This window comes from Phyllobates terribilis, unplaced genomic scaffold (assembly GCF_046119375.1).
Source record: "Phyllobates terribilis strain yellow unplaced genomic scaffold, ASM4611937v1 Scaffold_511__1_contigs__length_1272262, whole genome shotgun sequence".
In the NCBI taxonomy this organism is placed as follows: domain Eukaryota; kingdom Metazoa; phylum Chordata; class Amphibia; order Anura; family Dendrobatidae; genus Phyllobates; species Phyllobates terribilis.
The window spans coordinates 617,685-689,773 of record NW_027363271.1 but is presented as its reverse complement, the minus strand read 5'-3'; positions in this window follow the sequence as shown (position 1 = coordinate 689,773).

The following is a 72,089-nucleotide window of genomic DNA, read 5'->3' as shown; positions in this document are numbered from 1 at the left end:
ACCTCCAGAGCTGAAGTCACTATTCTGCTGTTACATCGTGTCTTATCCTCCAGCCACCTCCAGAGCTGCAGTCACTATTCTGCTGTTACATCGTGTCTTATCCTCCAGCCACCTCCAGAACTGCACTCACTATTCTGCTGTTACATCATGTCTGATCCTCCAGTCACCTCCACAGCTGCACTCACTAATCTGCTGTTACATTATGTCTTATCCTCCAGTTACCTCCAGAGCTGCAGTCACTATTCTGATGTTACATCATGTCTTATCCTCCAGTTACTTCCACAGCTGCACTCACTATTCTGCTGTTACATCGTGTCTTATCCTCCATTCACCTCCAGAGATGCAATCACTGTTCTGCTGTTACATCAGGACTTATCCTCCAGTCACCTCCTGAGCTGCAGTCACTATTCTGCTGTTACATCGTGTCTTATCCTCCAGTCACCTCAAGAGCTGCAGTCACTATTCTGCTGTTACATCAAGTCTTATCGTCAAGTCACCTTCAGAGCTGCACTCACTATTCTGATGTTACATCCTATCTTATCCTCCATTCACCTCCAGAGATGCAATCACTTTTCTGCTGTTACATCAGGTCTTATCCTCCAGTCACCTTCAGAGCTGCAGTCATTATTCTGCTGTTACATCGTGTCTTATCCTCCAGCCACCTCCAGAGCTGCAGTCACTCTTCTGCTGTTACATCAGGTCTTATCCTCCAGTCACCTCCAGAGCTGCAGTCACTCTTCTGCTGTTACATCATGTCTTATCCTCCAGCCACCTCCAGAGCTGTAATCACTATTCTGCTGTTACATCAGGTCTTATCCTCCAGCCACCTCCAGATCTGCACTCACTATTCTGCTGTTACATCGTGTCTTATCCTCCATTCACCTCCAGAGCTGCCGTTACTATTCTGCTGTTACATCATGTCTTATCCTCAAGTCACCTCCAGAGCTGCACTCAGTATTCTGCTGTTACATTATGTCTTATCCTCCAGTCATCTCCAGAGCTGCAGTCACTTTTCTGCTGTTACATCGTGTCTTATCCTCCAGTCAACTCCAGAGCTGTAGTCTCTATTCTGCTGTTACATCAGGTCTTATCCTCCATTCACCTGCAGAGGTGCAGTCACTATTCTGCTGTTACATCTTGTCTTATCCTCCAGTCACCTCCAGAGCTGCACTCACTATTCTGTTGTTACAACATGTCTTATCCTCCTGTCACCTCCAGAGCTGCAGTCACTATTCTGTTGTTACTTCGTGTCTTATCCTCCAGTCAACTCCAGAGCTGTAGTCTCTATTCTGCTGTTACATCAGGTCTTATCCTCCATTCACCTCCAGAGCTGCAGTCACTATTCTGCTGTTACATCACGCCTTATCCTCCAGTCACCTCCAGAGCTGCACTCACTACTCTGCTGTTACATTGTCTTATCCTCCAGTCACCTCCAGAGCTGCACTCACTATTCTGCAGTTACCTCAGGTCTTATCCTCCAGTCACCTCCAGATCTGCACTCACTATTCTGCTGTTACATCGTGTCTTATCCTCCAGTCACCTCCAGAGCTGCACTCACCATTCTGCTGTTACATTGTGTCTTATCCTCCAGTCACCGCCAGAGCTGCACTCACTATTCTGCAGTTAAATCAGGTCTTATCCTCCAGCCACCTCCAGAGCTGCTGTCACTTTTCTGCTGTTACATTATGTCTTATCCTCCAGTTACTTCCAGAGCTGCAGTCACTATTCTGCTGTTACATCATGTCTTATCCTCCAGTTACCTCCAGAGCTGCACTCACTATTCTGCTGTTACATCATGTCTTATCCTCCAGTCACCTCCAGAGCTGCAGTTATGTTCTGCTGTTACATCGTGTCTTATCCTCCAGTCACCTCTAGAGCTGCAGTCACTATTCTGCTGTTACATCGTGTCTTATCCTCCAGTCACCTCCAGAGCTGCCGTTACTATTCTGCTGTTATATCATGTCTTATCCTCCAGTCACCTCCAGAGCTGCACTCACTATTCTGCTGATACATCATCTCTTATCCTCCAGTCACCTCCAGAGCTGCATTCTCTATTCTGCTCTTACATCATGTCTTATCCTCCAGTCACCTCCAGAGCTGCAGTCACTATTCTGCTGTTACATCATGTCTTATCCTCCTGTCACCTCCAGAGCTGCAGTCACTATTCAGCTCTTACATCATGTCTTATCCTCCAGTTACCTCCAGAGCTGCATTTACTATTCTGCTGTTGCATCCTGTCTTATCCTCCACTCACCTCCAGAGCTGTGGTCACTATTCTGCTGTTACATCAGGTCTTATCCTCCATTCATCTCCAGAGCTGCAGTCACTATTCTGCTGTTACATCGTGTCTTATCCTCCAGCCACCTCCAGAGCTGCAGTCACTATTCTGCTGTTACATCAGGTCTTATCCTCCAGTCACCTCCAGAGCTGCAGTCACTATTCTGCTGTTACATCAGGTCTTATCCTCCAGTCACCTCTAGAGCTGCAGTCTCTATTCTGCTGTTACATCAAGTCTTATCCTCCAGTCGCCTCCAGAGCTGCAGTCTGTATTCTGCTGTTACATCCTGTTTTATCCTCCATTCACCTCCAGAGATGCATTCTCTATTCTGCTGTTACATCAGGTCTTATCCTCCAGTCGCCTCCAGAGCTGCAGTCTCTATTCTGCTGTTACATCCTGTCTTATCCTCCATTCACCTCCAGAGATGCAATCACTGTTCTGCTATTTTATCAGGTCTTATCCTCCAGTCACCTCAAAAGCTGCAGTCACTATTCTGCTGTTACATCATGTCTTATCCTCCAGCCACCTCCAGAGCTGTCGTCACTTTTCTGCTGTTACATCATGTCTTATCCTCCAGTCACCTTCAGAGCTGCACTCAGTATTCTGCTGTTACATTATGTCTTATCCTCCAGCCACCTCCAGAACTGCACTCACTATTCTGCTGTTACATCATGTCTGATCCTCCAGTCACCTCCAGAGCTGCACTCACTAATCTGCTGTTACATTATGTCTTATCCTCCAGTTACCTCCAGAGCTGCAGTCACTATTCTGATGTTACATCATGTCTTATCCTCCAGTTACTTCCACAGCTGCACTCACTATTCTGCTGTTACATCGTGTCTTATCCTCCATTCACCTCCAGAGATGCAATCACTGTTCTGCTGTTACCTCAGGACTTATCCTCCAGTCACCTCCAGAGCTGCAGTCACTATTCTGCTGTTACATCACGTCTTATCCTCCAGTCACCTCCAGAGCTGCACTCACTATTCTGCTTTTGCATCCTGTCTTATCCTCCACTCACCTCCAGAGCTGTGGTCACTATTCTGCTGTTACATGAGGTCTTATCCTCCATTCATCTCCAGAGCTGCATTCTCTATTCTGCTGTTACATCAGGTCTTATCCTCCAGTCGCCTCCAGAGCTGCAGTCTCTATTCTGCTGTTACATCCTGTCTTATCCTCCATTCACCTCCAGAGATGCAATCACTGTTCTGCTGTTACATCAGGTCTTATCCTCCAGTCACCTCAAAAGCTGCACTCACTGTTCTTCTGTTACATCGTGTCTTATCCTCCAGTCACCTCCAGAGCTGTCGTCACTATTCTGCTGTTACATCATGTCTTATCCTCCAGTCACCTTCAGAGCTGCACTCACTATTCTGCTGTTACATTATGTCTTATCCTCCATTCACCTCCAGAGCTGCAGTCACTATTCTGCTGTTACATCGTGTCTTATCCTCCAGCCACCTCCAGAGCTGCAGTCACTATTCTGCTGTTACATCGTGTCTTATCCTCCAGCCACCTCCAGAACTGCACTCACTATTCTGCTGTTACATCATGTCTGATCCTCCAGTCACCTCCAGAGCTGCACTCACTAATCTGCTGTTACATTATGTCTTATCCTCCAGTTACCTCCAGAGCTGCAGTCACTATTCTGATGTTACATCATGTCTTATCCTCCAGTTACTTCCACAGCTGCACTCACTATTCTGCTGTTACATCGTGTCTTATCCTCCATTCACCTCCAGAGATGCAATCACTGTTCTGCTGTTACATCAGGACTTATCCTCCAGTCACCTCCAGATCTGCAGTCACTATTTTGCTGTTACATCGTGTCTTATCCTCCAGTCACTTCAAGAGCTACAGTCACTATTCTACTGTTACATCGTGTCTTATCCTCCAGTCACCTTAAGAGCTGCACTCACTATTCTGCTGTTACATCAAGTATTATCGTCAAGTCACCTTCAGAGCTGCACTCACTATTCTGCTGTTACATCCTGTCTTATCCTCCATTCACCTCCAGAGATGCAATCACTGTTCTGCTGTTACATCAGGTCTTATCCTCCAGTCACCTCCAGAGCTGCAGTCATTATTCTGCTGTTACATCGTGTCTTATCCTCCCGCCACCTCCAGAGCTGCAGTCACTAATCTGCTGTTACATCATGTCTTATCCTCCAGTCACCTCCAGATCTGCACTCACTATTCTGCTGTTACATCAGGTCTTATCCTCCAGTCACCTCCAGAGCTGTAATCACTATTCTGCTGTTACATCAGGTCTTATCCTCCAGTCACCTCCAGAGCTGCACTCAGTATTCTGCTGTTACTTCGTGTCTTATCCTCCAGTCACCTCTAGAGCTGCAGTCACTATTCTGCTGTTACATCGAGTCTTATCCTCCAGTCACCTCCAGAGCTGCCGTTACTATTCTGCTGTTACATCATGTCTTATCCTCCAGTCACCTCCAGAGCTGCACTCACTATTCTGCTGTTACATCATCTCTTATCCTCCAGTCACCTCCAGACCTGCTTTCTTTATTCTGCTCTTACAAAATGTCTTATCCTACAGTCACCTCCAGAGCTGCAGTGACTATTCTGCTGTTACATCGTGTGTTATCCTCCAGTTACCTCCAGAGCTGCAGTCTCTATTCTGATGTTACATCAGGTCTTATCCTCCAGTCACCTCCAGAGCTGCAGTCTATATTCTGATGTTACATCCTGTCTTATCCTCCATTCACCTGCAGAGATGCAATCACTGTTCTGCTATTACATCAGGTCTTATCCTCCAGTCACCTCAAAAGCTGCAGTCACTATTCTGCTGTTGCATCATGTCTTATCCTCCAGTCACCTCCAGAGCTGCATTCACTATTCTGCTGTTACTCCATGTCTTAACCTCCAGTCACCTCCAGATCTGCAGTCACTATTCTGCTGTTACATCGTGTCTTATCCTCCAGCCACGTCCAGAGCTGCACTCACTGTTCTGCTGTTACATCGTGTCTTATCTTCCAGTTACCTCCAGAGCTGTCGTCACTATTCTGCTGTTGTTACATCATGTCTTATCCTCTAGTCACCTTCAGAGCTGCACTAACTATTCTGCTGTTACTTTATGTCTTATCCTCCAGTCACCTCCAGAGCTGCAGTCACTATTCTGCTGTTACATCATGTCTTATCCTCCAGCCACCTCCAGAGCTGCACTCACTAATCTGCTGTTACATTATGTCTTATCCTCCAGTTACCTCCAGAGCTGCAGTCACTATTCTGATGTTACATCATGTCTTATCCTCCAGTTACTTCCACAGCTGCAGTCATTATTCTGCTGTTACATCAAGTCTTATCGTCAAGTCACCTTCAGAGCTGCACTCACTATTCTGCTGTTACATCCTGTCTTATCCTCCATTCACCTCCAGAGATGCAATCACTGTTCTGCTGTTACCTCAAGTCTTATCCTCCAGCCACCTCCAGAGCTGCAGTCACTATTCTGCTGTTACATCATGTCTTATCCTCCAGTCACCTCCAGAGCTGCAGTCACTCTTCTGCTGTTACATCGTGTCTTATCCTCCAGCCACCCCCAGATCTGCACTCACTATTCTGCTGCTACATCAGGTCTTATCCTCCAGTCACCTCCAGAGCTGTAATCACTATTCTGCTGTTACATCGTGTCTTATCCTCCATTCACCTCCAGAGCTGCCGTTACTATTCTGCTGTTACATCATGTCTCATCCTCAAGTCACCTCCAGAGCTGCACTCACTATTCTCCTGTTACATCATGTCTTATCCTCAAGTCACCTCCAGAGCTGCAGTCACTATTCTGCTGTTACATCGTGTCTTATCCTCCAGTCACCTCCAGAGCTGCAGTCACTATTCTACTGTTACATCGTGTCTTATCCTCCAGTCACCTCCAGAGCTGCACTCAGTATTCTGCTGTTACTTCGTGTCTTATCCTCCAGAGCTGCACTCACTATTCTGCTATTACATCATGTCCTATCCTCCAGTCACCTCCAGAGCTGCACTCACTATTCTGCTGTTACATCGTGTCTTATCCTCCAGTCACCTCCAGAGCTGCAGTCACTGTTCTGCTGTTACATTGTGTCTTATTTTCCAGTCACCTCCAGAGCTGCACTCACTGTTCTGTTGTTACATCGTGTCTTTTCCTCCAGCCACCTCCAGATCTGAACTCACTATTCTGCTGTTACATCAGGTCTTATCCTCCAGTCACCTCCAGAGCTGTAATCACTATTCTGCTGTTACATCAGGTCTTATCCTCCATTCACCTCCAGAGCTGCCGTTACTATTCTGCTGTTACATCATGTCTTATCCTGCAGTCACCTCCAGAGCTGCAGTCTCTATTCTGCTGTAACATTATGTCTTATCCTCAAGTCACCTCCAGAGCTGCAGTCACTTTTCTGCTGTTACATCGTGTCTTATCCTCCAGTCACCTCCAGAGCTGCACTCAGTATTCTGCTGTTACTTCGTGTCTTATCCTCCAGTCACCTCCAGAGCTGCGCTCACTATTCTGCTGTTACATTGTGTCCTATCCTCCAGTCACCTCCAGAGCTGTCGTCACTTTTCTGCTGTTACATCATGTCTTATCCTCCAGTCGCCTTCAGAGCTGCACTCAGTATTCTGCTGTTACATTATGTCTTATCCTCCAGTCACCTCCAGAGGTGCAGTCACTATTCTGCTGTTACATCGTGTCTTATCCTCGAGCCACCTCCAGAGCTGCAGTCACTATTCTGCTGTTACATCGTGTCTTATCCTCCAGCCACCTCCAGAGCTGCAGTCACTATTCTGCTGTTACAACATGTCTTATCCTCCTGTCACCTCCAGAGCTGCAGTCACTATTCTGTTGTTACTTCGTGTCTTATCCTCCAGTCAACTCCAGAGCTGTAGTCTCTATTCTGCTGTTACATCAGGTCTTATCCTCCATTCACCTGCAGAGGTGCAGTCACTATTCTGCTGTTACATCACGCCTTATCCTCCAGTCACCTCCAGAGCTGCACTCACTACTCTGCTGTTACATTGTCTTATCCTCCAGTCACCTCCAGAGCTGCACTCACTATTCTGCAGTTACCTCAGGTCTTATCCTCCAGTCACCTCCAGATCTGCACTCACTATTCTGCTGTTACATCGTGTCTTATCCTCCAGTCACCTCCAGAGCTGCACTCACCATTCTGCTGTTACATTGTGTCTTATCCTCCAGTCACCGCCAGAGCTGCACTCACTATTCTGCAGTTAAATCAGGTCTTATCCTCCAGCCACCTCCAGAGCTGCTGTCACTTTTCTGCTGTTACATTATGTCTTATCCTCCAGTTACTTCCAGAGCTGCAGTCACTATTCTGCTGTTACATCATGTCTTATCCTCCAGTTACCTCCAGAGCTGCACTCACTATTCTGCTGTTACATCATGTCTTATCCTCCAGTCACCTCCAGAGCTGCAGTTACGTTCTGCTGTTACATCGTGTCTTATCCTCCAGTCACCTCTAGAGCTGCCGTTACTATTCTGCTGTTATATCATGTCTTATCCTCCAGTCACCTCCAGAGCTGCACTCACTATTCTGCTGATACATCATCTCTTATCCTCCAGCCACCTTCAGAGCTGCAGTCACTATTCTGCTGTTTCATCGTGTCTTATCCTCCAGCCACCTCCAGAGCTGCAGTCACTATTCTGCTGTTACATCAGGTCTTATCCTCCAGTCACTTCCAGAGCTGCAGTCACTATTCTGCTGTTACATCAGGTCTTATCCTCCAGTCACCTCCAGAGCTGCAGTCTCTATTCTGCTGTTACATCAGGTCTTATCCTCCAGTCGCCTCCAGAGCTGCAGTCTCTATTCTGCTGTTACATCCTGTCTTATCCTCCATTCACCTCCAGAGATGCAATCACTGTTCTGCTATTACATCAGGTCTTATCCTCCAGTCACCTCAAAAGCTGCAGTCACTATTCTGCTGTTACATCATGTCTTATCCTCCAGTCACCTCCAGAGCTGCAGTCACTATTCTGCTGTTACTCCATGTCTTATCTCCAGTCACCTCAAGATCTGCAGTCACTATTCTGCTGTTACATCATGTCTTATCCTCCAGCCACCTCCAGAGCTGCACTCACTGTTCTGCTGTTAAATCGTGTCTTATCCTCCAGTCACCTCCAGAGCTGTCGTCACTATTCTGCTGTTACATCATGTCTTATCCTCCAGTCACCTTCAGAGCTGCACTCACTATTCTGCTGTTACATTATGTCTTGTCCTCCAGTCACCTCCAGAGCTTCAGTCACTATTCTGCTGTTACATCTTGTCTTATCCTTCAGCCACCTCCAGAGCTGCAGTCACTATTCTGCTGTTACATCGTGTCTTATCCTCCAGCCACCTCCAGAACTGCACTCACTATTCTGCTGTTACATCATGTCTGATCCTCCAGTCACCTCCAGACCTGCACTCACTAATCTGCTGTTACATTATGTCTTATCCTCCAGTTACCTCCAGAGCTGCAGTCATTATTCTGATGTTACATCATGTCTTATCCTCCAGTTACTTCCACAGCTGCACTCACTATTCTGCTGTTACATCATGTCTTATCCTCCTGTCACCTCCAGAGATGCAATCACTGTTCTGCTGTTACATCAGGACTTATCCTCCAGTCACCTCCAGAGCTGCAGTCACTATTCTGCTGTTACATCGTGTCTTATCCTCCAGTCACCTCAAGAGCTGCAGTCACTATTCTGCTGTTACATCAAGTCTTATCGTCAAGTCACCTTCAGAGCTGCACTCACTATTCTGATGTTACATCCTGTCTTATCCTCCATTCACCTCCAGAGATGCAATCACTTTTCTGCTGTTACATCAGGTCTTATCCTCCAGTCACCTTCAGAGCTGCAGTCATTATTCTGCTGTTACATCGTGTCTTATCCTCCAGCCACCTCCAGAGCTGCAGTCACTATTCTGCTGTTACATCATGTCTTATCCTCCAGTCACCTCCAGAGCTGCAGTCACTCTTCTGCTGTTACATCGTGTCTTATCCTCCAGCCACCTCCAGATCTGCACTCACTATTCTGTTGATACATCAGGTCTTATCCTCCAGTCACCTCCAGAGCTGTAATCTCTATTCTGCTGTTACATCAGGTCTTATCCTCCAGCCACCTCCAGATCTGCACTCACTATTCTGCTGTTACATCGTGTCTTATCCTCCATTCACCTCCAGAGCTGCCGTTACTATTCTGCTGTTACATCATGTCTTATCCTCAAGTCACCTCCAGAGCTGCACTCACTATTCTGCTGTTACATTATGTCTTATCCTCAAGTCACCTCCAGAGCTGCAGTCACTATTCTGCTGTTACATCATGTCTTATCCTCCAGTCACCTCCAGAGCTGCAGTCACTATTCTGCTGTTACTCCATGTCTTATCCTCCAGTCACCTCCAGATCTGCAGTCACTATTCTGCTGTTACATCGTGTCTTATCCTCCAGCCACCTCCAGAGCTGCACTCACTGTTCTGCTGTTACATCGTGTCTTATCCTCCAGTCACCTCCAGAGCTGCAGTCACTATTCTGCTGTTACATCGTATCTTATCCTCCAGCCACCTCCAGAACTGCACTCACTATTCTGCTGTTACATCGTGTCTTATCCTCCATTCACCTCCAGAGCTGCAGCCACTATTCTGCTGTTACATCGTGTCTTATCCTCCAGCCACCTCCAGAACTGCACTCACTATTCTGCTGTTACATCATGTCTGATCCTCCAGTCACCTTCAGAGCTGCACTCACTAATCTGCTGTTACATTATGTCTTATCCTCCAGTTACTTCCACAGCTGCACTCACTATTCTGCTGTTACATCGTGTCTTATCCTCCATTCACCTCCAGAGATGCAATCACTGTTCTGCTGTTACATCAGGACTTATCCTCCAGTCACCTCCAGAGCTGCAGTCACGATTCTGCTGTTACATCGTGTCTTATCCTCCAGTCACCTCAAGAGCTGCAGTCACTTTTCTGCTGTTACATCAAGTCTTATCGTCAAGTCACCTTCAGAGCTACACTCACTATTCTGATGTTACATCCTGTCTTATCCTCCATTCACCTCCAGAGATGCAATCACTTTTCTGCTGTTACATCAGGTCTTATCCTCCAGTCACCTTCAGAGCTGCAGTCATTATTCTGCTGTTACATCGTGTCTTATCCTCCAGCCACCTCCAGAGCTGCAGTCACTATTCTGCTGTTACATCATGTCTTATCCTCCAGTCACCTCCAGAGCTGCAGTCTCTCTTCTGCTGTTACATCGTGTCTTATCCTCCAGCCACCTCCAGAGCTGCAGTCACTATTCTGCTGTTACATCAGGTCTTATCCTCCAGTCACTTCCAGAGCTGCAGTCACTATTCTGCTGTTACATCAGGTCTTATCCTCCAGTCACCTCCAGAGCTGCAGTCTCTATTCTGCTGTTACATCAGGTCTTATCCTCCAGTCGCCTCCAGAGCTGCAGTCTCTATTCTGCTGTTACATCCTGTCTTATCCTCCATTCACCTCCAGAGATTCAATCACTGTTCTGCTATTAAATCAGGTCTTATCCTCCAGTCACCTCAAAAGCTGCTGTCACTATTCTGCTGTTACATCATGTCTTATCCTCCAGTCACCTCCAGAGCTGCAGTCACTATTCTGCTGTTACTCCATGTCTTATCTCCAGTCACCTCAAGATCTGCAGTCACTATTCTGCTGTTACATCATGTCTTATCATCCAGCCACCTCCAGAGCTGCACTCACTGTTCTGCTGTTACATCGTGTCTTATCCTCCAGACACCTCCAGAGCTGTCGTCACTATTCTGCTGTTACATCAGGTCTTATCCTCCAGTCGCCTCCAGAGCTGCAGTCTCTATTCTGCTGTTACATCCTGTCTTATCCTCCATTCACCTCCAGAGATGCAATCACTGTTCTGCTATTACATCAGGTCTTATCCTCCAGTCACCTCAAAAGCTGCAGTCACTATTCTGCTGTTACATCATGTCTTATCCTCCAGTCACCTCCAGAGCTGCAGTCACTATTCTGCTGTTACTCCTTGTCTTATCTCCAGTCACCTCCAGATCTGCATTCACTATTCTGCTGTTACATCGTGTCTTATCCTACAGCCACCTCCAGAGCTGCACTCACTGTTCTGCTGTTACATCGTGTCTTATCCTCCAGTCACCTCCAGAGCTGTCGTCACTATTCTGCTGTTACATCATGTCTTATCCTCCAGCCACCTTCAGAGCTGCACTCACTATTCTGCTGTTACATTGTGTCTTGTCCTCCAGTCACCTCCAGAGCTGAAGTCACTATTCTGCTGTTACATCGTGTCTTATCCTCCAGCCACCTCCAGAGCTGCAGTCACTATTCTGCTGTTACATCGTGTCTTATCCTCCAGCCACCTCCAGAACTGCACTCACTATTCTGCTGTTACATCATGTCTGATCCTCCAGTCACCTCCACAGCTGCACTCACTAATCTGCTGTTACATTATGTCTTATCCTCCAGTTACCTCCAGAGCTGCAGTCACTATTCTGATGTTACATCATGTCTTATCCTCCAGTTACTTCCACAGCTGCACTCACTATTCTGCTGTTACATCGTGTCTTATCCTCCATTCACCTCCAGAGATGCAATCACTGTTCTGCTGTTACATCAGGACTTATCCTCCAGTCACCTCCTGAGCTGCAGTCACTATTCTGCTGTTACATCGTGTCTTATCCTCCAGTCACCTCAAGAGCTGCAGTCACTATTCTGCTGTTACATCAAGTCTTATCGTCAAGTCACCTTCAGAGCTGCACTCACTATTCTGATGTTACATCCTATCTTATCCTCCATTCACCTCCAGAGATGCAATCACTTTTCTGCTGTTACATCAGGTCTTATCCTCCAGTCACCTTCAGAGCTGCAGTCATTATTCTGCTGTTACATCGTGTCTTATCCTCCAGCCACCTCCAGAGCTGCAGTCACTCTTCTGCTGTTACATCAGGTCTTATCCTCCAGTCACCTCCAGAGCTGCAGTCACTCTTCTGCTGTTACATCATGTCTTATCCTCCAGCCACCTCCAGAGCTGTAATCACTATTCTGCTGTTACATCAGGTCTTATCCTCCAGCCACCTCCAGATCTGCACTCACTATTCTGCTGTTACATCGTGTCTTATCCTCCATTCACCTCCAGAGCTGCCGTTACTATTCTGCTGTTACATCATGTCTTATCCTCAAGTCACCTCCAGAGCTGCACTCAGTATTCTGCTGTTACATTATGTCTTATCCTCCAGTCATCTCCAGAGCTGCAGTCACTTTTCTGCTGTTACATCGTGTCTTATCCTCCAGTCACCTCCAGAGCAGCAGTCACTATTCTGCTGTTACATCGTGTCTTATCCTCCAGTCACCTCCAGAGCTGCACTCACTAGTCTGCTGTTACAACATGTCTTATCCTCCTGTCACCTCCAGAGCTGCAGTCACTATTCTGTTGTTACTTCGTGTCTTATCCTCCAGTCAACTCCAGAGCTGTAGTCTCTATTCTGCTGTTACATCAGGTCTTATCCTCCATTCACCTGCAGAGGTGCAGTCACTATTCTGCTGTTACATCATGTCTTATCCTCCAGTCACCTCCAGAGCTGCACTCACTATTCTGTTGTTACAACATGTCTTATCCTCCTGTCACCTCCAGAGCTGCAGTCACTATTCTGTTGTTACTTCGTGTCTTATCCTCCAGTCAACTCCAGAGCTGTAGTCTCTATTCTGCTGTTACATCAGGTCTTATCCTCCATTCACCTCCAGAGCTGCAGTCACTATTCTGCTGTTACATCACGCCTTATCCTCCAGTCACCTCCAGAGCTGCACTCACTACTCTGCTGTTACATTGTCTTATCCTCCAGTCACCTCCAGAGCTGCACTCACTATTCTGCAGTTACCTCAGGTCTTATCCTCCAGTCACCTCCAGATCTGCACTCACTATTCTGCTGTTACATCGTGTCTTATCCTCCAGTCACCTCCAGAGCTGCACTCACCATTCTGCTGTTACATTGTGTCTTATCCTCCAGTCACCGCCAGAGCTGCACTCACTATTCTGCAGTTAAATCAGGTCTTATCCTCCAGCCACCTCCAGAGCTGCTGTCACTTTTCTGCTGTTACATTATGTCTTATCCTCCAGTTACTTCCAGAGCTGCAGTCACTATTCTGCTGTTACATCATGTCTTATCCTCCAGTTACCTCCAGAGCTGCACTCACTATTCTGCTGTTACATCATGTCTTATCCTCCAGTCACCTCCAGAGCTGCAGTTATGTTCTGCTGTTACATCGTGTCTTATCCTCCAGTCACCTCTAGAGCTGCAGTCACTATTCTGCTGTTACATCGTGTCTTATCCTCCAGTCACCTCCAGAGCTGCCGTTACTATTCTGCTGTTATATCATGTCTTATCCTCCAGTCACCTCCAGAGCTGCACTCACTATTCTGCTGATACATCATCTCTTATCCTCCAGTCACCTCCAGAGCTGCATTCTCTATTCTGCTCTTACATCATGTCTTATCCTCCAGTCACCTCCAGAGCTGCAGTCACTATTCTGCTGTTACATCATGTCTTATCCTCCTGTCACCTCCAGAGCTGCAGTCACTATTCAGCTCTTACATCATGTCTTATCCTCCAGTTACCTCCAGAGCTGCATTTACTATTCTGCTGTTGCATCCTGTCTTATCCTCCACTCACCTCCAGAGCTGTGGTCACTATTCTGCTGTTACATCAGGTCTTATCCTCCATTCATCTCCAGAGCTGCAGTCACTATTCTGCTGTTACATCGTGTCTTATCCTCCAGCCACCTCCAGAGCTGCAGTCACTATTCTGCTGTTACATCAGGTCTTATCCTCCAGTCACCTCCAGAGCTGCAGTCACTATTCTGCTGTTACATCAGGTCTTATCCTCCAGTCACCTCTAGAGCTGCAGTCTCTATTCTGCTGTTACATCAAGTCTTATCCTCCAGTCGCCTCCAGAGCTGCAGTCTGTATTCTGCTGTTACATCCTGTTTTATCCTCCATTCACCTCCAGAGATGCATTCTCTATTCTGCTGTTACATCAGGTCTTATCCTCCAGTCGCCTCCAGAGCTGCAGTCTCTATTCTGCTGTTACATCCTGTCTTATCCTCCATTCACCTCCAGAGATGCAATCACTGTTCTGCTATTTTATCAGGTCTTATCCTCCAGTCACCTCAAAAGCTGCAGTCACTATTCTGCTGTTACATCATGTCTTATCCTCCAGCCACCTCCAGAGCTGTCGTCACTTTTCTGCTGTTACATCATGTCTTATCCTCCAGTCACCTTCAGAGCTGCACTCAGTATTCTGCTGTTACATTATGTCTTATCCTCCAGCCACCTCCAGAACTGCACTCACTATTCTGCTGTTACATCATGTCTGATCCTCCAGTCACCTCCAGAGCTGCACTCACTAATCTGCTGTTACATTATGTCTTATCCTCCAGTTACCTCCAGAGCTGCAGTCACTATTCTGATGTTACATCATGTCTTATCCTCCAGTTACTTCCACAGCTGCACTCACTATTCTGCTGTTACATCGTGTCTTATCCTCCATTCACCTCCAGAGATGCAATCACTGTTCTGCTGTTACATCAGGACTTATCCTCCAGTCACCTCCAGAGCTGCAGTCACTATTCTGCTGTTACATCACGTCTTATCCTCCAGTCACCTCCAGAGCTGCACTCACTATTCTGCTGTTGCATCCTGTCTTATCCTCCACTCACCTCCAGAGCTGTGGTCACTATTCTGCTGTTACATGAGGTCTTATCCTCCATTCATCTCCAGAGCTGCATTCTCTATTCTGCTGTTACATCAGGTCTTATCCTCCAGTCGCCTCCAGAGCTGCAGTCTCTATTCTGCTGTTACATCCTGTCTTATCCTCCATTCACCTCCAGAGATGCAATCACTGTTCTGCTGTTACATCAGGTCTTATCCTCCAGTCACCTCAAAAGCTGCACTCACTGTTCTTCTGTTACATCGTGTCTTATCCTCCAGTCACCTCCAGAGCTGTCGTCACTATTCTGCTGTTACATCATGTCTTATCCTCCAGTCACCTTCAGAGCTGCACTCACTATTCTGCTGTTACATTATGTCTTATCCTCCATTCACCTCCAGAGCTGCAGTCACTATTCTGCTGTTACATCGTGTCTTATCCTCCAGCCACCTCCAGAGCTGCAGTCACTATTCTGCTGTTACATCGTGTCTTATCCTCCAGCCACCTCCAGAACTGCACTCACTATTCTGCTGTTACATCATGTCTGATCCTCCAGTCACCTCCAGAGCTGCACTCACTAATCTGCTGTTACATTATGTCTTATCCTCCAGTTACCTCCAGAGCTGCAGTCACTATTCTGATGTTACATCATGTCTTATCCTCCAGTTACTTCCACAGCTGCACTCACTATTCTGCTGTTACATCGTGTCTTATCCTCCATTCACCTCCAGAGATGCAATCACTGTTCTGCTGTTACATCAGGACTTATCCTCCAGTCACCTCCAGATCTGCAGTCACTATTTTGCTGTTACATCGTGTCTTATCCTCCAGTCACTTCAAGAGCTACAGTCACTATTCTACTGTTACATCGTGTCTTATCCTCCAGTCACCTTAAGAGCTGCACTCACTATTCTGCTGTTACATCAAGTATTATCGTCAAGTCACCTTCAGAGCTGCACTCACTATTCTGCTGTTACATCCTGTCTTATCCTCCATTCACCTCCAGAGATGCAATCACTGTTCTGCTGTTACATCAGGTCTTATCCTCCAGTCACCTCCAGAGCTGCAGTCATTATTCTGCTGTTACATCGTGTCTTATCCTCCCGCCACCTCCAGAGCTGCAGTCACTAATCTGCTGTTACATCATGTCTTATCCTCCAGTCACCTCCAGATCTGCACTCACTATTCTGCTGTTACATCAGGTCTTATCCTCCAGTCACCTCCAGAGCTGTAATCACTATTCTGCTGTTACATCAGGTCTTATCCTCCAGTCACCTCCAGAGCTGCACTCAGTATTCTGCTGTTACTTCGTGTCTTATCCTCCAGTCACCTCTAGAGCTGCAGTCACTATTCTGCTGTTACATCATGTCTTATCCTCCAGTCACCTCCAGAGCTGCACTCACTATTCTGCTGTTACATCATCTCTTATCCTCCAGTCACCTCCAGACCTGCTTTCTTTATTCTGCTCTTACAAAATGTCTTATCCTACAGTCACCTCCAGAGCTGCAGTGACTATTCTGCTGTTACATCGTGTGTTATCCTCCAGTTACCTCCAGAGCTGCAGTCTCTATTCTGATGTTACATCAGGTCTTATCCTCCAGTCACCTCCAGAGCTGCAGTCTATATTCTGATGTTACATCCTGTCTTATCCTCCATTCACCTGCAGAGATGCAATCACTGTTCTGCTATTACATCAGGTCTTATCCTCCAGTCACCTCAAAAGCTGCAGTCACTATTCTGCTGTTGCATCATGTCTTATCCTCCAGTCACCTCCAGAGCTGCATTCACTATTCTGCTGTTACTCCATGTCTTAACCTCCAGTCACCTCCAGATCTGCAGTCACTATTCTGCTGTTACATCGTGTCTTATCCTCCAGCCACGTCCAGAGCTGCACTCACTGTTCTGCTGTTACATCGTGTCTTATCTTCCAGTTACCTCCAGAGCTGTCGTCACTATTCTGCTGTTGTTACATCATGTCTTATCCTCTAGTCACCTTCAGAGCTGCACTAACTATTCTGCTGTTACTTTATGTCTTATCCTCCAGTCACCTCCAGAGCTGCAGTCACTATTCTGCTGTTACATCATGTCTTATCCTCCAGCCACCTCCAGAGCTGCACTCACTAATCTGCTGTTACATTATGTCTTATCCTCCAGTTACCTCCAGAGCTGCAGTCACTATTCTGATGTTACATCATGTCTTATCCTCCAGTTACTTCCACAGCTGCAGTCATTATTCTGCTGTTACATCAAGTCTTATCGTCAAGTCACCTTCAGAGCTGCACTCACTATTCTGCTGTTACATCCTGTCTTATCCTCCATTCACCTCCAGAGATGCAATCACTGTTCTGCTGTTACCTCAAGTCTTATCCTCCAGCCACCTCCAGAGCTGCAGTCACTATTCTGCTGTTACATCATGTCTTATCCTCCAGTCACCTCCAGAGCTGCAGTCACTCTTCTGCTGTTACATCGTGTCTTATCCTCCAGCCACCCCCAGAGCTGCCGTTACTATTCTGCTGTTACATCATGTCTCATCCTCAAGTCACCTCCAGAGCTGCACTCACTATTCTCCTGTTACATCATGTCTTATCCTCAAGTCACCTCCAGAGCTGCAGTCACTATTCTGCTGTTACATCGTGTCTTATCCTCCAGTCACCTCCAGAGCTGCAGTCACTATTCTACTGTTACATCGTGTCTTATCCTCCAGTCACCTCCAGAGCTGCACTCAGTATTCTGCTGTTACTACGTGTCTTATCCTCCAGAGCTGCACTCACTATTCTGCTATTACATCATGTCCTATCCTCCAGTCACCTCCAGAGCTGCACTCACTATTCTGCTGTTACATCGTGTCTTATCCTCCAGTCACCTCCAGAGCTGCAGTCACTGTTCTGCTGTTACATTGTGTCTTATTTTCCAGTCACCTCCAGAGCTGCACTCACTGTTCTGTTGTTACATCGTGTCTTTTCCTCCAGCCACCTCCAGATCTGAACTCACTATTCTGCTGTTACATCAGGTCTTATCCTCCAGTCACCTCCAGAGCTGTAATCACTATTCTGCTGTTACATCAGGTCTTATCCTCCATTCACCTCCAGAGCTGCCGTTACTATTCTGCTGTTACATCATGTCTTATCCTGCAGTCACCTCCAGAGCTGCAGTCTCTATTCTGCTGTAACATTATGTCTTATCCTCAAGTCACCTCCAGAGCTGCAGTCACTTTTCTGCTGTTACATCGTGTCTTATCCTCCAGTCACCTCCAGAGCTGCACTCAGTATTCTGCTGTTACTTCGTGTCTTATCCTCCAGTCACCTCCAGAGCTGCGCTCACTATTCTGCTGTTACATTGTGTCCTATCCTCCAGTCACCTCCAGAGCTGTCGTCACTTTTCTGCTGTTACATCATGTCTTATCCTCCAGTCGCCTTCAGAGCTGCACTCAGTATTCTGCTGTTACATTATGTCTTATCCTCCAGTCACCTCCAGAGGTGCAGTCACTATTCTGCTGTTACATCGTGTCTTATCCTCGAGCCACCTCCAGAGCTGCAGTCACTATTCTGCTGTTACATCGTGTCTTATCCTCCAGCCACCTCCAGAGCTGCAGTCACTATTCTGCTGTTACAACATGTCTTATCCTCCTGTCACCTCCAGAGCTGCAGTCACTATTCTGTTGTTACTTCGTGTCTTATCCTCCAGTCAACTCCAGAGCTGTAGTCTCTATTCTGCTGTTACATCAGGTCTTATCCTCCATTCACCTGCAGAGGTGCAGTCACTATTCTGCTGTTACATCACGCCTTATCCTCCAGTCACCTCCAGAGCTGCACTCACTACTCTGCTGTTACATTGTCTTATCCTCCAGTCACCTCCAGAGCTGCACTCACTATTCTGCAGTTACCTCAGGTCTTATCCTCCAGTCACCTCCAGATCTGCACTCACTATTCTGCTGTTACATCGTGTCTTATCCTCCAGTCACCTCCAGAGCTGCACTCACCATTCTGCTGTTACATTGTGTCTTATCCTCCAGTCACCGCCAGAGCTGCACTCACTATTCTGCAGTTAAATCAGGTCTTATCCTCCAGCCACCTCCAGAGCTGCTGTCACTTTTCTGCTGTTACATTATGTCTTATCCTCCAGTTACTTCCAGAGCTGCAGTCACTATTCTGCTGTTACATCATGTCTTATCCTCCAGTTACCTCCAGAGCTGCACTCACTATTCTGCTGTTACATCATGTCTTATCCTCCAGTCACCTCCAGAGCTGCAGTTACGTTCTGCTGTTACATCGTGTCTTATCCTCCAGTCACCTCTAGAGCTGCCGTTACTATTCTGCTGTTATATCATGTCTTATCCTCCAGTCACCTCCAGAGCTGCACTCACTATTCTGCTGATACATCATCTCTTATCCTCCAGTCACCTCCAGAGCTGCATTCTCTATTCTGCTCTTACATCATGTCTTATCCTCCAGTCACCTCCAGAGCTGCAGTCACTATTCTGCTGTTACATCATTTCTTATCCTCCTGTCACCTCCAGAGCTGCAGTCACTATTCAGCTCTTACATCATGTCTTATCCTCCAGTTACCTCCAGAGCTGCATTTACTATTCTGCTGTTGCATCCTGTCTTATCCTCCACTCACCTCCAGAGCTGTGGTCACTATTCTGCTGTTACATCAGGTCTTATCCTCCATTCATCTCCAGAGCTGCAGTCACTATTCTGCTGTTACATCGTGTCTTATCCTCCAGCCACCTCCAGAGCTGCAGTCACTATTCTGCTGTTACATCAGGTCTTATCCTCCAGTCACCTCCAGAGCTGCAGTCACTATTCTGCTGTTACATCAGGTCTTATCCTCCAGTCACCTCCAGAGCTGCAGTCTCTATTCTGCTGTTACATCAGGTCTTATCCTCCAGTCGCCTCCAGAGCTGCAGTCTGTATTCTGCTGTTACATCCTGTCTTATCCTCCATTCACCTCCAGAGATGCAATCACTGTTCTGCTATTTTATCAGGTCTTATCCTCCAGTCACCTCAAAAGCTGCAGTCACTATTCTGCTGTTACATCATGTCTTATCCTCCAGCCACCTCCAGAGCTGTCGTCACTTTTCTGCTGTTACATCATGTCTTATCCTCCAGTCACCTTCAGAGCTGCACTCAGTATTCTGCTGTTAGATTATGTCTTATCCTCCAGCCACCTCCAGAACTGCACTCACTATTCTGCTGTTACATCATGTCTGATCCTCCAGTCACCTCCAGAGCTGCACTCACTAATCTGCTGTTATATTATGTCTTATCCTCCAGTTACCTCCAGAGCTGCAGTCACTATTCTGATGTTACATCAAGTCTTATCCTCCAGTTACTTCCACAGCTGCACTCACTATTCTGCTGTTACATCGTGTCTTATCCTCCATTCACCTCCAGAGATGCAATCACTGTTCTGCTGTTACATCAGGACTTATCCTCCAGTCACCTCCAGATCTGCAGTCACTATTTTGCTGTTACATCGTGTCTTATCCTCCAGTCACTTCAAGAGCTACAGTCACTATTCTACTGTTACATCGTGTCTTATCCTCCAGTCACCTTAAGAGCTGCACTCACTATTCTGCTGTTACATCAAGTCTTATCGTCAAGTCACCTTCAGAGCTGCACTTACTATTCTGCTGTTACATCCTGTCTTATCCTCCATTCACCTCCAGAGATGCAATCACTGTTCTGCTGTTACATCAGGTCTTATCCTCCAGTCACCTCCAGAGCTGCAGTCATTATTCTGCTGTTACATCGTGTCTTATCCTCCCGCCACCTCCAGAGCTGCAGTCACTAATCTGCTGTTACATCATGTCTTATCCTCCAGTCACCTCCAGAGCTGCAGTCACTCTTCTGCTGTTACATCGTGTCTTATCCTCCAGCCATCTCCAGATCTGCACTCACTATTCTGCTGTTACATCAGGTCTTATCCTCCAGTCACCTCCAGAGCTGTAATCACTATTCTGCTGTTACATCAGGTCTTATCCTCCAGCCACCTCCAGATCTGCACTCACTATTCTGCTGTTACATCGTGTCTTATCCTCCATTCACCTCCAGAGCTGCCGTTACTATTCTTCTGTTACATCATGTCTTATCCTCAAGTCACCTCCAGAGCTGCAGTCACTATTCTGCTGTTACATCGTGTCTTATCCTCCAGTCACCTCCAGAGCTGCACTCAGTATTCTGCTGTTACTTCGTGTCTTATCCTCCAGTCACCTCTAGAGCTGCAGTCACTATTCTGCTGTTACATCGAGTCTTATCCTCCAGTCACCTCCAGAGCTGCCGTTACTATTCTGCTGTTACATCATGTCTTATCCTCCAGTCACCTCCAGAGCTGCACTCACTATTCTGCCGTTACATCATCTCTTATCCTCCAGACCTGCTTTCTCTATTCTGCTCTTACAAAATGTCTTATCCTACAGTCACCTCCAGAGCTGCAGTGACTATTCTGCTGTTACATCGTGTGTTATCCTCCAGTTACCTCCAGAGCTGCAGTCACTATTCTGCTCTTGCATCATGTCTTATCCTCCAGTTACCTCCAGAGCTGCAGTCACTATTCTGCTGTTACATCAGGTCTTATCCTCCAGTCACCTCCAGAGCTGCAGTCTCTATTCTGCTGTTACATCATGTCTTATCCTGCAGTCGCCTCCAGAGCTGCAGTCTCTATTCTGATGTTACATCGTGTCTTATCCTCCAGCCACGTCCAGATCTGCAGTCACTATTCTGCTGTTACATCATGTCTTATCCTCCAGCCACCTCCAGAGCTGCACTCACTAATCTGCTGTTACATTATGTCTTATCCTCCAGTTACCTCCAGAGCTGCAGTCACTATTCTGATGTTACATCATGTCTTATCCTCCAGTTACTTCCACAGCTGCAGTCATTATTCTGCTGTTACATCAAGTCTTATCGTCAAGTCACCTTCAGAGCTGCACTCACTATTCTGCTGTTACATCCTGTCTTATCCTCCATTCACCTCCAGAGATGCAATCACTGTTCTGCTGTTACCTCAAGTCTTATCCTCCAGCCACCTCCAGAGCTGCAGTCACTATTCTGCTGTTACATCATGTCTTATCCTCCAGTCACCTCCAGAGCTGCAGTCACTCTTCTGCTGTTACATCGTGTCTTATCCTCCAGCCACCCCCAGATCTGCACTCACTATTCTGCTGCTACATCAGGTCTTATCCTCCAGTCACCTCCAGAGCTGTAATCACTATTCTGCTGTTACATCGTGTCTTATCCTCCATTCACCTCCAGAGCTGCCGTTACTATTCTGCTGTTACATCATGTCTCATCCTCAAGTCACCTCCAGAGCTCCACTCACTATTCTGCTGTTACATCATGTCTTATCCTCAAGTCACCTCCAGAGCTGCAGTCACTATTCTGCTGTTACATCGTGTCTTATCCTCCAGTCACCTCCAGAGCTGCAGTCACTATTCTACTGTTACATCGTGTCTTATCCTCCAGTCACCTCCAGAGCTGCACTCAGTATTCTGCTGTTACTACGTGTCTTATCCTCCAGAGCTGCACTCACTATTCTGCTGTTACATCATATCCTATCCTCCAGTCACCTCCAGAGCTGCACTCACTATTCTGCTGTTACATCGTGTCTTATCCTCCAGTCACCTCCAGAGCTGCAGTCACTGTTCTGCTGTTACATTGTGTCTTATTTTCCAGTCACCTCCAGAGCTGCACTCACTGTTCTGTTGTTACATCGTGTCTTTTCCTCCTGCCACCTCCAGATCTGAACTCACTATTCTGCTGTTACATCAGGTCTTATCCTACAGTCACCTCCAGAGCTGTAATCACTATTCTGCTGTTACATCATGTCTTATCCTGCAGTCACCTCCAGAGCTGCAGTCTCTATTCTGCTGTAACATTATGTCTTATCCTCAAGTCACCTCCAGAGCTGCAGTCACTTTTCTGCTGTTACATCGTGTCTTATCCTCCAGTCACCTCCAGAGCTGCACTCAGTATTCTGCTGTTACTTCGTGTCTTATCCTCCAGTCACCTCCAGAGCTGCGCTCACTATTCTGCTGTTACATTGTGTCCTATCCTCCAGTCACCTCCAGAGCTGTCGTCACTTTTCTGCTGTTACATCATGTCTTATCCTCCAGTCACCTTCAGAGCTGCACTCAGTATTCTGCTGTTACATTATGTCTTATCCTCCAGTCACCTCCAGAGGTGCAGTCACTATTCTGCTGTTACATCGTGTCTTATCCTCGAGCCACCTCCAGAGCTGCAGTCACTATTCTGCTGTTACATCGTGTCTTATCCTCCAGCCACCTCCAGAGCTGCAGTCACTATTCTGCTGTTACAACATGTCTTATCCTCCTGTCACCTCCAGAGCTGCAGTCACTATTCTGTTGTTACTTCGTGTCTTATCCTCCAGTCAACTCCAGAGCTGTAGTCTCTATTCTGCTGTTACATCAGGTCTTATCCTCCATTCACCTGCAGAGGTGCAGTCACTATTCTGCTGTTACATCATGTCTTATCCTCCAGTCACCTCCAGAGCTGCACTCACTATTCTGTTGTTACAACATGTCTTATCCTCCTGTCACCTCCAGAGCTGCAGTCACTATTCTGTTGTTACTTCGTGTCTTATCCTCCAGTCAACTCCAGAGCTGTAGTCTCTATTCTGCTGTTACATCAGGTCTTATCCTCCATTCACCTCCAGAGCTGCAGTCACTATTCTGCTGTTACATCACGCCTTATCCTCCAGTCACCTCCAGAGCTGCACTCACTACTCTGCTGTTACATTGTCTTATCCTCCAGTCACCTCCAGAGCTGCACTCACTATTCTGCAGTTACCTCAGGTGTTATCCTCCAGTCACCTCCAGATCTGCACTCACTATTCTGCTGTTACATCGTGTCTTATCCTCCAGTCACCTCCAGAGCTGCACTCACCATTCTGCTGTTACATTGTGTCTTATCCTCCAGTCACCGCCAGAGCTGCACTCACTATTCTGCAGTTAAATCAGGTCTTATCCTCCAGCCACCTCCAGAGCTGCTGTCACTTTTCTGCTGTTACATTATGTCTTATCCTCCAGTTACTTCCAGAGCTGCAGTCACTATTCTGCTGTTACATCATGTCTTATCCTCCAGTTACCTCCAGAGCTGCACTCACTATTCTGCTGTTACATCATGTCTTATCCTCCAGTCACCTCCAGAGCTGCAGTTACGTTCTGCTGTTACATTGTGTCTTATCCTCCAGTCACCTCTAGAGCTGCAGTCACTATTCTGCTGTTACATCGTGTCTTATCCTCCAGTCACCTCCAGAGCTGCCGTTACTATTCTGCTGTTATATCATGTCTTATCCTCCAGTCACCTCCAGAGCTGCACTCACTATTCTGCTGATACATCATCTCTTATCCTCCAGTCACCTCCAGAGCTGCATTCTCTATTCTGCTCTTACATCATGTCTTATCCTCCAGTCACCTCCAGAGCTGCAGTCACTATTCTGCTGTTACATCATGTCTTATCCTCCTGTCACCTCCAGAGCTGCAGTCACTATTCAGCTCTTACATCATGTCTTATCCTCCAGTTACCTCCAGAGCTGCATTTACTATTCTGCTGTTGCATCCTGTCTTATCCTCCACTCACCTCCAGAGCTGTGGTCACTATTCTGCTGTTACATCAGGTCTTATCCTCCATTCATCTCCAGAGCTGCAGTCACTATTCTGCTGTTACATCGTGTCTTATCCTCCAGCCACCTCCAGAGCTGCAGTCACTATTCTGCTGTTACATCAGGTCTTATCCTCCAGTCACCTCCAGAGCTGCAGTCACTATTCTGCTGTTACATCAGGTCTTATCCTCCAGTCACCTCCAGAGCTGCAGTCTCTATTCTGCTGTTACATCAGGTCTTATCCTCCAGTCGCCTCCAGAGCTGCAGTCTGTATTCTGCTGTTACATCCTGTCTTATCCTCCATTCACCTCCAGAGATGCAATCACTGTTCTGCTATTTTATCAGGTCTTATCCTCCAGTCACCTCAAAAGCTGCAGTCACTATTCTGCTGTTACATCATGTCTTATCCTCCAGCCACCTCCAGAGCTGTCGTCACTTTTCTGCTGTTACATTATGTCTTATCCTCCAGCCACCTCCAGAACTGCACTCACTATTCTGCTGTTACATCATGTCTGATCCTCCAGTCACCTCCAGAGCTGCACTCACTAATCTGCTGTTACATTATGTCTTATCCTCCAGTTACCTCCAGAGCTGCAGTCACTATTCTGATGTTACATCATGTCTTATCCTCCAGTTACTTCCACAGCTGCACTCACTATTCTGCTGTTACATCGTGTCTTATCCTCCATTCACCTCCAGAGATGCAATCACTGTTCTGCTGTTACATCAGGACTTATCCTCCAGTCACCTCCAGATCTGCAGTCACTATTTTGCTGTTACATCGTGTCTTATCCTCCAGTCACTTCAAGAGCTACAGTCACTATTCTACTGTTACATCGTGTCTTATCCTCCAGTCACCTCAAGAGCTGCACTCACTATTCTGCTGTTACATCAAGTCTTATCGTCAAGTCACCTTCAGAGCTGCACTCACTATTCTGCTGTTACATCCTGTCTTATCCTCCATTCACCTCCAGAGATGCAATCACTGTTCTGCTGTTACATCAGGTCTTATCCTCCAGTCACCTCCAGAGCTGCAGTCATTATTCTGCTGTTACATCGTGTCTTATCCTCCCGCCACCTCCAGAGCTGCAGTCACTAATCTGCTGTTGCATCATGTCTTATCCTCCAGTCACCTCCAGAGCTGCAGTCACTCTTCTGCTGTTACATCGTGTCTTATCCTCCAGCCATCTCCAGATCTGCACTCACTATTCTGCTGTTACATCAGGTCTTATCCTCCAGTCACCTCCAGAGCTGTAATCACTATTCTGCTGTTACATCAGGTCTTATCCTCCAGCCACCTCCAGATCTGCACTCACTATTCTGCTGTTACATCGTGTCTTATCCTCCATTCACCTCCAGAGCTGCCGTTACTATTCTGCTGTTACATCATGTCTTATCCTCAAGTCACCTCCAGAGCTGCAGTCACTATTCTGCTGTTACATCGTGTCTTATCCTCCAGTCACCTCCAGAGCTGCACTCAGTATTCTGCTGTTACTTCGTGTCTTATCCTCCAGTCACCTCTAGAGCTGCAGTCACTATTCTGCTGTTACATCGAGTCTTATCCTCCAGTCACCTCCAGAGCTGCCGTTACTATTCTGCTGTTACATCATGTCTTATCCTCCAGTCACCTCCAGAGCTGCACTCACTATTCTGCTGTTACATCATCTCTTATCCTCCAGTCACCTCCAGAGCTGCAGTCTCTATTCTGCTGTTACATCATGTCTTATCCTCCAGTCACCTCCAGAGCTGCAGTGACTATTCTGCTGTTACATCGTGTGTTATCCTCCAGTTACCTCCAGAGCTGCAGTCACTATTCTGCTCTTGCATCATGTCTTATCCTCCAGTTACCTCCAGAGCTGCAGTCACTATTCTGCTGTTACATCAGGTCTTATCCTCCAGTCACCTCCAGAGCTGCAGTCTCTATTCTGCTGTTACATCATGTCTTATCCTGCAGTCGCCTCCAGAGCTGCAGTCTGTATTCTGCTGTTACATCCTGTCTTATCCTCCATTCACCTGCAGAGATGCAATCACTGTTCTGCTATTACATCAGGTCTTATCCTCCAGTCACCTCAAAAGCTGCAGTCACTATTCTGCTGTTGCATCATGTCTTATCCTCCAGTCACCTCCAGAGCTGCATTCACTATTCTGCTGTTACTCCATGTCTTAACCTGCAGTCACTATTCTGCTGTTACATCGTGTCTTATCCTCCAGCCACGTCCAGAGCTGCACTCACTGTTCTGCTGTTACATCGTGTCTTATCTTCCAGTTACCTCCAGAGCTGTCGTCACTATTCTGCTGTTGTTACATCATGTCTTATCCTCCAGTCACCTCCAGAGCTGCACTCACTAATCTGCTGTTACATTATGTCTTATCCTCCAGTTACCTCCAGAGCTGCAGTCACTATTCTGATGTTACATCATGTCTTATCCTCCAGTTACTTCCACAGCTGCAGTCATTATTCTGCTGTTACATCAAGTCTTATCGTCAAGTCACCTTCAGAGCTGCACTCACTATTCTGCTGTTACATCCTGTCTTATCCTCCATTCACCTCCAGAGATGCAATCACTGTTCTGCTGTTACCTCAAGCCTTATCCTCCAGCCACCTCCAGAGCTGCAGTCACTATTCTGCTGTTACATCATGTCTTATCCTCCAGTCACCTCCAGAGCTGCAGTCACTCTTCTGCTGTTACATCGTGTCTTATCCTCCAGCCACCCCCAGATCTGCACTCACTATTCTGCTGCTACATCAGGTCTTATCCTCCAGTCACCTCCAGAGCTGTAATCACTATTCTGCTGTTACATCGTGTCTTATCCTCCATTCACCTCCAGTGCTGCCGTTACTATTCTGCTGTTACATCATGTCTCATCCTCAAGTCACCTCCAGAGCTGCACTCACTATTCTGCTGTTACATCATGTCTTATCCTCAAGTCACCTCCAGAGCTGCAGTCACTATTCTGCTGTTACATCGTGTCTTATCCTCCAGTCACCTCCAGAGCTGCAGTCACTATTCTACTGTTACATCGTGTCTTATCCTCCAGTCACCTCCAGAGCTTCACTCAGTATTCTGCTGTTACTACGTGTCTTATCCTCCAGAGCTGCACTCACTATTCTGCTGTTACATTATGTCCTATCCTCCAGTCACCTCCAGAGCTGCACTCACTATTCTGCTGTTACATCGTGTCTTATCCTCCAGTCACCTCCAGAGCTGCAGTCACTGTTCTGCTGTTACATTGTGTCTTATTTTCCAGTCACCTCCAGAGCTGCACTCACTGTTCTGTTGTTACATCGTGTCTTTTCCTCCAGCCACCTCCAGATCTGAACTCACTATTCTGCTGTTACATCAGGTCTTATCCTCCAGTCACCTCCAGAGCTGTAATCACTATTCTGCTGTTACATCAGGTCTTATCCTCCATTCACCTCCAGAGCTGCCGTTACTATTCTGCTGTTACATCATGTCTTATCCTGCAGTCACCTCCAGAGCTGCAGTCTCTATTCTGCTGTAACATTATGTCTTATCCTCAAGTCACCTCCAGAGCTGCACTCACTATTCTGTTGTTACATCGTGTCTTATCCTCCAGTCACCTCCAGAGCTGCAGTCACTATTCTGCTGTTACATCGTGGCTTATCCTCCAGTCACCTCCAGAGCTGCAGTTACTATTCTGCTGTTACATCATATCTTATCCTCCAGTCAACTCCAGAGCTGTAGTCACTATTCTGCTGTTACATCGTGTCTTATCCTCCAGTCACCCCAAGAGCTGCACTCACTATTCTGCTGTTACATCATGTCTTATCCTCCAGTCACCTCCAGAGCTGCAGTCTCTATTCTGCTGTTACATCATGTCTTATCCTGCAGTCACCTCCAGGGCTGCAGTCTCTATTCTCCTGTAACATCATGTCTTATCCTCCAGTCACCTACAGAGCTGCAGTCACTTTTCTGCTGTTACATCGTGTCTTATCCTCCAGCCACCTCCAGAGCTGCACTCACTATTCTGCTGTTACATCGTGTCTTATCCTCCAGACACCTCCAGAGCTGCAGTCACTATTCTGCTGTTACATCGTGTCTTATCCTCCAGTCACCTCAAGAGCTGCACTCACTATTCTGCTGTTACATCGTGTCTTATCCTCCAGTCACCTCAAGAGCTGCACTGTCTATTCTGCTGTTACAATACGTCTTATCCTCCAGTCACCTCCAGAGCTGTAGTCTCTATTCTGCTGTTACATCAGGTTTTATCTGCCAGTCACCTCCAGAGCTGCAGTCACTATTCTGCTGTTACATCGTGTCTCATCCTCCAGTCAACTCCAGAGCTGCAATCTCTATTCTGTTGTTACATCATGTCTTATCCTCCAGTCACCTCCAGAGGTGCAGTCACTATTCTGCTGTTACTTCGTGTCTTATCCTCCAGTCACCTCCAGAGCTGTAGTCCCTATTCTGCTGTTACATCAGGTCTTATCCTCCATTCACCTCCAGAGCTGCAATCACTATTCTGCTGTTACATCACGCCTTATCCTCCAGTCACCTCCAGAGCTGCACTCACTATTCTGCTGTTACATCATGTCTTATCCTCCAGTCACCTCCAGAGCTGCACTCACTATTCTGCAGTTACATCAGGTCTTATCCTCCAGTCACCTCCAGATCTGCACTCACTATTCTGCTGTTACATCGTGTCTTATCCTCCAGTCACCTCCAGAACTGCACTCACCATTCTGCTGTTATATCAGGTCTTATCCTCCAGCCACCTCCAGAGCTGCTGTCACTATTCTGCTGTTACATTATGTCTTATCCTCCTGTCACCTCCAGAGCTGCACTCACTATTCTGCTGTTACATCATGTCTTATCCTCCATTCACCTCCAGAGCTGCAGTCACTATTCTGCTGTTACATCATGTCTTATCCTCCAGTCACCTCCAGAGCTGCACTCACTATTCTGCAGTTACATCAGGTCTTATCCTCCAGTCACCTCCAGATCTGCACTCACTATTCTGCTGTTACATCGTGTCTTATCCTCCAGTCACCTCCAGAGCTGCACTCACCATTCTGCTGTTACATTGTGTCTTGTCCTCCAGTCACCTCCAGAGCTGCACTCACTATTCTGCAGTTACATCAGGTCTTATCCTCCAGCCACCTCCAGAGCTGCTGTCACTATTCTGCTGTTACATTATGTCTTATCCTCCTGTCACCTCCAGAGCTGCACTCACTATTCTGCTGTTACATCATGTCTTATCCTCCAGTCACCTCCAGAGCTGCACTCACTATTCTGCAGTTACATCAGGTCTTATCCTCCAGTCACCTCCAGATCTGCACTCACTATTCTGCTGTTACATCGTGTCTTATCCTCCAGTCACCTCCAGAGCTGCACTCACCATTCTGTTGTTACATTGTGTCTTATCCTCCTGTCACCTCCAGAGCTGCACTCACTATTCTGCAGTTACATCAGGTCTTATCCTCCAGCCACCTCCAGAGCTGCTGTCACTATTCTGCTGTTACATTATGTCTTATCCTCCTGTCACCTCCAGAGCTGCACTCACTATTCTGCTGTTACATCCAGGGCTGTGGAGTCGGAGTCGGAGTTAGTTTTGGTTGGAGTCGGAGTCGGTAGAAATGTACCGACTCCGACTCCAGCTTTAAAAAAAATTTATTAATATTTCATAATTGAACTTTCATATGAATTTTATAAATGTTACTCAAATATATATGTTCTATCAAACTACGAACAACAGTGATAAGCAGTTCTGCTGGAGATAGAGACATTTCTTACTTCTTGTGTGTCACTGTTCTCCACTGCCCTTATCTAATCTTATACTTGGTTACCCTTATGCTGCCACAACCCCCCTACTTACAATGTATGAAACTGAAAGTGAAAATGTGTTGCAAATTCTTAGTAGTAAAGCTCCTCCTCTAGACTAGATGTTTACTAGGTGTGTGTCTTCCAAGCATCTCACAGCTGCTACTCAGAAGAGGAAGACTGTAAGAAGTAATATCCTTTCAACAAACTTTGCATCGGTTAACTGTGAGTACATGAGGAATAACAGTATTACTGACCACTATATCAGTTGTACGACCTGGCAATAATTTTGTACAATTGTTTTTAGGAAAAACAATTGTCATTTGGATTGTGAATGCAGAATTAAAAACCTGAGAATGTCAAAGAAGCGTCACATTAAATCAGGTGTATTTGAACATTTCACCATCACTCAAGATAGAAAACATTATGTCTGTCAGTGTATGACAAATGATCCAGACGAAAACAAATGCTGTGAAGCCAAGATCAGTGCATATTCAGGCAAAGATAAAAATGCTCCTACCAGAGCTTCTAATCTAAAGAGACATTTACAGCGCTTTCATCCAGAAGTACTGAAAGCAGTGGATGAGAAAGACTGCATCCAAACCAATGAACCAGTGCCCAGCTCTTCCAGCCAAACAAAGGAGCAGAGAACTTTGCAGCCATCATTTGCAAGATATTTTGTCAGTGACAAAGTTACTGTGACAATGACAGTAGATACATTTAAAAAACAGATCATAAAGCTAGTTGTAAAGGATAGTGTGCCTATTTCATTATTTTCACGACCAGCTTTTATGTGTCTGAATGGGGAAATTGCCCGCAAGCTTGGTGTTTCTCTGGAGAGAGAGAGTATTAGAAAATTAGTAATCGAAGAAGCTTTTAAACAAAAGGAAGAACTTAAAAAAACTCTCAAGGGACGCTTTCTGCTTCTTAAAATGGATGCCTGCACACGTCACAGAGTGAACTATTTTGCCATCAATGTCCGATTTGTTTGTGACAAAAATGAAATAGTTACCAAGACATTGGCAGTAAAAGACACCAAAGCACATCACACCAGTGAGTTTCTCCAGGTCTTGGTGGAAAAGGTTCTGCAAGACTATGAACTTAAAAAAGAGCAAGTTCAATGCTTCAAATATGATAAGTACTATTAAGCTAATGAATGAGAGTAATGATGGTGACCAGCAGCTAGAAGAACATTCTGGGTCCACAGACACAGAAATGTTTGAAATAGAGGAACACCGTATTGTAACTGAGGAGCAAACTGAAGTTGCTTCAGATGAACAGCAACATGATAGTTTAGATGATCTTGTTGAAACTGTGACAATACGTTCTTTCATTCATCACATGCGCTGTGTTGTGCATACGCTACAGCTGGCTATAAGAGACAGTCTGCAAGAAGGACATGCTGCTGCACTGATTGGCAAGGGGAGAAAATTGGCTACTGTTGCCAGAACCCCTAAAGTTGACTCAATTTTGAAGAGACGTGCTGGAAAAGGGGCAATTATTGATCAAGCCACACGATGGGGCAGTACTTACTTAATGATTCAGCGCTTGGTTGAACTGAAAACCTTTCTTGTAGACATGGCTAACCCTCAACTGACGCTAAATGAAAGTCAGTGGAATCAGGTGACTGAGCTGGAAAAATTGCTAGAGCACCCATTTACAGTGACTAAAAAATGACAAGCAGAGGACTTAACTCCAGGTATTTTCTTAAAGGAGTGGAAGAACCTGATGTTTCGCCTGTCCCAAAGAGGAGGGTTAATTGCAAGTGGCATTGCTACATCAATGAAACGGAGAGAGGAGCTACTATTACAAAATACCATTCTTTTGGCAGCTGTTTATGTAGACCCAATGCATCGGATTCTTCTAGATGATCAACAGCTAACTAAAGGAAAAGAAGCTCTGTTTGAAATAGCAGTAAGGATGAAAGGGTTGCAGAACAGTCAGGAGGAACAAGAAGAGCTTGGTCGTCCTGCCACATCTTCACCCTCATCATCAACTGATGAAGAATTTAATTTCGAAAAATATTTGAATCACAAGGACCGTGCAAAGCGTTCCCGCATAGAAGAAGAGTCATCCCCATCAAAGAACACAGCCAGTACATTTCAGCAGAATTTTTCATGTGCACTAAAAGAAATTGAGAAATTTGACCGTTCATCAAAAATAACAGTGCAACAAGCGATTCCTCTGTATCCTGACATTGTCAGAGATGTTGCCAGAGTGGTTACTGCTTTGCCACCAACCCAAGTTAGTGTAGAGAGGTTGTTCTCTGCTCTCAAAATAATTAGATCAGATTTGAGGGCATCCATGAAGGAGGATCTGACAGAGGCAATACTTTTTCTGAGGACAAATTTATAGATTTCTTCTTATTAACTGCATAACAGTGTTTATTGCATATTTACTTACAAGAGTTTAGAAAAGTTTATAAAAGTTATTTGCTATATTCTAATTGTATTCTAATAAATATAGTTTTTGCTCTAAGTGGTCTGATTACTTATATGATGGTGAGAAACTGAATAAGCACGATGTTAATATTTTACAACAGTAAATTTATTGTTACGAATTGGCCATTTATGAAGGAGTCGGAGCCGGAGTAGGAGTCGGAACCTGATAAAATCCAGGAGTCGGAGTCGCAACTGTGGCTTACCAACTCCACAGCCCTGGTGAGCACGCAGCCTAAGTCTTCAAAGGTGTTGTCCATGATTAGAAACGTGTGTTTTTTTGTCTAAAAACAGCACCACAACCTGTCTACAGGTTCAGTGTGGTATTGCAGCTCAGCTCCATTTATTTCAGCTGAAGTACAGTGCCAGTCACAATCTATGGACAGATGTGATATTGCTTTTGAAAGAAAACAATAATGTTTTTCTAATCCTGTATGTGAAGATCTGAGGTTGTGGGTTGCAATAATCACCTAGACAAGTTAACGATGCAACAATAGTTTATCTCTTACATCCAAGGTTTTACTACAACTCTAGGTAAATGGCCAAAATACATTGCCCCCAGTGCACAAGATACCCTTCCTGGGGCGGTAGTTCAACTGCCTTTGTACCAGGCGATACTCACTATTTCACCACTTTTGGTTGGCTCACAGATTTCGTATCGCCAACCAGTATAGTTTGTATTCACATTCCTCGCTCCTCCAGACGACAAGATAAAACAATAGAGACACAGGTATCCAGTAGCAACAGTCCTTAAGAAAGTTCATCAAATCCAGACGACAGATTCCACAACTGTAGCATATTTATCCAGCCTAGTGATCAACCGATCTTCAAACTCCATAGGCCATTCATCCATGGGTCCAGGACCTCAGCCTAGATCCTTTCCCTTCAACGTCATTTCACCAACTTCCTAAACATGGGGCTTTTTTTCCTCCCTTCATGGGAGCATTTGAGGGTCATCAGAGAGGTTCACATACAGCAATTGGAATTGGTTTTAAAAATAATACTTTTCTTTCATATATTTTCACGTTTTGGGTGCAGTTTTTGTTTATGTCCTAGATCATATTTATGTCTTTTTAGCATTGTATAAATAAAGGTTACATTTTATTATTAGATCCCTTTATGATTTCTGACTTTTTGAGACCTCTATATACATTTGACCAATAACCTGCAGATTAACTGCATATCTGCAGGTTAATAGCCTTTCTTTCACGTGACTGGTTCCCTTGTAGGGTTGTCGTATGAATGCAATCCTTAATAAACCCAATCCTGTCTATGCTATATATACCCCTGTCCAGATCTATATTATAAAAGTATACAGTTGACATCTATCTGATGGATACATTTTTTTGCCAAACCTGTTTTCTAGTTCGCCCGTTATATTCATGCTGCAGCGTGGACTTACTTTACAGAGTGTTTTTTATAGCAGCGTGCTTTAGTAGAGGCATTTCCATGGGGATTTTTCACTTGATGTGATATGCATGTGACATTTTACTGTATATGCCGTGCTGCCAATGTGGTTTTCTGTAAAAAGATGTAGTAAATTAATTATTAAAACACTGCGCTACGACAGCCATCAATTAGATCCCATAATGATACAATAACCAGTACAGTTCTATTATCCTCATTAGACAGCGGTGTACACAGTTTATTGTATAGACCTTTGCTGCACAATGGGACAGTGTTCATTTATGTAAAATAATCCATAGATGTGGGACAGGTCCATAGGGATATGTACAAACACCCTCCATATAAATGTGCACATATAAGCTAACACTGCCCCCTACAGCTTCAGTGGCTGATCTCAGGTGCCCACAGGGAATCAGTGCCCGTGTATTGTTAGTAGACTTCCATTGTAGTCTTTATTAACACATCTACAACCCTTTGTATTATTCTGAACCTCCATAGAAGTGAATGGAGAAAGCCTATCATGCACAGCCACTTCTATGTTCATATTAACTAGAGATACAGCCTTATCTCGATAGCTGCGGGGGGCTACAGAGGTGGAGCCAACATCTATTAGCCATTTATGGCTTATTTGGTGGATATATCTGAGAGGGAAATAACCCTTTAATTGGGTTATCCACTACTAGACACCAACTATTGATGGGCCAAGGGAGGTGAGAAAACTAAAAGAAATTGATATCTCCAGACCAGCGCTGCATACCCCACTGGTTACATGAGGTTAACAACCAGTGGGGGCAACGCATGAGTGTTGCAGCTTCTGATTGGTTGCAGCATTCATATTTCATCTAAGCCAGAAGAAGTAGTGCTCGCATGACACCCCTGCCTGATGTTGATGTCAGAATAATGGCGGGATACACAACAATGAGTATAAGAGGGCAGTGGTTTGGGAGGTGATTTGGGGATTTTTTTATATTTTCCCCTTCCTAGGTCCACAAATAAGACCCTACAAGTTCCAGGGAACATAGGTACACAGAACACCCTTTTTGGGCTGTGCATCTTCTCTATATACAGTGGGGAAAAAAAGTAAACTGCTCAAAAAAATAAAGGGAGCACTTAAACAACTGAATATAACTCCAAGTAAATCAAACTTCTGTGAAATCAAACTGTCCACTTAGGAAGCAACACTGATTGACAATCAATTTCACATGCTGTTGTGCAAATGGAATACACAATAGATGGAAATTATTGGCAATTATTAAGACACCCTCAATAAAGGAGTGGTTCTGCAGGTGGGGACCACAGATCACATCTCAGTACCAATGCTTTCTGGCTGATGTTTTGGTCACTTTTGAATGTTGGTTGTGCTTTCACACTCGTAGTAGCATGAGACGGACTCTACAACCCACAGAAGTTGCTCAGGTAGTGCAGCTCATCCAACATGGCACATCAATGCAAGCTGTGGCAAGAAGGTTTGCTGCATCTGTCAGCGTAGTGTCCAGAGCCTGGAGGCGCTGCCAGGAGACAGGCCAGTACACCAGGAGACGTGGAGGGGGCCGTAGGAGGGCAACAACCCAGCAGCAGGACCGCTACCTCCGCCTTTGTGCAAGGAGGAACAGGAGGAGCACTGCCAGAGTCCTTCAAAATGACCTCCAGCAGGCCACAAATGTGCATGTGTCTGCACCAATGGTTTGAAACAGACTCCATGAGGGTGGTATGAGGGCCCAACGTCCACAGATAGGGGTGGTGCTCACAGCCCAACACCGTGAAGGACACTTGGCATTTTCCACAGAACACCAGGATTGGCAAAGTCGCCACTGGCGCCCTGTGCTCTTCATAGATGAAAGCAGGTTCACACTGAGCTCATGCGACAGACGAGACAGAGTCTGGAGATGCCGTGGAGAGCGCATAGTGGGTAAACAACCTTACGCGGTGAAATGAGCTGCATCTGGATCTCGTCCACCTAAAGGGACTGTCAGCACAGAATGACTGTTCAAACTAAGTCCCAACTCTCGGTGCTTCGGGGCCAATCATTTATATACACCTTCCCACCTGCTTGTTTTCCCTCTATCCACACCCTCCTCTTCTTTGATTGACAGCTCTGGCTTCATAGAACCAGAGAAGGAAGGAGACAGAGGTAAAACAAGCAGGTGGGAAGGTGTATATAAATGATTGGCCCACGCCGTGATCCATGGAGCGCTTGTACTTGGTTTCAACAGTCATTCTGTGCTGACAGTCCCTTTAAAATCAGTGTTTCCCAAACTCCAGTCCCCACGGCCCCCCACAGGTCATATCTTCAGGATTTCTATAGTATTGCACAGGTGAGAGAATTCCTGATTCCTTGATGATACTTTCATCACATGTGTAATACTGAGGAAATCCTGAAAACCTGACCTGTTGGGGGCCATGAGGACTGGAGTTTGGGAAACACTGCCTTAAATGGAGCGGTGCTGCAGTTTTATTATTCAGCAATTAGCAGGATCCCCCAACAATTTCTTAAGCAATGAGAAAATGCAGTCCCTAATGATGTCCTCTGACAATAAGCGGATCACGGACAGCAGATGCATTGGGTTCTGCATTTCTTGGAGAATGGGATGGGGCAGCTTCTGTCTTCTCAGTGATACAATCAGGAAGGAGATGCAGCGTGAGACAATCCCTGTCTAGATCTTTGATCTGATCATCAATACAGAGGGCTGATTGGTGAAGACAGAGGGAAAGGCTAATAAGATTATTAAAAAAAACTTAGTTTTTCAGCTGGTACTTCCTCTGGGGTCAGTATGCCAACCTCATTGACTTCATAGCACTTGCCAGAGTGGGCAGACACGATTTATTGCCTTTACACACGTCACCTCCACACAGGGCGATGCTGGCTACCACGCCTCTGTAGTGATCAAACGTTGAGTCAAACAGCAGGGCTTTAAGAGGGCTGCCCTTTTCAATCTTGGGACTAAAACACAAAAATAAGACATCCTGTTAAGGGGTATAAAGGTAAGTAAACCGCGTTCAGTCCGGGGTGATGAATTCCAAAAGAAAAAGTTTATTCTGCCATCACATAACGTTTCGACCTGTTATAGGTCTTTATCAAGTATATACAAAGACATACAGGGATACTGATCCCCCTGGTCAGTGGCCAGAACCCTGTAAATTCCCCTTAAATGGTCCAAAACTGAAACTGTGCGAACAATCGAATCCACTTAGGGTTCAGCAAACTTACAGTCAAGGGTTTGATAAAGTTATCTACACCCTTGTGTCTCCGGAAAGCATGGCGTACGTTCACGTGCTGAAAATGCCGACCAGTGCTGGAGTGAGCGGAGGTCCGCAGCTTGTGACAATCCTGCTGTAGTGAAACTACAGATCCCAGCAGGCTGACGGTCTCTCATCAAGTTATGCTGGGAGTCGCAGTTTCACAAATAGTGCTAGAGGATCCATGTCAGAAATATGAGGCTGCCACTAGGGTTTCTCCCACAAATATGTAATCGGACGTGGAACAGATCCGCACGTGGATGAGCCATATTCTCTATCTGTGAACATACTACTCTCCTTCACTCAGATTGTAAGTGGTTCTGCAGCGCATCTGTGCAGAGCAAGCTGTCAATCAAAATCCGGGCCAGGTTTACAGCCGTCACCTCCGATATAGTGAGCGGTGCTGTGATCCAAGACTGTAGCCGCTCCGTGCACAACGATGAGTGAAGGCCGGCGGCTGCAGGGAGGAAAGAAGTTAATTTTCTCCCGGTACCTGCATTATCAATAAGGCGGCCGGGCAACATTGTAACAATATTTATCTGCAGATTAACCCTATACCTGCAGGTACATAGCATTTTTCAAGGTGACAGGTTCCCTTTAATAAAGAGAAGATGGATAGAGCCGCATTAGTCCATACTCACGGTGGAAGCCTCCTGACAACTTCTTGAAGAACACTTTCCACATTTGTTCCAAGCTTCGCCGAGATCTAATAGAAATAAACAGAGAAATTAATTTCTTAATACAGTTTAGACCTCGGCTCCAATGAATCACAAGAAATGAAACCTGTTTGAAGCTGACAAGCAATCAAGCCCCTCCGTAAGCCACACAGAACATGGCTACTTATGTCATCTGCAGGTGATTAAAGGAACCTGTCATGTTGAAATGGTATAAGATCTGTAGGGGGATGTTGTAGAGCAGAGAAGTTGATCAGACTGATAGACATATCTGTGGGAAGAGAGTCAGTAAGACTTGCATTTTATGCAGAGAAAGTCCTGCAGTATGTATACTAGTCCAGTGGGCGGTCCTAAGTGATTGACAGTTCCCTGTATGACCATGCAGGCAAAGATAGCTGTCAATCACTAGCATGACCGCCCACTGGACTCATCTATACAAACAGCAGGATTCCACTGAATAAATTGATACAGGAAAAATATCTATCTTTGTACTGTGTTAGCCAGTAGATAGAAGAGTATTTAGATTTGAGAGTCCTCAGTGGTTGATACCTTTTAATGGCTAACGGAAAAGATGGTAACAAATTGCAAGCTTTCCAGACTACTCAGGTCTCAGGTCTGCCTGATGAAGAGGCCTGAGCAGTTTGGAAAGCTTGCAATTTGTTACCATCTTTTCAGTTAGCCATTAAAGGTATCAACCACTGAGGACTCTCAAATCTAATGAATGAATTACAATTTATACTGAATCTTCTCCCACAAACCTATATATTGTTCTGCTCAGTTTCTCATGGGTAAAACCTGTAAGTCTGAATGGGGCTGTAATGTTATTACAATCATGTTGTAATGGGGTTTGGGAGGTGGAACCTCTGAGCAACTATACAAGGGGGCGGTCCTTGTAAGGAAGCGGGTGGCTCCCAGGGAAGACGGGCAGGTAGTCACAGCAAGTGACAGGGACAGTCTCTGGGTAGAAGGGCAGGTAGTCACGGCAAGTGACAGGGACAGTCTCTGGGTAGAAGGGCAGGTAGTCACGACAAGTGACAGAGACAGTCTCTGGGTAGAAGGACAGCAGGCAGGTGGCTGGTGAGCGCTCCCAGGTGAGCAGGCGAGAGTCTCTGGACAGGCAGGTGGTCACGGCAAGTGACGGCAGAACCTCCAGGTAGACTAGCAGACAGGTAGCAGGTGGACGCTCCCAGTTGAGCGGGCAAGAGTCTCTGGACAGACAGGTGGTCACGGCAAGTGACGGCAGAGCCTCCAGGTAGACTAGCAGACAGGTAGCAGGTGGACGCTCCCAGTTGAGCGGGCAAGAGTCTCTGGACGGGCAGGTGGTCACGGCAAGTGACGGCAGAGCCTCCAGGTAGGCTAGCAGGCAGGTAGCAGGTGAGCGCTCCCAGGTGAGCGGGCAGGCTGGTCCATAGACAGACTGACAGGTGTCGGAAGGCAGACCGTCGGACCGTAGGCTTGCAAGCAGGTAAGCGGATATCAGGCAGGTATCCAGCAGGAATCTGGCAGGTGACTGGCAGGTAACAAGCAGGAATCTGGCAGGTGATTGGCAGGTAACAAGCAGGAATCTGGCAGGTGACTGGCAGGTAACTGGTAACGGGACCTGAGGGCTGAAGCAGAGTGAAGGCTTTGCAACAACATTGCTCGGGCACCTCCATTTTGGAGGAGGTGCCTTATATATGGTGAAGTCCTCCGGCCATTGGCCGGGGACTCCTTAGGACGACGCGCGCGGCTCCTTTAAGAGAGGGGGAGCGCGCCCGCGCGCGCACTAAGCACCGTGGCCGGGAAGCAGCGCGCGCTGCCAGCAGAGCGGGAGGAAGACGCTGGGCACGGAGCGGAGAGGTGAGGGGAACAGCATCCCTGCCTAGCAGGAGGCAGGGACGCCGACGCTACAGTACCCCCCCCTTTAGGCCCCCCCTTTTTTAAGCCAGAGAGAAATTTATCAAGGATGAGAGGGGCATGGATGTTCTCCCGGGGCTCCCATGTTCTCTCCTCAGGACCAAACCCCTTCCAATCTACCAGAAAAAAGGTTTTTCCTCTTACCCATTTGGTGGCCAGAATGTTCTCTACCTCAAACTCGTTCTCAGCGGAAACCGGAGCAGGGGGCGTACCTGTAGACTTGGAAAAAGAGTTAAGTACCACGGGTTTGAGGAGAGATACATGGAAGGAGTTAGGGATCCGTAAGTTGGCCGGGAGTTTCAATTTATAGGCCACCGGATTGATTTGTTTGATAACTTCCAGTGGGCCGATGAACCGAGGCCCTAACTTGTAGGAGGGAATCTTGAGCCGGACATACTTGGACGAGAGCCAGACTTTATCTCCAGGACGGAATTGTGGAGGATCCAGTCGTTTTTTGTCAGCGTGTTTTTTCATCCGCTCGGACGACTGAAGGAGTGCGGATCGGGTACTCTCCCAAATGGAGGAGAATTTGCTAATGAGAGATTCCGCAGCCGGATTGTCCACCGAGGTGGAGACGGGAAATGGGATCCGAGGATGCTGACCGAAGACTACAAAAAACGGGGATTTGGAGGAAGATTCGCTCTCGTGATTATTGTAAGAGAATTCAGCCCATGGTAGGAGATCCACCCAGTCCGAATGGTGGGCATTAACAAAGTGCCGGAGGTAACTGGTCAGGATCTGATTGATCCGCTCCACTTGGCCATTGGACTGTGGGTGGTAAGTGGAGGAGAAGTCCAGGGTAACGTCAAGCAGCTTACATGTGGCTCTCCAGAAGCGTGAGGTGAACTGAACCCCACGATCCGACACGATGTGGAGGGGCAGGCCATGGAGACGGAAGATGTGGCGGATAAAGTCTTTAGCCAGTTCGGGTGCAGACGGGAGACCCGGCAGGGGAATGAAGTGCGCCATCTTGGAAAAGCGGTCAGCGACCACCCAAATGACCGTACAACCGGCAGAGACAGGGAGATCCGTTATAAAGTCCATAGCTATATGCTGCCACCAGGCAGCAGGTACTGGAAGAGGAAGGAGGCGACCGGCTGGCAGGTGTCTCGAAACTTTGTTGCGGGCGCAGGACACACAGGCTGAAACAAAGTCTATTACATCCTTGTGCAGGGTAGGCCACCAGTAATGCCGGGTAATAAGCTGGAGGGTCTTTTTCTGACCGGCGTGGCCAGCTAGCTTAGATGAGTGACCCCAGAGTAGGACCTTCTTCCGATCAGGTACTGTTACGAACGTCTTACCGGGACGGAGACGATTTAGATTCACGGGAGCCACCTGCATTACTCTGGCGGGATCAATGATGTGCTTCGGTTCCTCCTCTAGGTCAGACACCAGGAAGGATCGGGACAAGGCGTCAGCTTTGATGTTTTTGTCTGCCGGGCGAAAATGAAGAACGAAATCAAAGCGGGCAAAAAACAAGGACCACCGGGCTTAGCGCGGGTTAAGTCTCTGGGCGCTCTGGAGGTAAGCCAAGTTCTTGTGGTCCGTGTAAATAATTACCGGGTGAAGAGCCCCCTCGAGCAGGTAATGCCACTCCTCCAGTGCCAGCTTAATGGCCAATAACTCTCGATCTCCTATAGAATAATTGCGCTCAGAAGAGGAGAAGAGTTTGGAGAAGAAGCCGCAAGTTACCATTCTTCCGGAAGGCGACTTTTGGGTAAGTACCGCTCCGGCTCCAGAGGAGGAGGCGTCAACTTCCAGGAAGAATTGTTTGTTGCCGTCCGGACGATGCAGCACCGGGGCGGAAGAGAAAGCCTGTTTTAAGGAAAGAAAGGCTTCCTCTGCTTCGGGCGGCCATTTTCTGTAATTAGTGCCCTTACTGGTGAGCGCAGAGATTGGGGCAGTCCGGGAAGAGAAGTGCGGTATGAAGAGGCGGTAGTAGTTGGCGAAACCCAGGAACCGCTGAATAGCTTTCAACCCCTCTGGTCGGGCCACTTCTGGATGGCAGACAGTTTCTCAGGATCCATTTGTAGGCCGGTCTGAGAGATTATGTAGCCCAGAAACGGAAGCGAGGTCTGCTCAAAGAGGCACTTCTCATATTTAGCGTAGAGGTGGTTCTGCCTGAGCCTGAGCAGAACCTGACGAACATCCCCCCGGTGTGTGGGGAGATCCGGAGAGAAGACCAAGATGTCGTCCAGGTACACCACTACGCAGGAGTAGAGAAGGTCCCAGAAGATGTCATTGACCAACTCTTGAAAGACGGCGGGAGCGTTACAGAGACCGAAGGGCATTACCAGGTATTCATAGTGGCCGTCCCGGGTGTTGAATGCCGTCTTCCATTCATCCCCCTGACGGATACGGACCAGGTTATACGCCCCATGGAGGTCCAGCTTGGTGAAGATTCTAGCCCCCCTCAGACGGTCAAATAATTCCGGAATGAGCGGAAGGGGGTATTTATTCTTCACCGTGATCTGGTTAAGGCCTCTATAGTCTATACAGGGACGGAGTGAGCTGTCCTTTTTGATGAAGAAGAAGCCTGCTCCCGCCGGGGAATTAGATTTCCGGATGAATCCCCGGGCCAGATTCTCCTCAATATATTCTGACATGGATCGGGTCTCAGCAGCGGACAAAGGGTAAATGCGCCCACGGGGAGGAGTAGCGCCGGGCATCAGGTCGATTCGGCAGTCGTATGGTCTATGAGGGGGTAATGTCTCTGCCTCCTTTTTATTAAAGACGTCCGCATACGACCAATAAGGAGCCGGAAGACCAGGTAGATTGGCTGGAGTAGGAGAAGGACGGACAGGATGGACGGGAACTAAGCAAGTCTTATGGCAGTCCTGTCCCCAGCGAAGGACTTCTCCGGTCTGCCAATCAAGCACGGGTGCATGTCTCTGAAGCCAAGGTAGGCCTAATAAGAGGGCGTGAGAGAGTCCAGGCAGAACATGAAAGAAGATGCTCTCAGAGTGCAGCATTCCCACCTGCAGGGTTATGGATTCGGTGATGAGTTGGATGGGATGTGGTAAGAGGCCCCCATCCACGGCAGCGACAGAGAAGGGTACAGCTAGAGGTTTGGTGGGAATGCGGTATTTCTCTACCAGAGACTGAGAAATGAGATTTCCGGCAGCTCCAGAGTCAAGTTGGGCTAGTTCAAAATAACGGTTCTCCCCGCAGATGATAGAGACCGACAGCAACAGAGATGGAGAGGGTTTACTCTTGTCTAGGACGACCTCTCTGAGCGATCCTAGACACAGGCGTTTCCCGACCTCTCCGGGCAGGAACGGATCCGGTGCAACTTACTGCCACAGTAGAAGCAGCTCCCCTTGGCTCGGCGTAACTCTTGACGGGTTTTGACCATCTTGGTCTGGTCGACCTGCATAGGCTCAGGTGAGTGCGCCTGGGTAGTAACGGGAGAAGTGACAGGTTTCTGGAAGGTAGGGGCTAGACGTGGAAACCTCCTCTCACGGGTGACCTCTTTGGCGCGCTCCTGGAACCGGATGTCAATCCGGGTGGCAAGTGTTATTAAGTCGTCGAGAGTGGTAGGAATGTCCCGACCGGCGAGTTCATCTTTAATACGGCCGGACAGACCCTCCCAAAAGACAGACACCAGGGCGTCGTTATCCCAGGCCAGCTCCGAAGCAAGGGTACGGAACCGTATGGCGTATTGGCCCACGGAGAGATTTCCTTGACGGAGGCGTAGCAGAGATGATGCGGATGAGGTCTTCCGTTCTGGTTCGTCGAAGACTTTCCGGAAGGCCATGAGAAAGGCTGGCAGGTTGGACACCAGGGGGTCTCCTCTCTCCCATAGAGGATTTAGCCAAGCCAGTGCCTCTCCCGTGAGATGGGACATGATGAAGGCTACTCTGGCTCGGTCGCTGGAAAACTGGTGTGTCAACAGTTCGAAGTGCAGAGTGCACTGGTTAATGAAGCCCTGTGCCTGGCTGGGATCTCTGCCAAAACGAGGAGGGGCGGAGAGGCGGGGACCGGGAAGAGATGCCATGGTGTTGATGGGCTGCGGCGGTGCTGGGGTAGTAAGTGTGCGAGTGGAGGCAGCTCCCGAAGAGGTAGTCAATGTGTCCAGGCGGGAGTTAACACCACGCAGGTGACTCAGGATGGACTCCTGTTGGGACCTCTGACGGGAAAGTTCATGACATAGGTCCGAGAGCGAGGGAGCTTGGGTGCCACCGGGTTCCATGGCCCGAGCAAACTGTAACGGGTCTGGGAGGTGGAACCTCTGAGCAACTATACAATGGGGCGGTCCTTGTAAGGAAGCGGGTGGCTCCCAGGGAAGACGGGCAGGTAGTCACAGCAAGTGACAGGGACAGTCTCTGGGTAGAAGGGCAGGTAGTCACGGCAAGTGACAGGGACAGTCTCTGGGTAGAAGGGCAGGTAGTCACGGCAAGTGACAGGGACAGTCTCTGGGTAGAAGGACAGCAGGCAGGTGGCTGGTGAGCGCTCCCAGGTGAGCAGGCGAGAGTCTCTGGACAGGCAGGTGGTCACGGCAAGTGACGGCAGAACCTCCAGGTAGACTAGCAGACAGGTAGCAGGTGGATGCTCCCAGGTGAGCGGGCAAGAGTCTCTGGATGGGCAGGTGGTCACGGCAAGTGACGGCAGAGCCTCCAGGTAGACTAGCAGACAGGTAGCAGGTGGACGCTCCCAGTTGAGCGGGCAAGAGTCTCTGGACAGGCAGGTGGTCACGGCAAGTGACGGCAGAGCCTCCAGGTAGACTAGCAGACAGGTAGCAGGTGGACGCTCCCAGTTGAGCGGGCAAGAGTCTCTGGACCGGCAGGTGGTCACGGCAAGTGACGGCAGAGCCTTCAGGTAGGCTAGCAGGCAGGTAGCAGGTGAGCGCTCCCAGGTGAGCGGGCAAGAGTCTCTGGACAGGCAGGTGGTCACGGCAAGTGACGGCAGAGCCTCCAGGTAGGCTAGCAGGCAGGTAGCAGGTGAGCGCTCCCAGGTGAGCGGGCAGGCTGGTCCATAGACAGACTGACAGGTGTCGGAAGGCAGACCGTCGGACCGCAGTCTTGCAAGCAGGTAAGCGGATATCAGGCAGGTATCAAGCAGGAATCTGGCAGGTGACTGGCAGGTAACAAGCAGGAATCTGGCAGGTAACTGGTAACGGGACCTGAGGGCTGAAGCAGAGTGAAGGCTTTGCAACAACATTGCTCGGGCACCTCCATTTTGGAGGAGGTACCTTATATATGGTGAAGTCCTCCGGCCATTGGCCGGGGACTCCTTAGGACGACGCACGCGGCCCCTTTAAGAGAGGGGGAGCGCGCCCGCGCGCGCCCTAAGCACCATGGCCGGGAAGCAGCGCGCGCTGCCAGCAGAGCGGGAGGAAGACGCCGGGCACGGAGCGGAGAGGTGAGGGGAACAGCGTCCCTGCCTAGCAGGAGGCAGGGACGCCGACGCTACACATGTAAACGCAGATCACAAAATCTTTCAGATGATCTTTTTTTTTTAACACTCAAATCCCCTATGGATATTTATGTTTACTAAAGGATTCCTTACCCATTCTTCTGACAGCTCTTCTTTAGGTATGGACACATACCGGCATCCGGCATAAAAACATCTGGAGACTTTTCCTTTTTCTGTGATATTGGATAATCTTGTTCATTTCTAACGCTTTAAATCTTTCAAATTCTTTCCGAAAAATGTATCATAAAGCGACTTCCTCAGGTCAGTTTTGCTTGTGGTTGTGTTACCATTATTTGTGCCAAATGTATCAAAGAGTTGCACGATGTTTGATAAATGTTTATGCAGCACTTCCATCTTTATTTATTCATTTTACTCACTTATATAGCATCAACCTATTCCGATGCGCTTTACAGACATTATCATTGCTGTCCCCATTGGGGCTCACAATCTACATTCCCTATCAGTATGTCTTTGGAGTGTGGGAGGAAACCGACGAAAACATGGGGAGAACATACAAACTTCTTGCAGATGTTATCCTTGGTGGGATTTGAAACCAGGATCCCAGTGCTGCAAAGCACCAATGCTAACCACTGAGCCACCGTGTATCTTTATCCACTGAGCCACCGTGTATCTTTATCCACTTTTAACGTCACCCGTCGTTCTTAGACCTGTGTAGCTTTCCAAGCCCAATTTCTAAAAGTTGCAAGAGTGCTGTAAAATAGGAAGCTGCACATTTTTGCGCAAAAATGATGCGTCACAAAATAGTTTCGTGTTTTTTTAACACCAAAAATTGATGTAAATTCCTCGCTACATTGACCCTTTTCCAGCCAAATTTTGTAGAAAAAAAAAAAAAAAAGACAAGGTACAGACAGCGAAGTTAAATTTGCCTACAGGAATGATTTTGATCTGGAGCGCATTGTACCCGGATACAGTCACTAGCGGGAATGTCAACCATCTTCTCAATTTGTTTCTCCACCCTCTCCGGATCTGCATTCTTCAAGTCTATCTAAAAGCAAAAGTATAAATACTAATTATTTATCAAAGCTGGACAAAATCTAGAAACCATATAATAAAACTGGCATAAAATATAGTGCTGAACAAGAGTTTAGGGAGAGATGTACAACTGGCACTGGCCTTTAAAAGGGATTGTGTAACCGCACAAAACTAGCAAAAATGTAAAGTGCCTGTAAAACAAGGAACGTGCAATTTACCTCTTAGTAAAAATCCTATTCTTTCTCAAGAACGGGAGGAATTTTAATTTCATAATTTTTTTTAATCAAATTATTTTTATTGAAAAACTCCAAATACAAATTTTCCATCTTTCAAATAACATACATGACATAGTAATTCCATAGTATAAAACATGAACAAAGTATCTGAACTTCAATTCCCTAACCCACCCTAAACCCAAATCCCAACACTCCAGAGAGAACCATTTTAGAGCAGTTCTAGAATAACGGACTACAGCATTCGTAGAAGGGGGAAGAAGATAAAAAAGTGACTAACAAAGGGATAGCAGCGTTTTAATTTTATCATTTACTGCTTGATGCCTGAGCCGGGAAGTGCACGCTTGAAAACTGTTGCAGGCTGCTGTAATCACAGGACACAAGCAAACAGCATGGCATTTCCTATCAGCAGGGAGGAAGTAAAGGGAACAGTAATGAAAGTCTCCTCCTACTCCGCTCCATAATGAAATGAACAGTGTGCATCCTACAAATGCGATGCATACAGCAAACAATTCATTTTCCATACACAGGTTGTGAGTTGACCACTGGATATACACATGTGTATAACTAATTACCAGAACTGGAAATCGAAAAAAACGACGAGCAAGTTTGGGGTGAATCCTGCCTTCATTACTGCACAGCCGCTCATAGAGGGATCGGTGCTAGGAACAGCAGGAGTGCCGGCGATGCTCACAGATTTACCTGCTGCGGGACTGAAGGAGTCTGATAGTGTTCGGCTCTAAGCTTTTTACCTTGTTTACGACAGGAATAATTGAAAGCTGTGCTTCGAAGGCGAGGAAGAAGTTGGTCACCGTCTGCGCTTGAATACCCTTAAGAGGGGAAAAAAATATATATATACATATATACAAATACTGAAACATCTAAATGCATTAGAACATCAAACCTGGTGAAGCGGTAAATGACTTGTCCTCCAGGGATACAGGCTACTGTCATTCAGTAATTATTTCATAGGAATTTTACATTTTATGTGATCACCACGCTAGAATGTAAATGATGAAAACACAACACAACTCCTCACCATATGAAGATATTTTGTGTTTTATAGAACAGCATTTCTGTGGAATAACATGACTGATTTACTGTGTATGCACCATAGCCTTCATTTGATGTCACTTACTGTCACCTGTCACCTTGCCCCAACTCTGCAATTCCCAATATCAGTCCATGACCTCAATGGGGTCACTATAAAATTCTAAAGAGGACTGGTCATGTCTCTATTAGAAAATAGACAAACTTAGGATAGAAACAATATGAGCATATACCCTGCTATAAGTAAGTAAAAAGCAATAGTGAATATATATAATATAGGGTACTTAGTAAACATGGTTTTTGATTTAAAAAAAGCCATCCCACCCACACCAAGGTGTACCCAGTCAGTTATGTGAAATATATAATAAAATACACTTTAGTACAATATTAGTGTTTTGTCCCTTTAAATCTGCTGCTACTTCTGTCACCATGGTAACTGCATTCATGCTCAGCCAATAGGATTGCTCGGTTTGAATTTGGGGAAAAAAAAAAGTCCTATATCGTCAGTTTGTTCCTTCTCATCTGAGTGTGAAGACAGACACCTGCGATCAGCGAGAGATTATAGGTATAAGACGTGATATAATATAACGGACGGAGCCACATCCCATCACACGCACTCAGCGACCACAACTGACAGGAATCAGCACATTTACCAGACAATAAGTTATTATTCCCCAACACATGATACGCTGAGACACCAGTGGGGGGCGCCGCACTCGTTACATCTCCCATCTGGATGGATCCAGCGACGAGATCCTGATATTTACCCCCAGCTCCGCTCCTCCATAGGGAATGGCCCAGATGCACGCAGAACGGACCGAAGTGTAATACTGCTAGAACTCTGCATGATATCACATCCTCCATATATACCACATAATAAAGGGGTGCTCCCACTGGGACAGGTCATCACCTATCCAGAGATCAGTGATAACTTGTTCCAACTAGACATCCCCTTTAATGGAAGAGATCACATCTCTAACAGTCAATACGCTATTCATTCCCAATCTTCCCTGGCCCCAGTAATGCCCCTGAGTATATCGCCAATATGAGCCAATCATCAAACCCTCTGCTGACTGTTCCCGATGTTTTATAGAGTTTGGAGACGTTGCTACAAGAGAAGATATCAGCGGACACCATGGGGGTGGAGTATTCTGCCAGCGATGGAGCAGGTAGTATCCACCAGTCTGTGATATCTGACCTTCCTCCATATTCTGCTCTTACATGCGTTTCTTCAGCTTTACCCCTTCCCGACATAACCAATTTATGTTTTTTTTCAGTTTTTTCCTCTGCTTTTTCCAAGGGCTATAACTTTTTGATATCTGTCCACATAGTGTGAGGTCTTGTTATTTTGTAGGATGAGCTGTCCTTATAAATGACACCATTCATTTACCACATAGTCCTAGAAAACGGGAAAAACATTTCAAGTGCAGTAAAAGTGCGAAAAAAAAGCCTGACATTGTTTTTCTGGGAACGGTTTTAACGGCGCACATTGTGTGGTAAAAATGACCTGGTAATAGGATCCTACTCCTCAGTGTGATTACAGCAAGACCAAACTTCTCCAATAGTTTTGGCAAAAGAAAAAAACTTTTTTTTGATGCTGTCACCATTTTTTCTGAGACCCGAAACATTTTCAGTTTCCGGGTTGATGGAGCTGTGTGGGGACTTATTTTTTGAAGGGCAAGAGGACTTTATTGATAACATTTTGGGACACATATGTCATGGTCATCGCTTCTTACAGGATTTTCTGCAGTATTGAGGCGAACGAAAAAATGCAATTTTGTCTTTTTGAATTTTTTTCTGTGTTCACTGATCGTTTTTTTTTTTTATATTTTGATAGATTGTATTTCTCTGAAAGAGACCAAACCACAAAATGTGTATATTTTTATTATCTTTATTTTTAGTGGGAGGTGAGTTGAACGTGTGGGGTTTTAATAAATATATATATACTTTTTTTCACTGTATTTGTATACATCATCTGATTGCTTGTGCTATATACAGCGATACCACAGTAATGCTCCATATAGCAAAACCACGGTCTTCTTTACAGCCCAAATGAAGCTTTATGATGACAGGCACGGAGGCTTCAGCAGACCCCCGGATGTCATAGCAGTCCATCGGCGCCCTATGATCGCGTCACAGGAGCGCCGGTGGGCGTATGGAATGACGCGTCCCAATGCTGGCGCGCTGTTAATGCTGCTGTTAGAGATTGACAGCAGCACTGAACAGGTTAACAGTGGTGGGCAGATCTTCGCTCCACTCGCAGCTGTTAGAGGCAGGTCCTGGTTGTTTGTCACAGCCATTATCTGCCATGTACGGGGCGAGCTGACCCTGCTCCATACACCCGCTACTGACTTATACCATACATGTACGGCAGATGTTGGTAAGGAGTTAAAGCGGTTGTCCAGCTTTGGGGCCATTTTTTTTTACTTTAATGCAAGTATTTGGGGCTAAAATTGATTTCTGTAATTGAGTTTCATTAAAAATGTTGCCTTCTGTAGCATCTGTGCTGCACTGTCTATTGCTGGCTGCAAAATTAGCTAACTGAGAATCTATCAGTGAGCTCCTTAGTCTTAAGGGAGAGTTTGTAGATCTTTAATCTGTTTTTTTTTCCTGAGTGCCTATTAGCTGATCTATGCCCAAAGAAAACACAAAACTTGAATGTGCAGGGAAACAATAAGTCTGTAATAGCCGGTGAAAAACACTTAATGAAACCTAAATGTAAAAAATTACTTTTAGTAGTAAATACATGACATGAGAAAATATACACTGCTCAAAAAAATAAAGGGAGCACTTAAACAACAGAATATAACTCCAAGTAAATCAAACTTCTGTGAAATCAAACTGTCCACTTAGGAAGCAACACAGATTGACAATCAATTTCACATGCTGTTGTGCAAATGGAAGACAATAGAGGGAAATTATTGGCAATTATCAAGACACACTCAATAAAGGAGTGGTTCTGCAGGTGGAGACCACAGACCATATCTCAGTACCAATGCTTTCTGGCTGATGTTTTGGTCACTTTTGAATGTTGGTTGTGCTTTCACACTCGTGGTAGCATGAAACGGACTCTACAACCCACAGAAGTTGCTCAGGTAGTGCAGCTCATCCAGGATGGCACATCAATGCGAGCTGTGGCAAGAAGGTTTGCTGCGTCTGTCAGCGTAGTTCCAGAGGCTGGAGGCGCTACCAGTAGACATGCCAGTACACCAGGAGACGTGGAGGGAACCATAGGAGGGCAACAACCCAGCAGCAGGACCCCTACCTCCGCCTTTGTGCAAGGAGGAACAGGAGGAGCACTTCCAGAGCCATGCAAAATGACCTACAGCAGGCCACAAATGTGCATGTGTCTGCATAAACTGTTAGAAACCGACTCCATGAGAGTGGGATGAGGGCCAGACGTCCACAGATGGGGGTTGTGCCCAATGCCAGACCTCATGTGGCTGGAGAGTGTCAGCAGTTCCTGCAAGATGAAGGCATTGAAGCTATGGACTGGCCCGCCCGTTCCCCAGACCTGAATCCCATTGAGCACATCTGGGACATCATGTCTCACTCCATCCACCAACGTCACGTTGCACCACAGACTGTCCAGGAGTTGGTGGATGCTTTAGTCCAGGTCTGGGAGGAGATCCCACAGGAGACCATCCGCAACCTCATCAGAAGCATGTCCAGGCATTGTAGGGAGGTTATACAGGCACGTGGAGGCCACACACAATACTGAGCCTCATTTTGACTTGTTTTAAGGACATTACATCAAAATTGGATCAGCCTGTAGTGTGTTTTTCCACTTTAATTTTGGGGGTGACTCCAAATCCAGGCCTCCATTGGTTAATACATTTGATTTCTATTGATGATTTTTGTGTGATTTTGCTGTCAGCACATTCAACTTTGTACAAAACAAAGTATTCAATGAGAATATTTCATTCATTCAGATCTAGGATGTGTTATTTGAGTGTTCCCTTTATTTTTTTGAGCAGTGTGTATATATAATATAAACAATTACTGCAGCTTTAATGCTATTTATTACGTCTCAGGAGGAGGACGGAAGAGGAAGAGGACGGAAGAGGCGGAGGACGGAAGAGATGGAGGATGGAAGAGGCGGAGGATGGAAGAGGAGGAGGACAGAAGAGGAGGAGGACGGAAAAGGAGGAGGACGGAAGAGGAGGAGGATGGAAGAGAAGGAGGACGGAAGAGGCGGAGGATGGAAGAGGCGGAGGATGGAAGAGGCGGAGGACAAAAGAGGCGGAGGACGGAAGAGGGGGAGGACGGAAGAGAAGGAGGACCGAAGAGGAGGAGGACGGAAGATGAGGAGGACGGAAGAGGAGGAGGACGTAAGAGGAAGAGGACGGAAGAGGAGGAGGACGGAAGAGGTGGAGGACAGAAAAGGCGGAGGAAGGAAGAGGCGGAGGACAGAAGAGGCGGAGGACAGAAGAGGCGGAGGACAGAAGAGGAGGAGGACGGAAGAGAAGGAGGACGGAAGAGGAGGAGGATGGAAGAGGAGGAGGATGGAAGAGGAGGAGGACGTAAGAGGAAGAGGATGGAAGAGGAGGAGGACGGAAGTGGAGGAGGATGGAAGAGGAGGAGGACAGAATAGGAGGAGGAGGACAGAACTGCACCTTAAGATCCCTAGGGGGAAAGGGATGGTAGTAATATAGTGGTAGTATATCCATATTAGTGTAATATGAGTAATAATACTAGTGATAATAGTAAGAAAGTAATAAAATAGCAGTAGTAATAGTAGTAGGTAGAATAGCAGTGTGATCCAGGGTCCTAGGACTGATCGCCTTTTCTCGGGGTCAAGAAGGAATTTTTCCCCTGTGACACAAATTGGCTGAAGGTGTCCTGGGGTTTTTGCCTTCTTCTGGATCAACACTGTAGGTATAGGGCAGTATTAGTAGTGATAGGAAAGAAGAATAATACTGTAATAAGATAGCACAATGTAATAATAACCATATCAAATAGATTTATAAAAACAAATTAAAATAACTCCAGTAGTACAATAATTAGTGTAATATTATATAACTTCTAATAACATTAGGTTTGATCCAGGGTCCTAGGACTGATCGCCTTTTGCCGGGGTCAAGAAGGAATTTTTCCCCTGTGACACAAATTGGCTGAAGGTGTCCTGGGGTTTTTGCCTTCTTCTGGATCAACACTGTAGGTTTAGGGCAGTATTAGTAGTGAAAGGAAAGAAGAATAATACTGTAATAAGATAGCACAATGTAATAATAACCATATCAAATAAATTTATAAAAACAAATTAAAATAACTCCAGTAGTACAATAATTAGTGTAATATTATATAACTTGTAATAACATTATTAGGTTTGATCCAGGGTCCTAGGACTGATCGCCTTTTGCCGGGGTCAAGAAGGAATTTTTCTCCTATGACACAAATTGGCTGAAGGTGTCCTGGGGTTTTTGCCTTCTTCTGGATCAACAGCTTTAGGCATAGGGATTTTAGTAATACCATTATTAGAATCACAAGATTAATAAAAAAAAATTAGAATTACATTTTTTTAATTAGTTTTATAACAGTTACAATTAATTGCATTAATGCAATAATAATAAATAGTAAAAATGGTGGTAATAATAATAATACAAAAAACTAGTCCCAGTTAGTAAGTTAGTGTAATGTTAGTGTAGGGACCCATCTGAAGAGGTCGCCTTGACGTTTGCAGATGGGCTCGCACAATTTGCTCAAAATGTGCGCTAAGAACCTCATATTTCTATGTACAGGAGATCTAGCAGTAATACCATTCAGGAGATAGATATCTGTGTACACACATTTTGTTATATACTTTTGTGCAGCACACAGGGCAGGCATACAGGTACAGGGCGAGAGTGTTACAGTGATATTATAACTCGGCCTTAAGGATAAAATGCTGATAACTACAGATCCTGGAAACACATCCGAAACTAGACCTTGTAAGTAACTGGTTCCCAGCTAGTGGTAAATATGTACAGGGCAGTCCGGTACCAAGACCTGCTCTATAGGACACATTATCATCAGGCAGGTCCTTACAAGATCTGCGGCAGAAGTGTGGCTGTGTAACACAGTCCTGCTCCTGCCTCAGCTGCCCACAGTGGAGCCAACCTTGATCCTGGCAGCTTAATCCATTGTATGACACAGTAGGGGGCTTCCACAGCATTTAGGCACTTTAGACAGGAGAGGGAGGCATGATCATGGTGCCAATGAGTTTCTATGGCAGCTGAGATCTAACAATGGACCCCATGACGGCCATCTTACTGCTCCTATTAGACCCCGGCTGAGGAAAGGTCTATGAGGACACCGGTCAGACTTATGTCGCCTGCTCTGCACATATTAGAAATACCTAGGGCTGATTAGTTTGCCATTTGTAAATCTGATCCAGCAGCGCTGGGCTACCACTGACGTGATCAGGGCTATTGAGCTCCTAGATTGGGCAGAGGAGCTCAGTATTCAGCAGGAGCTGGCCGAGGAGAGCAGAGCAACTTGCATGGGGCTGCTGCACAAGAAGCAACTCACAAGGTGGAGATTTACCCGGAGACGCTGTGCTCGGGCTGTGATCTGCTGTGCAGGCTGCATAGTAGATGCCTCGAAGGACCCTAACTTCACCCCTAACAGGCACAGCAGAGCTCGGACGGCTGCAAGTGAACGGAGAGCGGCTGATTAGTAACTGCTGCATCTCCTGCAGCTCAGATAAGAGCCGCACAGAGCGGGGGTTCAGTAATGATGAATATGGGAAGTGTCCGCCCCTCACATGCCCTATATGCGGCCTCCAGAGGTAAAGTCTCCCCTGTAACCAGCGTCTCCTCCCACCTTCTCTGCTGGCATGATCCATTACTTAAAGGGGATGTCTGAAGAAAACAAGTTATCACTTATCCACAGGCTCGGTGATCACTTACTGATCGTGGGGTCTGACCGCTGCGAGCCATCGTCTGATCGGGAAGGAGTGGAAAGTCAGGGATCAACTGCAGCTCCATTCATTCTCTATGGGGCTCCGGAAAAGCCGAGCTCAGCGCTTGAATGCCACATAGGGAATGAATGGAGCGGATCCTGGAGTAATAACATGTCCTCCTCTCCTCAGCTTTCTGTCTGTGTAAGTGGCTCAGCCCTTGTCTCCCCTTCTGCTCCGGCTTCTGTGCTGGTCCTTGTGAGGAAGAGGAAACCCTCTGCCCTTCTGCTCCGGCTTCTGTGCTGGTCCCTGTGAGGAAGAGGAAACCCTCTGCCCTTCTGCTCCGGCTTCTGTGCTGGTCCCTGTGAGGAAGAGGAAACCCTCTGCCCTTCTGCTCTCAGTCCTCTGCGACTTTTCACAATCGCTCAGTGCACCCATTATATGTAATAAGGATCATTCTTCATCCCTTGTCCAGCTTTCATCCCCCCCAGTCTGACCAGCGGACAAGATAATAAACATGTGAGTGGAAGGTTCACAATTATTAGATGTGTTGTGAATAGTCTCCACAGCATTATCCGGAGAAAACTGCAGGGTGACCGCTTGTGAAACCAGCACAAAATCCAGCGGACTGCGCTTCCCTGCCCCCCGCCGGTCTCTGTATCCTGGCATTCAGCTATTCCATTTGGTGCTTATTCTGGAAGGAAAACAAAAATGTGATGTTCTTACACAGACGCCTGAAGACGCAGCTTTTCATCATCCATGTTGGGCTGTTGTATGACGTGTGGATTACTCTGCTTGTTGGATTCTTGCATTACCACAAACACTGCCTTTATTTTGTGATTTCTGTGCCGCTTCCCACTTCTATTGGCAGTGTGATATATCAGCACGTGAGGGCTGCCACAATCATGTGTCAATAGGTTATTGCTGGAGGCCGTGATATAGAGACCATCCTGGACCAGGGAGGAGTTGGTACAGAAGCACCTAGAGAGGGGGGTATAGGGGCTTCATTTCAATTTTAAACTTAGCTGGATTGTGTTTAGCTACAAGAATGGAAAGTAAAATAATAAAATCTTTATTTTTTTTTTCTATTTGGCAAAATCGTTCATCAGAGGTTTGGCCACTACCGAAAAGTTTTTGATGAACTTACAGTAGTAGCTGGCGAAACCCAAAAAACTTTGTAACGCCTTTAAGTCTTGAATATAATACCAATCCAGTACCGTCCGGACTTTGGCCAGATCCATGCAAAAACGGTGAATGATAAGAACTAACCCTGAATGGAGAACATACATTTCTCTGGTTTGACAAATAATTTATTATCTTTGAGTATCTGTAAGACCTGCCTGACATGTACCTGATGTGACTGGAGGTAAATAAATTAATATGTAATCAAGATTGGTTTGTTGTGATCTACCTGCCAGATGACTAAAAATGTCACTAACAGTGTTGAAAGAAAGCGGGAGCATTAGTCAACCCAAATGTCATCACAAGCTTTTCATAGTGCCCCTCAGGAGTATTGAAGGCCATCTTCCACTCATCTCCTCAATGTGAATGAGATTATAAGCCCCCCTGAGGTCTAGTTTAATCAAATCGTAGGAGCCAAATTTTTTTCTAAAGAGGTCGGGGATGAGAGGGAGAGGATATGCATCCCAGACCGTGATCCGATTAAACTCGCGAAAATCAAGGCGGGGGCGCAACCCCCAGTCTTTTTTTTTGACAAATAAAAACCCCACTGCAACGGGAGATGAAGAACGTCTTATATGGCCCAATGGTAGACTGACTGACCATGCTGTTCTGAACTGCCACCCTAAGATGGCTTCCCATTATATACCTACTGTATAAGTGCTCCCTCTAACGGCTTCCTCCACCCACACCCACTACTGGTTCCCCCTACCTTTGGGTTCCCCCCACTCCAGCCAGGGACAGGGCTCAGCAGCTGCACTCTGCATGTTGGATGCACGTGTTTTGGGGGGTTCCGTGCAGCACTCCCATCTTACCTGAGTGAAGGGAGACACCACACCTCTGGGAGAGGTGCAGTACCGCTGTGGCGACTGAACACTCAGGGGCGCCACATTCCCCCCCCCCGGTAAAACACAGCACGTCCGCGGGCTGGAACAGAGCAAAACCAGGCATAACTGACATGCAAAATTTTTAAGATGCATCCGCATATAAGACCATAAAACAACATTTCTTCCCTTTATGGGAGGCACATTTCTTTTAATGTTACTGGTTACATTATAAAACATCATAAGAGCATTGTCATATAAAACAATTTTCAAGACAGTTCCAGCACCAGGGTGCAACAGTAGCAGCATGAGGGACCCGTCCACAAACCCTCAACGTAGGCCCTGGGCATGGCTGCAGGGCATAGACGATCCAATCCTGGACCTCGTCTTCCGCCACGCCAAACGGGTTTTTGTTCTGAGGTATATTTGTAATTATAAAACCAATAGGATGCACTTTAAGAAGTGCTAAACTATGTACAATGTCAACGTCCGGCTTCTCACAGTCCTCAGCCTGTCAGTCTCTGTACCCTGACGGGTAACTGGGTAGCAAACATGAAGTCAACTGCACCCTTCCGGGCAACTTATGTACAGTCCAGTTAACTAAAACAGTTTAACAGTGGGGCCCCCTCCGGGGGAACCCCTGGTTTCTGCAGGCTGACCCAGCCTGGTCATCAGCCTCAGGCTGCAGGGGGACCAGGGATGAAGCAGCGCCAGCCGCATTTGGGAAAGGGACATCACTCCTACCTGCTCCCGCGACTGCGTCAGCTCGGCCTGACACCTCCCGGTCTTTACGCAGCTTCTCTCCACCTCCTCTCCTCTTTCGGGGGCGGTCCCATGGCACTTTGCTGTCGGTCACTCCCTGTGTCGGCCTCCCCGCTTTGACGGACACATCTATGCGGACAGTCACTGTTGCAAGGGGCAGGGCCTGCTTTTGGCGCCATTCTGGGACTCGGCCCACGACGGGAGGTTCCATTCTGTTGTTCTTTAGCACGCACATAATGGCGCCCGTTCTTCTGGGGCGGGCGCCACATTCAAGGCAGAAAACACTTCTTTAGGCGCACATTACCCGCAGATGGCGGGCTGGTCACATATCCTGTTCGTGACGCCAAGTGGTGACTCGCTGCCCCCTGGGCCGCGGGGCACACGGCAGCCGGGCCTTATGGCTGCTTTGGGGAATATCACGGTGGCTGGCCCGGGGCGGTCAGTTCAAAAGGGATTATTTATAGGATTTGTCGTGAAGCCACCTGTGGTGTCTGGTGAGGATCACCAGTGCTGCAACAGTCCTCTGAGGCAGATGTTAGGGCAGCTAGAGATGGAACGGCTCCCCACAGGTGGATCGGGCCTCAGGGCAGTGTAAATTGATGGAGGGTGCGCTGGGCGTTATAGTGCAGGGAGGGAAATGACACCAGTGAAGGAATAGACGGAGGCAACTCAGTGCAGTCGTCCAAGATTTTTATTCACAGTTCTTCAGGAAACACACAAGTGCACGTTACAGGTGAAGACCTCCCACGTTGCGCCGTGGTCACCCTGGCAGGGGTTCAATCCTTCCTCAGGAAATTTAGGAATGCTTGGCAGAACCCCACTTTCTCGTGTTCCTACTTTGACCGTCTTCACACTAGGTCCTTCTCCCTGCTGCCCTGCGCTGCCCACTCTCAATCCCGCTCGGGTATGCTGAAGTCCTTCCTATACGTCGGATCCGGGACCAACCTCACCCCCTGGAGATTAGAATGCAGCAACCGATCCCTCTGTCTTCTGACAGATGCGGGGTGTACGGGTGCTGTCCTCCACGCGCCGTACCCCTGGGATCCCTTCTTAGAATGGAGTCTACTCCCTGCTCCCCTCCGGGGCCTCTATCCCGGGCCCTTCTTGTGGAGCAGAGCTCCTGCTGAGCCTCTGCTCTCAGACAGTCCTCACTGACCGTCTGTACTGTACTGACTGACCATTCTGTTCTGAACTGCCACCCTAAGATTGCTTCCCATTATATACCTACTGTGTGCTCCTTCTAACTGCTTCCTCCACCCACACCCACTACTGGTTCCCCCTACCTTTGGGTTTCCCCCACTCCAGCCAGGGACAGGGCTCAGCAGCTGCGCTCTGCATGTTGCCCTTCCAGCCGGTCTGAAGCAGTGTAATGTTGGATGCAGGTGTTTTGGGGGGTTCTCTGCAGCACTCCCATCTTACCTGAGTGAAGGGAGACACCACACCTCTGGGTGAGGTGCAATACCTCTGTGGCGACTGAACCCTCAGGGGCGCCATATGCCCATGATGCAGAAATGCTCCGGATTTTTCCTGAGTGTTTCTGCATCTCCCTGGTAAACGTAAGTGAAGCGTTTTTCACATGCATGTCCGCATGCGGGTTGTCAACTGCTTTCCAAGCGATTTTAGCATCACTTGGAAAGTGCTTGACAACTTGGTCACGCTATATAAATCCTTGCAACCAGCATGTATTTATATAGTGTGACCAAGTTAATAGTTGAAAAAAAGAATAAAAATGGTAAAAAAAGAAAAATAGAATTAGACTTACCGGTAATTCTGTTTCTAAGACCCTCCACGACAGCACACCTGGAGGTAGCCTCCCCATCCTAATTAGGGACAGGAAAACAAGATGTTAAATAGCCCCTCTCTGCTACAATCCCCAGTGTTTTCAAAGGACCACACAGTATGAATGCTCTAAATATTTATTAACACTAAGGATTTTTCCAATCAATAAAGAGATGGAGGGAACTACCCATGCTGTTGTGGAGGGTCTTAGAAACCGAATTACTGGTAAGTCTAATTCTATTTTCTCCAATCCCCTCCATGACAGCACACCTGGAGTAATACCAAAGAATGAATTTTAGGGAGCGACAACAGCCTGAAGGACTTTCCTTCCAAATGCTAAGTCTCTATTAGATATTACATCTAGTCTATAATGTTTAGCAAAGGTATGGACAGACGACCATGTAGCTGCCCGGCAAATCTGCTCAATGGATGCACTAGCTTTTTCCGCCCAGGAGACCGACATAGCACTAGTAGAAAGAGCTTTCAAGGATTCCAGAGGAGGCAAATCTTGAACTATGTATGTTTCACAAATTGCTTTCTTAATCCAATTTGCTAGCGTATTTTTGCAATTTGCTTTCCTTTATTGGGGCCTCCATATTGGACAAATAGGTTCTGATCCTTCCTCCAGGTTTCAGTCTGCCTCAAATAGCGGATTATAGTCCTTCTTACATCCAACGCGTGGAATTCTTCTTCCTTGCTATTTGATGGATTTTGACAGAATGACGGAAGAATTATGGGCTGAGACATATGAAAATTAGACGACACTTTAGGTAGAAAAGAAGGATCCAACTGGAGGATGATCCTGTCCTCCAAAATACGACAATAAGTCTCTCTGATAGACAGGGCTTGGATTTCACTCACTCTTCTGGCTGTAGTCAGAGCTACAAGCAATGCCGCTTTCCAAGACAATTTGTCTATGTGTGCCTCGGCTATTGGCTCGAAAGGATGCATAGTTAGACCTCTAAGAACTACGTTGAGATCCCAAGGTGGAACTATTTTAGCTCTTGTTGGATTAATCCGAGAAGCAGCTATCATGAACCTCTTAATCCATCTGTTTTGGGCCAAATCAGCATCAAAATAGGAACATAAAGGCGAGACTTGGACCTTCAGCGTGCTTGGTCTTAATCCTTTAGACAGACCGTTCTGTAGGAAATCCAAGATTCTGGCCACGTCAGGCCGAAAGGGATCTAATGGACGAGGCTCATACCATAGCTTGAAAGCTTTCTAGATTTTTCCATAGATGGAATTTGTGACTGGTTTTCTGCTTTTCTGCAGTGTATGTGACTCGCCCCCAGGGGTGTCACGGGGCACCCGGCAGCCGGGCCTAAGACTGCCTGCGGGGATTATCGCGGTGGCTGGCCCAGGGCGGTCAGTGCCAAAAGGAATTATTTGTAGGGAATTTGTCATGACGCCACCTGTGGTGTCTGGTGAGGATCACCAGCGCTGCAACAGTCCTCCGAGGCAGATGTCAGGACAGCTTGAGATGGAACGGCTCCCCACAGGTGCAGCAGGCCTCAGGGCAGTATAAATGATGCAGGTTGCGCTGAGCGTTGTGGTGCAGGGAAAGCGATGGCACAGCAGGAGTAACGGACAGAGACAGGGGATTTGCTTCATTACCTTTACTGGTACAGCTGTTAGGTATGGTCCAGGGTACTCCAGATGAAGGGCGCACTTTTGGACTTCTCCCCAGGGAGCGGGTATAGGGCCTCCTGATCCGTGTCTGTCCCTATGTATGCTCCTGGCCAGCCTGCAACTGGGCATAGCTTATGTGTCCTGCTTTTACTTCACCAGATGCTCAGAAACAGGACCTCTGGTTGGTAACCACTTTCCCTGGACGTCGGGGCCTTCGTGGTTCCTGATCCTGTGTGTGTCTAGCCTTCAGGTTTGCCAGGGACTTGTAGTCCTCCTGGGATTCCGGTTATCCCCACTGGGTGTAAAGGGTCCCTGTAGGTGCGGACCCGGTGTCCGGTAGATATAATGGGGTGAGCTTATTGTGCTCCTCTGCCCCCTTGGTTTCACTCCCCTTTTTCTCCTTGCCGTCGGCCACACTCGGGGCCCTCACTACTAGGCAGCTGACGTGCTGCGTCTTCACCGCTATCTGAGCGTCGGCACGTTCTCAGGCTCTCTCTCTATCTGGGCTCCCTCTGCTGGTATGAGTTGGAAGGTAGAGGTGTTTGTATGTAGTGAGGGCCTCTTGTGGAGAAATCCATCCATGCACCCTTCTGGGTTCTGTGGCACCAATGCACAGCAGGGCGCCACATTTGGATCACCTGTACTGAGAAGCCTCTGGCTTTTCAGAGGGCGGTCTCAGAAGCCAAGCAGCTAGAGCCAAATTCTGAGGGGCCGGATGGAAAATCTGGCCCTAATGCAGCAGATCGTGGATTCGAGGAAGCATCAATGGATCATCCATTCTTAGACTGCTCAATGTTCCGAACCATGCTCTTTTAGGCCACATTGGAGCTATTAGGATAGTCTTGACCCCTTCCGACCTGATTTTTTGTAAAGTCCTTGGTATTAACAGAATCAGGGGAAAAGCATTAGCGAGCCCAACTTTCCAAGGGTGAGCGAATGCATCTATCCCTGTTGCTGAATCCTCGGGTTTCAAAGAGAAAAAGGCTCTTACTTTTGCGTTTTCCTGGTTCGCAAACAGGTCCACATCTGGGTATTCCCACTTTTGAACAATCATCTGAAATATCTTCGAGTTCATGCTCCACTCCCCTGGATGAATGTCTTTTCTGCTCAGAAGATCTGCATGATAGTTGTCGGAGCCCCTCAGATGCAGAGCCGATAAGGATAGTAGATTATGCTCCGCCCAGTGGAAGATCCTTTCGGAGATCATCTGTAACCTCCTGTTTCTTGTACTTTCCTGATGTCTCAAGTGGGCTACAGTTGTCATATTGTCCGAGTAGACTCTGACATGCGACCCCTGAAGCACAGTAGTGGCTGCCCATAGGGTTTCTTCCACCACTTTCATTTCTCTTAAGTTTGAGTACTGCTCTGCTATTTCTTGCGACCAGACCCCTTGGAAGGCCACGTGGGAGACTACTGCTCCCATCCCCTTTTGCTTGCGTCTGTTTTGACGGATAACAAGGGAAGTTGAATCCATGCTGAACTTTTCTCCAGATTTCCTGGACAGAGCCACCAATTTAAAGATGCTTTCACCTTCTCTGGCAGATGAATTCTGTTGGAGAGGGAACTTGGAGATCTGTCCCAACAGGAAAGGATGTAGTTTTGAAGGACCCTTGAATGCGCTTGAGCCCAAGGTACCGCCTGAATAGATGAGGTCATGGACCCGAGGACGGACATGGCGAATCTTAATGACACTCCGCTCTGGTTCTTTAGTGCATAAACTTTCGACCTCAACTGAATCTGCTTCTCTTTTGGCAGAAAAGAGGCTTGTTGCTGAGAATCCAGGAGAATTCCCAAGGAGGTCTTACTGGTGGAGGGAATCAGATCTGACTTTTGGTTGTTTATCAACCATCCCAAGGATTCCAGGATCTGGAGGGTCATCTGGAGGTCTCTTTCCAAACTTGAAACCGAGGGAACCATCACCAAAAAATTGTCTAAATATGGGACGATGCAGATATTCAGTTTCCTTAGATAAACCTACTACCTCTGCCATGATCTTTGTAAACAGGCGGGGTGCTGACGAAATGCCGAAGGGGAGTACATTGAATTGAAAATGAAGTACCTCTCGGTTCTGAGTTACAGCAAATCTGAGAAATTTTCTGTAATCCGGATGAATTGGCACGTGGTAGTAAGCCTCTGGCTGGTCTACTGTTGCCACGACAAATCCTTTTCCAATCAATAAGCTGCCATTGAGGAAGGAAGCTCGCAATTCTGCCTCCTACCTTCTTGGCGTCATTGTCTGTCCTGCCTAGAACCTTGAAAGATATTCCTACCTCTTCCCCCTTTTGTGTAACTCCAGCGACCAGTTTTACCCTTGCCTCTGTACTGAAATGCTTGCTGCTGTTGTTGTTGAGGGAGAAGAAATGGTCTCTTTCTGAAACTTTTTGGATTCTTTGGCTCTGGCAGAGACTTCTTCTTGTCGGATGCTTTCTCCAACAACTCGTCTAGGACCGCCCCAAACATATACTCTCCTTTAAATGGAATGGAACAAAGCTTAGATTTTGATGCGTTGTCCCCACTCCACATCTTCAACCACAAAGCTCTTCTCGTAGAATTTGATAATGCTGCCAATCTTGCCGCAATCTTGACCGACTCCGCCAAGGCATCCGCTAGGAATCCAGTGGCCTTCTGCAGAAAAGGAAGAGATGCTAGGAGGTCCTCTTGAGTGGTACCTTTCCAGAGATGTTCCTCTAGTTGTTGGAGCCAGAGGAACATGGAACGAGCTACACAAGTTGAAGCGATATTAGTCTTCAGTGAAGCCGCCGATGTTTCCCATGCCTTCCTTAGAAGGCTTTCCATCTTCCTATCCATAGGATCTTTGAGCTGTGACGAGTCTTCAAAGGGAAGGGTTGTTTTCTTCGCAACCCTTGCCACCTGTACATCAACCTTCGGGACTTCCATCCATAGCTTAGCCGCCTTTTCATCTAGAGGGAATCTATCCTTCATTTCTCCTGCCATACTAAGCCTTTTCTCAGGTGACTCCCATTGATCCAAAATAAGACTCCAAATGTTGTCATGCACAGGGAACACTACCTTCTTCTTGGATTTCAGACCGCCAAACATTTCATCCTGAACTGTACTGGTTTCCTTCTCCTCTTTCACCTGCATCGTGTCTCTCACCTGCGACAACAATTCCTCCATATTCTCAGACGAAAAGTAATATTTCCTATCTTCCTCATGATCTTCACTTAGGACCCCTTCTTCCGGTTCCTCCATAGACCCTAATTCTGAATCAGAGGTCTCCCTAACCGTATATTTTCTCCTTTTGGGGGGAGATGGACCTTCAGCTCTGGCTTGTGAGAAGGAGGCTAGGGAAGATTGTATTTCCTGCCGAACCATTCCCCTGACTTCTTCCATAAGGGAAGGCTGTTCTTCCTTCACAATGTTGTCAGTGCATTTCCAGCAGAGGGGTTTCTTATGCCCTGAAGCTAGCTTTTTTATACAGATGGCACATTTGCGAACTGTAGTGCTTTCTCCCACTGTCGGTGCAGGATCCTTGTCTCCCTAAATTAAAAATAAAAAAAGGGGAGATTTAAAATATATTTAGGATCCTGCTCAAAAGAGAGTGGGGAATAACCTAGGACCTAGTACTTACTGGGGCCGGGTTAGCGCTGGGCTCTGCAGACGCAGGCTTTGGAACAGCACCCTCCATAGTAGCAGAATATTCTGTCCTACCTTAATGGAGTCTTCTCATCTGGGTCTTTTATAGGGGAGACCGAGATCCAGTGCCAAATTTTCACCTATCTAGTGAAGGATCCTCATTTTCAGGGCAAACCGCGGCTTCTCCTTTTGAATTTCCCGCCGCAGCCCCATGCGTTCCACGGTGGAACGCACCAGAAGTGACGTCCCGCTGGCCAAAAGCCTGACTTCCGGCACGCCGCCATGGAGGACAGAGGAGACTCCGGCCGGGGAGCAACAGGAGGCCCCCAGCCCCCAAAACCCTACTCGGCTTTACACGCAGGCGAGTGTGTGTGGGGGGGGTCCCGCTCTCAAGGAGACACGGGAGCTGCAAAGGAAGGAAGGTCGGAGGCGATCGCTCCCTGCAGCCCGGCAGGTAAATTTAATAGGGCCCTGCTTGCCGGCCGCAGGCACCCCAGGTAACCTCTTCATCCCATAGGGACAGGAAAACACTGGGGATTGTTGGGGGAAGGGGCTATTTAACCTCTTGTTTTCCTGTCCCTAATTAGGATGGGGATGCTACCTCCAGGTGTGCTGTCATGGAGGGGATTGGAGAAAATAACATTATACTTACCTTCTGATGGCCCCCGGTCTTTTCTCCACTGCGTCTGGTCTCTTGTATGGCTCGCGGTGGAGTGAAAGGATCTTCCATGACGTCATTTAGTCATTGGACAGGAGACGAGACTGCCGTGACCTGTTGAACATCCGCAACAAGAGCACAGAGAAACAAATCAAGAAGAAACGTCACACTCACCGGAGTGTTGATCAGGTTCAGGAGATACTTCTTTCCCTCGTAAGTGTAAAACAGAGACGCAGTCAGGGCCTTCACCGTAATCCCGCGCTCCCTCTCCACCTGCAGCTTGTCCAGAACTTGCTTGTTGGAGGAGGCTTTTGGAATACAACCTGAGGGAAGGAGCGAGACACCAGAATCCACACTGTTAGATCGTAGTGGCAGTGTCTCCCTCCATACTAGTCTGTCAATGGTAGCTTGTTTCTGTGTTTTATATATGTATTTTAGGTGTGTAAACCCTCTTCATGTGTACAGCAGCCTGGAATGAACGCTGCTTAAAAAATAAATAATAGAGTAAGGCCTCATTCAGACTTTCATCAGCTTTGTTTTGCATCCGAGAAGCTCTAAACTTTGATTTGGATCAAAATTCGACAGGTCAACGTGTTTCAGTGAAAAATACGCGGTCCGCAGAAATATGTGAACAGCCCTAGACTATAATAGATATGAGCTCTGTGAAAAACAAGGATTGAGCTCATGCGAAATCCAACATTTCATTCTATAAATCTACATAAATTAAGTAACGTGCCAAATTGCTTTTTTTTTGGTTTATGTTTTGCGTGTACGGAGGGAGAGTTCCCAGTGCTAGTGTCTAGCTCACTGATTTTCCTTGCTTGGTGCCTGACGTCCCAAAAAACTGACAGTGAGCTATCAATCAAGATACAGAGGCTGGTGCTGGGCAGGGAAGCAACCTTGGAAGGCTGAGGCTTGGTTAGTGCTCCGTTACACCCAGAGCACTCAGAAATGCAGCAACAGATAAAAGATATAGAGGTGTCTATGGATTTAGCTTTCCAAATCCTGCATGGTCATGAATGGGAATTGGAGGGAGGGGTATATCTGATGGATTCCCTTAAATTGTTAATTGGCAATTGCAGTTCACATAGTTGCATATTGCTTAATCATTAGAGCTACAAAAAATTGCACTTCAAGCACCAGTAAAACAGAGGCCAAAAAAGATTCCTTAGAGGCATCTGGTCACTATTAGTGATGATCGAGCGTGTTCTATCAACCCCTTCGGCAAGCACGCTCGGGTGCTCGCCGAGTATTTTGGCATGCTCGGCATTTCTTTTAAGGTCGCCGTGCCTGCAAGTGTCACGGCTGTTAGCGTGCTCGCTGAATGGGTTCATAGAACACGCTCGATCATCACTAGTCACTATACATTAGTATACAATAAAAAAACACATATCACATAGTGAATAACACAGACACTATTCAATACAGCAGGGTTGAGGTGTACTTTGTGGGACAAAATTACAGCATTTTTGAAAGACGCCATTCACTTTACTGTGCAACATATAGAAAAAAAAGGGCAATGAATTCCAAATAAAGTGAAATGGTGCAGAAGAAAACGAAAACATTTTACTGCTTTTAAAAAATTCTAAACTTTGCAAACAAATTGTTTGGCTTGTGTTCCAATTTTCTAAGACCGTTTTTAATACCATTTTGGGGTACAACTTTTTGATTGCTCCATCAAATGAATAGTCGTAAGTTACTTACCGGTAACGGGATTTTTCAGAGACCATGACAGCACCACGAGAGAGGGGATCCGCCCACCAAGGAGAGGAAACCTACAGGCTTAAAAGGGCGCCACCTCTCTCCCGCCTCAGTTGGGATTACAGAGCATTGAGAGGAACGCCAGGTTAATAAACACAGCAAACAATCACAAAATTGCCATACCAGACGAAACCTACTGAGTGTGAGATTATAATTAATAAAACGGGAGTGTTCCCACAAACGTGAAAGGAGGGAATATAAGGGTGCTGTCATGGTCTCCGAAAAATCCCATTACCGGTATGTAATTTAATATTTTATCGGTCGACCATGACAGCACCACGAGAGAATTACAGAGATGAAGTAATCTATTGAAGGACCACAGCCTGGAACACTCTTCTCCCAAAGGTGAGGTCAGCCGATACACCTATATCTAACCTATCGTGTCTATGGAATGTAGAGGGACAGGACCAGGTAGCAGCCTTAAATATGTCTTCTATCGAGACACCTGTCTTCTCAGCCCAGGAGGACGCCACAGCCCGGGTGGAATGAGCCTTCAGCCCTTCTGGCCCTTCCTCGCCGCTAGATGTACAGACCAAAAGTTTGGACACACCTTCTCATTTAAAGATTTTTCTGTATTTTCATGACTATGAAAATTGTACATTCACACTGAAGGCATCAAAACTATGAATTAACACATGTGGAATTATATACTTAACAAAAAAGTGTGAAACAGCTGAAAATATGTCTTATATTCTAGGTTCTTCAAAATAGCCACCTTTTGCTTTGATGACTGCTTTGCACACTCTTGGCATTCTCTTGATGAGCTTCAAGAGATAGTCACTGGAAATGGTTTTCACTTCACAGGTATGTCTTGTCAGGTTTAATAAGTGGGATTTCTTGCCTTATAAATGGCGTTGGGACCATCAGTTGTGTTGTGCAGAAGTCTGGTGGATACACAGCTGATAGTCCTACTGAACAGACTGTTAGAATGTGTATTATGGCAAGAAAAAAGCAGCTAAGTAAAGAAAAACGAGTGTCCATCATTACTTTAAGAAATGAAGGTCAGTCAGTCCGAAAAATTGGGAAAACTTTGAAAGTGTCCCCAAGTGCAGTTGCAAAAACCATCAAGCGCTACAAAGAAACTGGCTCACATCAGGACCGCCCCAGGAAAGGAAGACCAAGAGTCACCTCTGCTTCTGAGGATAAGTTTATCCGCGTCACCAGCCTCAGAAATCGCAGTTTAACAGCAGCTCAGATTAGAGACCAGGTCAATGCCACACAGAGTTCTAGCAGCAGACACATCTCTTCAACAACTGTTAAGAGGAGACTTTGTACAGCAGGCCTTCATGGTAAAATAGCTGCTAGGAAACCACTGCTAAGGACAGGCAACAAGCAGAAGAGACTTGTTTGGGGTAAAGAACACAAGGAATGGACATTAGACCAGTGGAAATCTGTGCTTTGGTCTGATGAGTCCAAATTTGAGATCTTTGGTTCCAACCACCGTGTCTTTGTGCGACGCAGAAAAGGTGAACGGATGGACTCTACATGCCTGGTTCCCACCGTGAAGCATGGAGGAGGAGGTGTGATGGTGTGGGGGTGCTTTGTTGGTGACACTGTTGGGGATTTATTCAAAATTGAAGGCATACTGAACCAGCATGGCTACCACAGCATCTTGCAGCAGCATGCTATTCCATCCGCTTTGCGTTTAGTTGGACCATCATTTATTTTTCAACAGGACAATGACCCCAAACACACCTCCAGGCTGTGTAAGGGCTATTTGACCAAGAAGGAGAGTGATGGGGGACTACGCCAGATAACCTGGCCTCCACAGTCACCAGACCTGAACCCAATCGAGATGGTTTGGGGTGAGCTGGACCGCAGAGTGAAGGCAAAAGGGCCAACAAGTGCTAAGCATCTCTGGGAACTCCTTCAAGATTGTTGGAAGACCATTTCCGGTGACTACCTCTTGAAGCTCATCAAGAGAATGCCAAGAGTGTGCAAAGCAATCATTAAAGCAAAAGGTGGCTACTTTGAAGAACCTAGAATATAAGACATATTTTCAGTTGTTTCACACTTTTTTGTTAAGTATATAATTCCACATGTGTTAATTCATAGTTTTGATGCCTTCAGTGTGAATGTACAATTTCCATAGTCAAGAAAATACAGAAAAATCTTTAAATGCGAAGGTGTGTCCAAACTTTTGGTCTATACTGTATATGATAGAGAAATGGCCTCCCAATTCCATCTAGCTATGGTGGACTTCGTGACCTTAGACCGTTCCTAGTCCCTTGGTAGGATATAAACAACGAGTTATCTTTCCTAAAGCTTTTGGTAACTGAATGTTACCTAACCAGACATCTCCTCACTTCTAACGTATGTAACTCCACCTCTTTCTGGTTACTAGGATGTGGACAAAAGGAGGGTAGGAGGACTTCCTGAAGTCTGTTGAAACGAGTAGCTACCTTAGGGAGAGAGAGTGATTTTTAGACCAGATCCTGCCTATCATCCAGAATTTGAGTAAACGGCGAGGCCATAGACAGGGCCTGGATGTCACTAATGCTCCTGGCCGAGGTTAAAGATATTAAAGCGGTCTTAAGAGAGAGGGATTTAAGGGTTGCTGACTATTAGCTCAAACAGCGAGATAGTCAAGGCCTTTAGAACCAAATTTAAATACCAGGGAACCAAGCTGCTTTTAATAATGAGTCTAGATCTAAAAGCTGCCTTAATGAACCGAGAAACCCAGTAGTTACAAGCTACATCACAGCTATATAGGGCACCCAAGGCAGAAATCTGTACTTTAAGGGTGCTGGTGGATAACCCTAGTTCAAGACTTTTTTGTAAAAACTCCAAAGATTTGTCCTATTGGCACCCCCTCCCCATGAACCCCAGAACCAGAGAAAGACAAAAACTTTCTCCAACTTGTGGCATAAATCTGGGTTGTAACAGGTTTTCTCCTGTGCAGGATGGTTACTAGACCTTTGGAAAAACCTTTCTGATTTGGCAGTGTCCTTTCAAGTTCCACACCGTCAAGTGGAGGCCAGTTGCTTGAGGATGGAATATCGGACCCCGGAGAAGGAGATATGGAATCTCTGGAAGAACCCAAGGATCGTAGATGGACACCCTCCTGGGCCAAAAGGGTGCGATCAGCAGAACCCTGGCCTTGTCCTCCCTGATCTTTCTTATTACCATGAGAAGAACAGCCAACCAGGGGGGGAGGAGTCATACGCCAGGCTGAAATACCAACGAATCAGGAAAGCGTCCACAGCTAGGGGATTTAGGGAACACAAGATCTTTGTCTTCCGATTTAGTTTTGTGGCAAACGGATCTACCTGACCGGAGCCCCCCCCCCCCCATCTTCGGCTATTTGGGTAAAAATTCCTTGATTTAGTTCCCATTCCCCTTGCATCAGAGGATAGCAGCTTGGGAAATCTGCTCTCATGTTTTCTTTTTCCCTTATATAGAGGGCCATCAGGGAAAGGAGGTGACTTTCTGTAATCTGGAAGAGATGATCTGTCACTCTCATCAGCGATCTTGACCATGTATCCCCCTGGTGGTTCACATATGCTACCGCAACTAGATTATCCAAGAGGATCTTTACATTCTGGCCCTGAAGGAAAGGTAAGAAATTATTCACCGCCTTGTCTACCGCCAGAAGTTCTTTTGCATTGGAGGAGAGACCCTTTTCGATATCTGACCAGGTCCCCTGGGCTACCATATCTCCCAGATGGGCTCCCCACCCTCTCGGACTCGCATCTGTGGTAATTGTTCTAGTGACCCTAAGTACCCAGGGAACCCCTCGAGATAGGTTAGGCTCATCCTGCCACCACTGTAAAGATTTTACTGACCGGGGTGATAAGGACATCTTCCCTTCCAAGTGCCCCTTAAGAGAAACTTCATTATGTAGCACATCCCACTGTAGAACTGTGGCGCCCCTGAAGATTCGACCGCCACAGGGATGCTGCACTTCTGTAATGGAGTGTAGTGTTCCTCCTCCGAGGTAAGAACAGCGTGATGGTCGGGACCCAACCTTTGCATCCAACACCACATTTCTCCACCAGAGGGGGCTAGTATGCACCAGGTGCTGCCCTCCTGGTTACAGGGAGACTGGGGAACCAAGAGTGAGGGGAACCAGTTAGTGGGTGAGGGTGGAGGACTTACAATTTAGTGACACTTTAAATTTCATATTTAATAAAAAGCCATCTTTGGTTTTGGTCTTTGTGCTGTTAATTACTGTGAGGTATTGTGATCTCCCACCCTGAACGTGGATCCTGTGTGAACCTACAGTGGATGGAGACACAGCCCTCATACCCCAGCCTTGGAACGAGGGGCAGGTTGCAGACGAGGAATGTCTCAACCCGGTCAAGGACCACGACCAAGAAGGCCCGGAGCTAAAGAGTGTAGCTCCACAGCAAATGGATCCCGGGGAGGATGCAGACGGAGCAGTGTACGCCACCTGTCCTCACCACCTGATATATTCAGAGGGAGTCCAGCTGCAAGAGGGGTACCGGCCCCCGACACCCGACCTTGCTACTCCATGTCCTGGTTGGTAAAGCCCGGTAGGCCCAGAGGATCCCATCGGGTATCGGAAGGAGCAGAGCTGCCACCCGTGCCCTTGTTCTGAGAGGAGTTCAGAGGGAGATCCGGCCTATCTACACACACACAGACAGGAGAGGATACGGTCTGTAGTTCAGGAACACTCAGGTGCGGGGTCCCGATTGAATGCTGGACTTGCTCGGAGGTTGTCGGACCCCGGTCCCTGGTGACCGCAGGACTCCGTGGGGAGCAGGGAGTCGCCTTCCTTCTGCCATCTCTAATGTGAGTAAAGCCTTGGAAATTCATCCCTATGGCCTCCGGACTGTTCATTACGCGCCATTCCAAGCGACGCCGCGTCCCTACTGCCGCACTACTACCCCCCCTTTATCCTGCTTTACCGGCCCTGAGGCCGCGCTCCGCCTGTAGGGAGCGGCGAGAACTTTAGCCGCCATGACTCCAGGCCTCAGCGGACTGTAGTTGCGCTGGTGGCGCATCACCAGACACCACAGGTGGCGTAGTCGACAATTACCACTCAACCCGGAAAGCCCTAGCATCATTTTCAATGTGACGGCCCTGGGCAAGGAACGGGTCCAGGCCACGACTGCACCCCCGTTCTCAACATCTGACCCGACTCCGAGTACCCCCATCTTCCCAGGGCAGGGCTGAGAGCGTCACATCACCATGTGTAGGGGTGGATTCAGTGAGGAGAAGTGAGAGGAGCAGGGGCTCTGCAGGAGCTCTGCTCGGCAGGCAGGCTCGGCCTGTCATGCCCAAGAAGGAGAGAGGAGTGGGAGCTAGGGAGGAAGGCT